The sequence below is a fragment of the Tamandua tetradactyla genome, chromosome 25 (assembly GCF_023851605.1).
Source record: "Tamandua tetradactyla isolate mTamTet1 chromosome 25, mTamTet1.pri, whole genome shotgun sequence".
In the NCBI taxonomy this organism is placed as follows: Eukaryota; Metazoa; Chordata; class Mammalia; order Pilosa; family Myrmecophagidae; genus Tamandua; species Tamandua tetradactyla.
The window spans coordinates 44921585-44993673 of NC_135351.1; the positions used below are offsets into that span (position 1 = coordinate 44921585).

At 43.4% G+C, this 72089-nt stretch overlaps 1 long non-coding RNA gene and 1 pseudogene across 1 annotated transcript in view; both read right to left on the bottom strand.

The window, feature by feature from the left end:
* Positions 1 to 876: 876 nt before the first annotated feature.
* On the bottom strand, positions 877 to 22698 carry LOC143668997 (non-POU domain-containing octamer-binding protein-like; annotated as a pseudogene).
* A 37221-nt stretch (positions 22699 to 59919) lies between these two features.
* LOC143668856 (uncharacterized) overlaps positions 59920 to 72089 on the bottom strand; it is a 14328-nt gene continuing 2158 nt past the window's right edge. Inside the window, exons 2-3 of the long non-coding RNA XR_013168589.1 lie at positions 60874 to 61019; positions 59920 to 60042 (exon numbers count right to left, since the gene is read on the bottom strand). This is a non-coding gene — a long non-coding RNA (uncharacterized LOC143668856). The remainder of the gene's footprint in view (positions 60043 to 60873; positions 61020 to 72089) is intronic.

The following is a 72089-nucleotide window of genomic DNA, read 5'->3' on the forward strand; positions in this document are numbered from 1 at the left end:
TTGGGTTTAGATGACAGAGCTCCTGCAGGGGTTGAAGTCCCAGGAAAGGACAGCTGGGAAAGCAGGGCAACCCAACTTTCCAAAAGCCAGCATGTGCGTCTGGGTTCAGAGGAGTCTGAGAGGATGTGAGCTGAGCCCTGGACGGCCCGCCTGGAGAGCTGGCCTGGCAGAAACCAGGAGGGGAGGGAATGGGCAGTGCGGGCATGGGTCCTGCTGGCCTTCCCAGGGCCCTGGTGAGGAGGTGTGGAGGTGTGGAAGTGTGGAGGTGTGGTGCAGTGCAGGTGTACAGGTATGGAGGCAGGGAGGTGTGCAAGTGTGCAGGTTTGGAGGGTGTGAGGGTGTGGAGGTGTGGCGGTGTGCAGGTGTGGAAGTGAGGAGGGTGTGGAAGTGTGGCAGTGTGGAGGTGTGCAGGTGTGCAGATTTGGAGGGTGTGGTGGTGTGCAGGTATGCAGGTGTGCAGGTATGCAGGTGTGGAAGTGAGGAGGGTGTGGAAGTGTGGAAGTGTGGCAGTGTGGAGGTGTGCAGGTGTGCGGATTTGGAGGGTGTGGTGGTGTGCAGGTATGCAGGTGCGGAGGTGTGCAGGTGTGGAAGTGTGGAGGCGTGAAGTGTGGAGGGTGTGGAAGTGTGGCAGTGTGGAGGTGTGCAGGTGTGCGGATTTGGAGGGTGTGGTGGTGTGCAGGTGTGGAGGTGTGGAGGGCGTGCAGGTGTGCAGGTGCGGAGGGCGTCGGTGCTAGGCAGGGCCGGGCTCGCAGGACGCCCAGAGCGGAGGGCGCAGAGGAAGCGTTCCTTCCAGGAGTCGGGGTGCCTGGGGAGAGCAGGGGAAGCGGAGGGACCTGGGTCGGCCGAGGGACCTGGTCGCCCCCCTGCTTGTCTGCTTTAGGACGAGGAGAGAATCTTGAGAACGATCAGAGGAGGGCTCCAGGGAAAGAGGTCCTGGAGCGAGAAGCTGGAGACCGAGGGCGCGGCCTGGAGCTGGTAGCACCGGAAAGCACGCAGGGGCGGCTGCTGTCCCGGGGGTTCCTTTGTATCCTCCTTCCTGCGGCAGGGAGGAAAAGGTGGAGCGGGCGGGCGCAGGGAAGATCCTTCCAGGTGTAAAGACGGGAAGCCCCTGGTCTCTCGCTGTCCTTTGCAGTGGGCTCGCGGTCCTGCTGAGGGGACGTTAGGGGGGGCAGGGGGCGGCAGGGGGGCAGAGGCCGACAGGACCCCGGGGAGGGGGGGGCGCGGCCGTAGTGTTTTGGCTTCTGCCCACCAGGCACCCACCCCAGCGCCCCTCGGGTGCGTCTGGCGAGCCCACCGGACGCAGCGCGGACATCGGGGCACCCCTGGCTCTCCCCACATCCTGCATCCCGAGCTGCCGGTCCGCCTCTGCTGTCCCCAGCCATCACCCGGTCCCCATGCTCCTCTGCCCTATTGTGGAGTTGACTCTTGTCGCGTTTGAGGCCCGTTTTCTGTTTCTCTCTGATAGGAGTTCAGAGACTGGTGGCGTTGGCCCCTCTGTGTCTCCAAGGGCTTAGCAAAGTGCCTGGCAAGCAGTAAATACCCAGTCAATACTGACAGTTGTTGAATGAATAATAGTAATAATAACGATGGGAACACCTGACGTTGATACAGCGATTTAGACTCTCTGAGGCATGTTTATTTTTAGGAGTTTCTAATGAATTTGGAAATGGCTGGTCTGGGCCAGCCCCATGGAAGTGGGTCAGCCCAGGCCAGTGAGAGTCTCCAGGGAGAGCGGAGCCCTGGGGGAGCGGGAGAGCGTGTGATCTGTCAGACAGTCCTGCAGGCGCCCAGACGCCCGGAGATTTTGTGGGGGGCAGCCAGTTAGATTAGTGACTGGGGGTGTGTGAGTGTAGAAAACGGGAGAATGTTCCAGAAATAAGGTCAAGAAGGCACCAAACTGAGCAGGTTCCCATCACACTTCAGCCTACACGTCTCTCCTTAGACTTTCATCTTAGAATATTGTCTTTGGTTGGGTAAGACACCAGAAAAATTTGCAAGCCATTTGAGAGCAGCAAGGAAATGGGAGAGACACCCCATGCCAGGAGACAGCATTTTCTTTTGAATGCACAGATCTAGCCTGTGGTATACAGCCTAATGATTCCCTTGTGGCAGCAGAAAAAAAATCCCGAACCAATTTCATTTTTGAAATATTAACAAATTTAGTTAGAATAATAGCCTTGAAAATACCTATCTTACATACCTTGTGGGAAACAAAGCTGCTTGAACCTACATAAACAAACTCATATTTTATTTTCCCTGAAAAGATGTAATCCCAAACCAGAGAATAACCATTTTCATTCAGCTGCAATAAGTAGACTAGACTGTGCAGCAAGCAGAGCTCAGGGACAGTCCCCGAGGCAGAAAGGAAGGAGGCCATGCAGCTACCCATCACCTCTAATCAGCCTAATAAAACTAAATCAAACCTGATTTTGTAACTTGAGCATGTGTTATGAATAGAAGATTAAATATAAAAAAAATCAGAATTCAGGATAAAATCTCCAGAGTAAAGTTGGATATAGAAGATGTGTATTTTGCTAGAAAGACATTATGTACTGAAATATTCGGCTAGGATATAGAAAATAATGCAACCTGAAAATGTTATTAAAATAGTAAAATTAATTCTGTTGTTCCATTCAAATACATGATAGACTAAATTTAATTTTTTAAAGCTTTTCCTTGCAAAAATTTACATAGCATGAAACTGTTCTTGTCACTTTTCCAAAAGGACTTTGTTAAATTTACCTGTATGGCAGATAAAGAATAGCAGGAATCAGTGCTTTGAGATGTGACGGGACCTCCTGTCTTAATATCGTAGCATCATCTGTGGCTACCTCTTGGGTCTTCATATCTGCACTGAATCCCCACTTTGTTCATCTCAGCATTTGGGAGGAAGGAATGGTCTGATACCTCCACAGATCTGCTTTACCCAGCTACCTTTCCCTGCCCAGGTGATGCAAGGACAGGTAAGCAGGCCCACGGCTACCCAATTTTCCAACCAGGGAACTCAAGGCCAATTGCTGTTCTTGCAGCTGCCACCATCTTCAGTATTCTCTCGGGAGTTCCCCTTCCCTTTCCTTGGGAACAAGGAGAGGAGGGACCACCGTTCTTCACGAATAGTGCACTCCCCAAACCCCACTACATCTTCTGTAGTGAGTACCGGTGAGGGGGCACGAAGGGGCTGTTAGAGCCTCTTCTGTGAACTCAGCTCAGAGAAGGGTGGCTGGCTCCAATGCTGGCGGTCTTGGAAGGTAACAGGTGGACACTTCTTGTTTTATTGCCAGCTTTGGGCCTTAGCCACAAAACAACAGGAAAAACACTACTTATCAAATCTTAGCTAACAGAATCCCACTTTTGTTCAGGAAGTTGGCTAAGAGTCCTTGACCTCAAGGAAGGTAGGCCTCTTTGCAACCCGAGACAATGACCCATGATTAATACAAGCTAGTAGTAGGGGCCCCAATACCCCATTCCCTTCATCAGGTGCTCTCTTTCCCTATTCTTTGGAGCTGGCTTGGCCATATGACATCACTTCCAATCAATGAAACATAAAAGGAAGTCTGCTGGGATGCTCTTGGGAAAAATTTTGTTGCCAGATGAAAAGTCAGATCTTGCAAGGAAAAAGCCTCATGTCCCTGTCCTCCCTACTCAGAATACTGCCGGGAGCTTCTGCAGCCACCCTGAGACCATGAAGGGAAGGTGAAAGAAAACCTGGAGATGCTGACAAAGTGAAATGATATGGTTGTGTTGTTACAGCAAGCCTGCAATTGCCTTCTTCCAGACTTGATTCCTTTATTATTTAAGCTACAGCTCATCAGGATTTCTACTAATTGCATACAAAATCCATTCAAATTGTTTCAGGGTTTTTCAGAAAAAAATTCAAATTAAATGATTAGTGGCTGTGTTGGTTTGCTAAAGCTGCTGAAATTCAGTACACCAGAAATGGAATGGCTTTAAAAAAGGAATTTATTAAGTTGCAAGTTTACAGTTCAAAGGCTGTAAAAATGTCCAAACTAAGGCATCCAGAGACAGATATCTCAACTCAGGATGGGCTGATGGGTCCAGAACACCTCTGTGAACTGGGAAGGCACATGGCTGGCATGTGCTGGGGTCTCTGGCTTCTGGTTTCAGCTTTTCCGAGGGCGTTTTCTTTCCGCAACTCCAAATGTCTGGGTCTCATGTTGGCTCTGTTGCTTCTGTCCACTCTGTTGACTCTGAGCTTTCTCCAAAATGTCTCCCCTTTTAAAGGATTCCAGTAAACTAACTAATCAAGGCCCACCTTGGATGGACGGAGTCACATCTTCGTCTAATCAAAAGGTCCCACCCACAACGGGGTGTGCCACATCTCCATGGAAGCAATCCAGTCCAAGTTTCCCACCCTAAACAATAGGTCTAGCCCCACAAGATTGGATCAGGGTTAAAACGTGGCTTTTCTGGGGTAGATAATAGTTTCAAACCGTCACAGTGGCCATGCATTTTTCATGAAATGACTTTTCCTCCGGACTGTATGCTCCCATGCAGTGGGAAATGCAAATACACTTGAGGACTAGCTCTCTACTGCAGTGAGAGGCTAAATATACCCATACGGCAACTAAAAAACAGCAGGAATTAATGCCATGAAGTGATTTCTCCCAAGTTTAATCATCCATACTGCAAAGACAGATGTTCAAATTATAGCACTCTCTTTATGTGATATATTTCCTATCATTCTAACTGGCTTAGTCAACTTTTCCATTTGTACACCCTGTAGGGTTGTTTTCCATATTTTCTCACTGAATCTTTCATTCCAGCTATAGGGCTTACATTGGATCAATTGATGATAAATTTAGTTACTTGTGAAGAAAAATATTTCTTAATTCCCAGTCCCTCCCTTGAAATCATGAATATCGATGATAACGAGACCAATGAGGAATTTTTCCAGAAAGCAACATTTAGCACACCTTCTCCCTACGTATTTCCTGTGAGTCAATTACAGTTTAACTTCATGCTCTCTAGCAGCCAGTGCAGAGCAGGGGCTTGTTTGGACGTGCGCGTTGAGGTGTCAGAAGTGAGAGGCTGGTTAGCTGGAAGCCCAGGAGATGTGCCCATGGGTGTCAGAAGACCGCCTGTGACTGATGGAAGCACCATCCTCAGCAAGACCCCCTGTGACTGATGGAAGCACCATCCTCAGCATTACCCCCGCTGGCAGCCAAAGATGGGTGTCCTAAGACAGTACATTAAAAAAAGAAAAGTGTGGGTGGGTAAACTAATGATGACCATTTGGGTTACAAAAACCAATGTAAGGTGGCTCAGCAGGTAAGAGTGCTTGCCTGCCATGCCCGAGGACCCGGGTTTGATTCCCGGTGCCTGCCCATGTTAAAAAAAAAAACAAAAAACAATGTACCCTTCAGTGAGACACTGCACTGTGTTTGTGGGGAGTCAATTCACAGAATTTTTGTCGTGACTGCTAATTTTCTGTTTGAATTTAGGGTTATCTGAGGTAAATGAAATCACAAGGAAGCTGACATTTCTCTTGAAGGAGAATGATGTGTGCTGTTAATATAATGTAGAATCAATTTGGAAATGAATGCTGATCAACTGGATTTTATTAAGTACCTACATATTTAAATATTTAAATTCCCAAGTGTTTATCTATTTCTGGTTCTTCACACTCAATAGATCAGAACAGAAAACGTGTGGTTTGATAATCATAGACCAGTGCACAAGTTTGGATTATGTATGTAGGTATGTATCTGTAAATATGTATGTATATGTATATGTATATTTTAAGGAGGCCCTTAATAAATAGCTGATGAATTAATGAATGCATCAGTATTTTTCTCTGAACTATTTTGTTTTATGCCTTGTTATGTCTGGGACAAAATTTGAATACTTCCCATTAAAACAGAGACATTTAGCAATACCATTACAGTGAATTAAAAATGGTTTAGAAAGCAACGCAATTTTAATAACTTGGAAGCCGGACTTAAATGTGAGAGCACAATAACCCTAGTTCTTAAGCTTCAGAGTGAAATCAATAATTACACTAAGGACCTGACCCAAAATTAAGATCTGAAAAAAACTTAGTAACCAGTCATTAAAACAGCAAATATCCAGAAACTATTTTCTTTAACAGGATGTTTCTATGTTGGAATCTGTAATTGGCAAAAACAAAGCAGAACAAATTACTTGCACGGAGGGAGAGTCAGCCGACCGAAACTCCTCTTCACCTTAGAGACTCCGTTCCCTGTGTATTACGTACCCTGGGGCAGCCTCTAGGACGTGGTGGAATTTCTGACTTAGAAATTCTAAAAACAAACAAATGAGCAACAAACAAGCGCAAACAGATCACGATCATTTGGGGAGAATCATCAGGGGAAGTCCTGGACTGTTCAGAGGGCTCTGCACAGTCACACCACCACCTAACGTGATTCCCAAACACAGGCCTTCCTTTTTCTCCAAGCCACCTTTTTTCCCACCTGGGCCTGCCTATTTGCCCTGGCCCTACTAAGACCTGTCTGGAAGGCCCTTCCCCCACATTGTCCTACTAATCCAGCCTCCTTTTCTCCTCCAACGTCCAGCTCAGAACTTCCCTCCCCTCCCGGGTGGTCCCAGCCTAAGGGAAGCCCCTTGACCCCGACCTGCTGTTCCGTGTCATCACAGCGCTTAGGTTTCATGAAGCACTGTTTGTAACTATGGTGACGTTGCTTTGCAAGTTTTTATATGTTTTTTGGCATTCTCAAATTTGGAAGCTTTGCCTATTTTTGAATAGAAAACCTCAAAAGTAATGTCTGAGAAGACAAAGAAGGTGATATAGCTTAAACACTAAACACACCAAAAAAGGTGATTTTTCACAGCAGCCTCCTTAAAGTTCCTTCGAGTGCTGGTCCTGAGGACGGCTCCTGGAAGGACAGAGGTTTCTCAAAGACCATTTTGGGGCCTACTAGAAATTTCAGGATTAAAAGAAGTGTGATGGGAGGTTTCTTTGCCTAAGGTAAGTCCAAAGACACCTTAGGTGCCATTGCTTTTGGCTGGGTTATATCAATGCAACATGATAATTTCGTCTTCCTGTCAATAAACACTTCAGTTCTTTGCATCTGTGAAAGGAATATATATAAGACAATAACTTTTGGTGACAAAACTTATTTTGGGGACAGCCCCTCGTCAGGACGTTGTTAGAGGTAGTACAGACTCCATAGCTTAGATATTTTACATAAGATAAATTACATTAATACGAGCGTCAGTCCAATTGCTTCCTGTAAGTACAGCCGTTGGAACAGCCATGTGACTAGGTCCTTTCTGTAGTAGCAGCTTCACATATTTCATGTTTCCTGTTGACAGTTTCAAGTGCTCTTCATATTCCCATCACATCCCATACTTCACGCTGGCTGCAGGAAGTTATCTTGTGTGCTTTCAAGTTAGGGATGGAGGCTGAGAAGATGTAACTTTTTTAATGTTATCACATAAATGAGCAAAAAAACATGATTCCAAGTCAAATCTGTCTAAATCTAGACTGCACTCCCAATCCACTCTTCTATGCTGCCTTCAGATGAAAAATGAATGGAGGCACAAATTATTATAAGATTAAGATGAAATATTACATACATGCAAGAGTGGAATCCCCTTTAACTCTGAATTCTATTTTTTAGGCTAGTTAATTAAATATTGATTTTCTATCAAGAAACTTGATTTAGATCATGTTTTTGCATTCTCCGTTTTTAAGAGCATTTCATCTCTGCCTTTTCCTGGAGTTGTTCAATTTGTGAGACGATTTTAGCCTCCTGCTCTTTCTGTTTACTGATTCATCATATCCAGACCCTGTCTATCGCCTCCTATTGCTCAGCAATGCTTGAAAACTATTTTTTCTCTTCTAAGTGAAAATTCAGAATAATGATAGTAATAATAATAATGATGATGATAAATAATCTGTCTGGTATCACTCCCCATTGGAACACACTTTCCCCTGGTGACCATGCCCGCAGTCAGGTCTTGGCTGTTGGGTAACAAAATACCTAGAGCAACGTTCATTATACTAACTTCATTTCTTTCACCAATTTCATTTCATTTTTCTTATTTAGAAGAAAAGAGGTCATAGTTTAAAATGTAAATTCTCAGCTCATTTCAAGCTTAACTGTTATCAGTGTTATATAATCTGCTTTTTCTGCCTTTCTTTCAGTATTTTTTATGATTCCATTTTCTGTCCACTATTGGCATGTTAGTGACTCCACTTTCTATTTTTTTATCTTTTGCTTTAAGATGTACAATATACGTCTTTAAGTCATGACACTTTAGCTTGAAATAATATTTTAGCTCTTTATATATAGTGTAAGAACTTACAAGAGTGCAGAACAGTACATTTTTCTTTTCTCCTCCCATTCTTTGAACTGTTGTCATATATTTTACTTCCTGCATTGGTTTTAAACCACACACTACATTCTTCATATTTTTTTTTTGCTTTAGACAGTCAATTATCATCTTTTAAAGGGTTTAAAATAAGAATAAAATGATTTTTATATTTGCACATATGTAGTTACCATTTCTGGCATACGTGGTTCCTTTGTATAGATTCAAATTTATATCTAGTACCATTTCTTTTGCCAGAAGAGCTGCCTTAACATTACCTGTAGTGCTGATGTATTGGGATGACTTCTTTTAGATTTTCTTTTTATGAAAAGGTCTTATTTTGTCTTTCATTTTTGAAATACAATCCTTAGATATAGAATTTTAGGTTGACTGTGGGTGTTTTTGTTTGTACTTTAAAAATTTTGCTCCATTGAGTTCTGACTTGTATATTTTTTCATGAGAAGTATGCTGTCACTCGTTCATTAATGCCTCTATATAATGTTGTAGTTTTCTCTGTCTTTAAGATTTGCTCTTTACCTTTGGTTTTGGTGTGCCAAAACCAAAAGGTTTTGAGTTTATCCTTCTTTGAGTTTATTCTTCTTTGGGTTCCTTGAGCTTCTTGGAACTGTCATTTGTTGATTTGAACTAATTTTGGAAAGTTATGTTTAAATATATCTTCTGCCCCTATATTTCTCTTTTCTTTTTTCAGGTACACATGTGCAGGACCAATTTATATTGTCTTGGAGCACTTGTATGCTCTATTTTGTTTTTTTCCCCACTCTTTCTTCTTTTCATGTCTCAGTTTGGACTGTGGAAATTTTCTCCTGACATATTTTGAAGTTCAATTATTTTCCCCTTTGTTATGTCCAATCCAATCTGCTGATGGGCACATCGAAGGAATTCTTCACCTCTGGTTTGTGTGTGTGTGCGTGCGTGTGTGTGTGTGTGTGCATGTGTGTGTGTTGTTTCCAGGTTTTACCTTTGACTTTTTCCTATTTTTATGCATGTTATTCATCCTTTTCACTAGATCCTTTAACATATTAGCATAGTTATATTAAATTATTTTCCTAATAGTTCCAACATCTGTGGTATCCCTGGTCTGGCTTTGATAACTGTTTTATCTCTAGATATCGGGTAATTTTTTCTTGTCTTTTGTGTGTCTAGTAATTTTTTATTGAATGCCTGACATTATATGTAAGAGAAGAGATTGAGATACGTAATATTTATACCCAGCAATAGCCATACCTCTTTTCCTGTCAACAGAAGATTGGGCTAATAGAGTCAGGAGTGGAGCTGGATTAGATGTGTTTTTGGATGAGGTTATCTTTAGTGAACAAAGTCTTCACATGCCTCGGTAGGAGGCTGCAGGTATCATGTGACTACTGGGAGACCTAAAATGAAGGAGCATTTTTCTGCCATCCTGCTGCAGTCCCAGCTTTCACAGGCCCTGAACCCTCTGCCTGTGAAGAGGTCACTCTCCATGGTTGTCCCTCAGCAGGAGAGGCCTGTTTCTTGTTACTTGATGTGAGGCTCAGAGTGGTGACGGGGTTTGTGAAGTTTTCCTGGTTCACTTTCAGTCTTAGGAAGATTCTGTGCAGCTAAGCTACAGGGCTGCAGCTATTTTCACATAAAACTCACCTTTAACAGGGCCAATATCTTAATAACGTCCTTCCTTCCCCTTGTCCAGCTTTAAAATATACAAATGATTATATTAAATTATCATTTACCTGTGCTCATTCTTTTCATCCTTGTCAAGAATTTGACACTGGACTACAGTATCTGCGTTTGCATCAGGGCCCACTTTTTAGGTGCCCTGCCCAGCCTGACCTTGGGCTTGCTTTCACCGTCTGCATGTCCTGTCATTTGCTTGCTCAGAGCCCTAACTTGGGTGGTTGACCAGTGATAAAGATGTATGGATTGGTGAACCAAAATTCATAAATTCAGCCCTCAACTGGACCCCGATGCTCCCTTTAAATTGCCCTATCCAGCTTCCTCTCTATTCTTTTCAGTGTTATTTCAACTTTCCTCATGCCCTGCTGCTGCAAGGGGGAAATGAGTTTGTAGATCAGAGGACTCAAATACACTAACGTACTGAAGAGAAGCCAGCAGAGAGAAGGCAGAATATGTGCAGTGAGAACTTCGGGGCATGCGAGGACGTGGCACTTGATGTACAGCGGAAGGCTTTGCCTCAGGAGGAGTAGGACATGACACTTCTGAGAAAAAGGGAAAGGGGAAATAAAGGTAGATTTTCAGATGAATGTGAAATCTGTGCATGTTCCTCCTTGGCAGTCTTTAGATCGTGGGAGGCAGTCAATGGAGCTGGTAAGCAGGTAATAGGCCAGGAATCCCAAAGATAGTGGTGAATTTCAGTTATTAGTCCATGGGAAATAGGAGAGAACTAATGGGAGTCACACAAAGTAATTGTTTCACTGCTGAGGGGCTGGCTGAAGCTGGAGACATGGTTTAGTGTAGCACCAATTAAGTTCATTTTTGTGAATGTTTCTCAAATCTATATGCCATATGTCATATTTCTCTTCTAAGTTGCAGATCCACATTTTATACATAAATAACTCACATGTATGCACCTGGAATTCCCACAGGCTTAGTATTTTCCAAAGAATTCATTGTTTCCCTCTTCCCAAACTCTATTCCAGCTTCGATATTCCTAATGGTGATAAAGACTGTCTACCAAACTTCTATTCAGAAATTAGTTTGTTCATTTAAATAAATATTTACCGAGCACTTGATTGTTTCAGGCAGAATGGATTTACAACAATAAGTAAGACAGGTTTTGACTCTGCTTTCAAGGAGCTTGTGAAAGTTTCAAATTACTACATCAGTCTTGTCTGTCCTGTCTCAATGACCTCTTAAATCAGGGTCTGCAAACTACAGGCTGTTCTCTGTTTTTGTATGTACTGTGAATTAAGAATGGGTTTTATAGTTTAAAATGGTTGAAAAAATAAAATAATACTATTTAATAACATGTAAAAATTATATGAAATTCAAATTTCAGTGTCTGTAAATAAAGTTTTGTTGGTGCACATTCCTGCTCATTCATTTGCATATTGTCTATGACTCTTCTCACGCTGTAGTGACAGAAGTGGGTAGTTATAACAGAGACCACAGTTAACCCGCAAAGACTAAAATACACTTTGACCCTCTATAGAAAAGTTTGTTGAACCTATTTTAAATGGTCTCTCTCCAGTCTCCTCTCTAGCTCTTCTAACCTCCAAATTGTTACAGAGACCTTCACCTGTGATGGTTAAATTCATGTGTCAATTTGGCCAGTTTAAGGTACCCAGTTGCTGGATCAAGCAAGCACTGGCCTACCTGTCATGTGAGGCTATTTCATGAACTTAAGTCAGCCAGTTGAGTGCAAGTATTTATGGCTGTTTAGATTTGCAATTAACCAAGGAGCTTGCCTTTGACTATGGGAACTGTCTCATCCAATCAGTTGAAGGCTTTAAAAGGAGAAGTGATGACTTCAGCAGTCAGAAGTGAGAATTTCCGTTTCCGCATCAGCCAGCCAGCTTCTGGGGACTCCACTGGAGGCCTTTGTCTGAGTTCCAGCTTGCAGCTTGCCCCATGGCATTTGAACTTGTCATGTCCTCAGTAACATAAGGCAATTCTTACAAAAATCTCATAATATTTTACAGATACTTCCTGCTGGTTCGGTTTCCCTAGAGAACCCTAACCAATACATCTCCCGGGATAGTTTTGAGTTGTAAAGTCTCCTTAGTGTGGTTTACACGGTGCTTCTCATTGACACCAATCTGCTGCCCGAGCCCTATTGCCCGTCTCTTCTCCAGGTCCACCCTGACCATGGTGCACTTGTGACTCTTTCTCGTGAAATGCGTGAAGGTTTATGTTTTGGCATGTGCCACTGTTTATTGGAACGCCCTGAAAATTTCCTGTTCCTTCTGTAGGGGGTTGCATGGTGGCCCTGAGAGATACGGTCACCCAGAGCCTGGAAATGGATGTTATTTGGAAAAAGGGTCTTTGCAGATGGAGTTAAATTAAGGATCTCAAAATGAGATCTTCCTGCTTAGGGTGGCCCTAAGTCTAACAACCGTCGTTGTAACAGAGGAGAAAGACAAGGACACACAGAGGAGATGGGCTTGTGAAGACAGAGGTGGGAGTGAGTGGAGCCTCTACAAGCCCAGGAAGGTCCAGGGTGGCCGACAAGCACCAGGAGCTAAGAGAAACCCTTGCCAGGACTGTCCACCAGTCCTCAGAAGGAACCACTTGCCAACGCTTTGATTCGAGACTTTGGCCTCTGCAACTGTGAGAGAATGTATTTCTGTTATTTTAAGCTGCCAAGTTTGTGGTCCTCTGCTACGGCAGCCCCAGGAATCTTTTAACCTTCTGGAAAACCTAGGTCAAATGGCCTTATGAAGGTTTAGCTCGCCTCCATCACAAACTACTTGCTCATTCCCTTTCTGCATTGTGGCACTCACTACACTGTGCTCCAGTGAGTCTGTTGATGGGGTTACCTTCTCTAAAAGCCCTGACATGTCCAGAATGAGAACTGAGTCTTTATTTTATCCTCCACACCTCGTGTGGTGTCTGGCATACCATAGGCGATCTGTGATTACCAAATGGATGGCAGTAGAAGATCAGGCAGCACATCAAGTGTGGCCTGGAGTTGGGTTATTCACAGTCTACATTTCGTACATGGCTACATCACCTTCTTGAAGCTTGGGCCACTTGGGTCCTTGGCTTCGTCCCCTGTGTGCTGTGAGGATGGGGCCAGACCTCTTCCAACCCTAAAACTTTAGGATATACTATTTCCTTTGGGTGATTTGCTTCATTTTAGTCTCTGATCCTGTAGTTAAACCTGGAAAATATTTTTTTTGATTGTTCAAGGGAAATGATTACACTACTAACATTGAGGGTATTTAAAAGGTCTGTGTCATGGTTAGGGACATGTGTCAACTTGGCCAAGTTGTGGTACCTGTTGATCTGATTGGGCAAGTGTTGGCCTGTCTGTTGCAATGAGGACATTTCATAGGATTAGGTCATGATCACATCAGCTGCATCCACAGCTGATTCCATTTGTAATCAGCCAAAGGGGAATGTCTTCTACAATTAGTGATGCTAAATCTAATCATGGGAAGCCTTTTAAGGAGGACTCAGATGAGACAGGCCCTATTCCTGCTTCGGCTGGTGAGTCTCTCCTGTGGAGTTCATCCAGACCCTTCATCGGAGTCGTCGGCTTCACAGCCTGCTCTGTGGATTTGGACTCTGTGTTCCTGCAGTCACGTGAGACACTTTTATAAATTTTGTATTTGCAAGTGTTCCCTGTTGATTCTGTTTCCCTAGAGAACCCTAACTAATACAGTCTGTAAGGATTTATCTTCCTTCTCTTATTTGTGATGCATGGAAGAAATAATCTGATATGGATACATGAAAGAATCTCTGTTGATATTTCCATGCTATACCAATTTTGTGGCTTAAAGCACTGAATTTTTATACTTTGATAATGAATCTAGCTTTGGAACTCACATTTTTACAAAAAATATTTTTATAATAGTAGTTATTAATCATTGGAGATGCACATATTGGTATTTTAAAAATAGATGCATATGAAATATGTAAAATTTATTTATTTTATAAAGACAAAATCAACTTTAATATACATAACCGATTCATTGTTTATAATCAGCTCTGAAATTAGTTTTTTTTTAATGTAGCTAAAATTATGTGTTTTTTTCCCCCATGGTCTAATATCTATATTCTTGTTGTGGTAAAATGCTCACAAATCAATCAATTGATGATACAGGCACTTGTATATCCACATGTTAGAAAAGCAAGTTAGAAGCCAACAAAACATGTAATTTGTACATTATTTGCACCAATGACGATGCATCTTTATATAGGCCCTTCTTCAAAGTACTATTAAAACTTTGACTCATCAAATCACTTGCAAAGTAATTATCCCACCGAGAGATAAGAAAATAGAAATGCAAGTTTAGTTACTAAGTCAGGACTCAGAGTGAAATTGGAGATGGAAGTAGAGAACCCAACTCCTTTACAGTGTGGCCAAGAAGTACCTTGAAAAGGACTTTGGAAGCTTCATAAAAGCACCTTCACTCAGGAGCACTAAAATCCACTCCATTTGCTCAAGGTGGCATTGTACCCAGAAGCCCCTGCATTCCAGCTTTTGGTCCTTTCTGTCGTGCTATTCTCAGGAGTCTCTCTTTTGCCATTTGTCAATTCAACACCTATTTATTGAGAATCTACTATGTGCATGGATCTGTATCATAGTTTACAAGAGCACAATTTGATCTGATTCTTAAACTCAAGAAACATGTCGTTTTTCTTCTTGATTTTGTAAGATACACACACTGCAGGTATTTTCTCGGTATAGATCTGATTGGCAATGTTCATAAGGAGTCAGAAAAGCAGAAATCAGGGCAGACAATGTTTCCTGAAGGTCTCTGAACAGTTGAGACAGGAGCTTTCCAGGGTGGGTGAGGTTGGCATGCAGGGAGAGGACAGCCCTGAGATAGAGAGATAGGAATCAGCATGACGTTCCCAGGGCAGTGGAGAGGTGTGTCTGCACAGACAGGGACTTCATGGGACTGAAGATGAGCTGTGTGGCATGAGTCATAGGAGAGGTCTGTGTTTAAGTCACCCAAGAAACTTACTTCATTATATTATTCAGCATGATGTCTTCATTTATACAGCTGAATAATATTCTGTTGTATGTATAGATTACATATTTTTATCCATTAATCTGTTGATGAGTACTCAGGTTGCTTTCATGTTTTGGCAACTCTGAATAATGCTGCTATAAAAATTAGTGTGCAAATATCTGTTCTAGTCCCTGCTTTCAATTCTTTTGGATATATACCAATAGATATAATACCACTTAAAATGGTATTGCTGGGTCATATGTAATTCTACTGTTAACTTTATGAGAAACCACCAAGCTGTTTTCCACCGTATCTGCACCATTTTACATTCCCAACATCAATGAATGAATGTTTCTATTTCTCTACATCTTCTCCAAAACTTGTTAAATTCCATATTTTTAATAGTAGCCATTCTAGAGAAGGTGTAATATATCTCATTGTGGTTTTTGTTTGCATTTCCTACTTGCTAATGATGTTGAGCATCTTTTTATTTACTTATGGGACATTTCTATATCTTTGGAGAAATGCTATTCAAGTCTTTTGCCTATTTCTAAATTGGGTTGTTTGTCTTTGTATTGCTGAGTTGTAGAATTTCCTTATATATTTGGATATTAAATCCTTATTGGATATGGGGTTTCCTGTTCTGTATGTTTTATTTTATTTTATTTTTTTACTCTGTATATTTTCTTTTTACTTAAATGATGAAGTCCTTTGATGCACAAAAGTTTTTAATTTTGATGTAGTCCTATTTATCTATTTTTTCTTTTTGCACATGCTTTGTTTGTAAAGTCTGAGAAACCATTGCCTAACACAAGGTCCTGAAATGCTTCTGTAAGTTTTCTTCTAAGAGTTTTATAGTTTTGACTCTTACCTGCAGGACTTGGATCCCATTATGAGTCAATTATCGTATATAGCGTGAAGTAGAAGTGCTCCTTCATTCTTTGCATATGGATGCCCAGTGTTCCCAGCACCATTTGTTGAAGAGACAAAAACCAGTTGGCCATAGATGTGAGTGTTTATTTTTGAATTTTGAATTCAATTTCATTGGTCTATATATCTGTGCTTATAACGTACCATACTCTTTTTACTACAGTAGTTTTTATAGAAGTTTTAAAATTGGAAAATGTAAGTGCTCCAATTTTGTTTTTCTTTTTCAAGGCAGTTTTTCTTTTTCAAGAAGGCCCCTTGCCTGTCCATATACATTTGGTGATTGGCTTTTCCATTTCTTCAAAGAGGGCCATTGAAATTTTGATTTGGTTTGCATTGTAAATCACTTTGGGCGTCATTGATATCAGATTATCCAGTTAACCGTCTTTCCAGGACACATTTTTCAGAGAGCTGAGTGGAAGGAGGAGTGCAGGGGAGTCTCAGCCTCAGCCTTACCTTGTCCTCTTATTTTCATGAGTAGTAATGCCCCCTCATTTACATCCAATTCTCTCTGGTGAGATACCCTCCGTTTCACCCTCCTCAGAGAAGAGATCTCCAGTTGTTTTTCTGTAAGTGAGGGAGGAGGGAAGTTATTGGGATATGCGCAGTGAGCAAGGGTACCTAAGGATATCTATCTGTTTTGTAAACATCCAGCATTTTTATTAGTTTTAGCTTCACCCTCACCTCTACTTTCATATGTGACTGGTGCCTCAAATTTATGAATGTGTATTCTGTGGTATAACTAAATTGCTTATGAAATTTCTCATTGATGACTTAAGATTCAACTTGCTTGAATATTCTCAATCAGTTGTCATTCTCCTACGTGCTTTTGTAGCTTTTTTTTTTTTTTTGCTGTTTTCTCATTTCCTGTTCTCTTTGCCGTATGGATTTGTACCCTAAAATCCCTTAATTGTCATTTCAGTGATGTTTACAGAGGGAGCAAAAGTAAATGAATCTATTTAATTTGTTTTTTTTACCCAGATCTAAATAATATCATTTATTTACATTTTTCTGTTATTTGCTAGTATCTAAGAATGCAACTGTCTTTGTTATATTGATTTGACATGTCGCATCATTGCTGAAATCTTTTAATTTCTAAAGCTTAGTCTGGAAGTCCTCTTGAGTGTTTCTATGGCGAATTTACTGTTCAAACCACTCAATCTGGCTTCTGCTCCTGATACTTATCAAACATTGACCTTCCTAAGGCGCCATTTACCTCCATGTTGCTAAATCCGTGGGATGTTTTTCTTCTCTAAACTTGGTGCCTTTCAGTGACATTCTGTAGGACTAGCCCTTTCCTCCTTCTTGAGGTACTCTCCTCTCTGAGCTTTCTGAACATCTTATCCTGACTGTTTTCTTGTTCTTCCCTGTGGTTCCTTCCCTTTGATGGGTTGCCCTTTGTCCCTCCTCAGCATTCCTCGGAGCCTGTTGCTGGCTCTTTCCTGCTGCCATTATAGGCAGCACTATCCCAGCAGTGCTGCTGTCATCGTGATTATCATTCAATGAGCTTTCACAACCTCACAGTTGTTCTGGATACCACCCTTCAAGACAACAGGATTCCTGATAATTACCCAGGTCTAAATGGAATAATTTAATTATATTTTTCTGTTTAAGCAACCAAAATCTACAGATACGTTATGGCTTTTAGGATAGGAGAAATGAAATTGAAGCATGAAAAATTATTTGTTACAACAAATGCAGAAGATTTCTAGGAAATTCTCATATTTCAATCTTTATGAATTTGGGTTATAGGTGACCAACCAAACCAGACAGTATGGTTTTCTGGGACCAGACACCTAAGATCAATGTGGACTGCTCCTATCTATATTAATTATGCAGGGATGTGTATTGATTGCTAAGCACTTCTGTTGTTAACTGGATAGGCTGATTGGTCATGCTAGAGTCCATTTTTTACCTGGTAGAACTCAATTATTATCTTATAAAATAATGAAAAATGGTTTTATTATTAAGTCAACAAAGTAATTCTTTTCATGGAAATTTTGTCCTGTAGTGAATTACTTCTTTTCAAAAATAGATCTTTTCCAATCAGATTTACATTCTCTAATGCCAAAGAGCATCTTTCCTTCACAAATAATTAATCATTTGATATATCCTTATGCAATAAAAACTGTATCTACCATTTACATTGGAAGTTATTTGTTACTTACTCTACCAGCTACTTATATTTAATGCTCGGAAATGCCAGGACAGGAATTATTGTCTCCATTTTCTTGATGAGGAGGCTGGGATTTGAGGACGCCGTCACTTTCTCATGGCCCCACAATTAATAAATTATGGAACTGAGATTCAAATATAGGTCTGGTCTGACTGAAAACCCTGCGCCTCAAACTTGTTATCTATCTGCTTTGCTTTAAATGTAGCACTAGAAAAAAATCAGAGATTTTTTCCTTATTATTCTTACTATATTAAATATTCAATAAATGAACATATACAATTCTCCCTGGTGATCTTGTATAATTACATTTCATTAGGTGACTCATTTCCTTATTTTCTTCCTTAATTCATATTGGTAGTTTGACTGTATGCTTGTGTTTTGGAGAGTGAGCTACATTTCTTGGTAATCTTTAGAATTTAAATAAATTTCTAATTCGAGGAGGTACTTGCTTGCTATCATTTTAGATTTCAAGGCCTTACCCTCTGCTGGGCATCTGAGACTTACACTGAGTTCTATGTTCACTCATCAATTCTAAGATTTCTGCGACACTGGAATACCCATCAGGAATTTCTTTCCATTTCTTTCTCTAAAAGACCAATAGATGCTATGTTAAGGGGGCAAAAAAGATTTGTGGAATCAATGACTCCATTTACTTTTTGGATTTGATTGATTTATATTTTGCTTTGTTCTCAAGGAATTGAAGTGACCTGGAAAATACATGCCATGCAAAGGCACTGAGGAAATTGAGAGAATAACTCCTAGAGAGCCATCTAAAATTCTTTCTTAGTTGAACAGCTCCTCTTTCAGAAGCTGTTTCTCTTTCAGCACAGGTTTGAGGATAGCTCATGACAGTATTTCTGCTGGCCCCTCTGAAATGCATACAATGCTATACAGCTCTTTAAAGGAACTTGTTCTGAGTCTTCTATATTTTTATGAGAGAAAAACTAGAAATTGGATAAAAAGTTTGCTGTAAGACCTTTTTTTTTTGCTTGGGCAGGCACCAGGAATCAACCTGGGTCTCCAGCATGGCAGGCAAGAACTCTGCCTGCTGAGTCACCGTGGCCTGCCCAACATAAGACGTTTGAGTGCCACAGTTCTGTACCCTGCTGTCTCTTTTCCTGCTTTACCCTTCAGTACAATATAAATCTGCTGATTTTCCCTGGTGTGGAGTAGACCGACTGCCATGGCATATTTTACCTCTCCTTCAGGTAGAATTCTGTAAACCCAGGTATCTAGAGTACTTGATAAGACTCCTAAATTCTTTTCTCTCCATAGGACATAGCGGACTATGCAAATCACATATTAGGGACAATCCCAGAATATTCTGTAATTTCCTGGCTTTATGATTTCTAGCAAGCAATTGAACTTTGTGAGGTTGAGTTTTCTCCTATGTACAGTGAGGATATTAATACTTCCCTTGGATGGGTATTTTTAATATTAAATGAGTAACTTACTGTGATTTGTCTGGCAGAGTGGCTGGCTCAAAAGAAACATTCACTAGCTTTTGGTTTCTTCTCTCTTCCAAAATAAATAGAAAAATTTAAACCCTAACAATAACTGGGGTATACATGATACTGGCATAAATTTTCTCCTTAGAAAATGAAATTGTTTTTGTTTAGGCATTTGGAGAAGTATAATTCTAAGTTTAAAATGACAATTGTTTGTGTAAAGAATCCTCTGTGTGTGTGAGTGTGCATTATGCAGTAATTTCTGCTATAATACATTTATTGCTCAAAAAGAATGAGATATGGCCTTGTGTAAAGGCATAGCAAATGCTATTCTAGTTTCTAAATAGGCTTCGAGTTGATATTGTAAAGAAAACCCAGTCAGCAAACATTTATTTAGTGTATACTACATGCTTTGACTTTGGTAGTGCATTGGATATAGAGATTTTTCATTCTAATAGCCTCATAGCTCCCACAGATAATTCCAACTGCCTGTTTGATACGTGTGCAATATCCATCAGGTACTTTATACTTAATTAAATTACTCATCCCTAGTTTTCTCCACTTGAATCCAATCAGTCACTAAATCCTTCTAACTTGATCTTCAAAATAGCTTTTTAAAGTATTTTCTCTAAATCTTAGATACAGTGAACATTTTCCATAGTCTCCCAGCTGGTGTCCTTGTATCAATATTTGTTCTCTCATATACCTATTTTCTGCTCCACAGCCAGAGCAGTTGGTCCAAATGCAAATCTCACAATGTCGTTTTTCTGTTTAAGGACACCTAAAGGCATACCACCACCAAAAAATCCAACCTTCCTGCCATGTCATATAAGGCTCTACTTTTGCAGTCTCAATTCTCACCACTCACCAGTGAAGAAATGGAAACAGCAGGCACAAGGAAAACTCTCCAAGCATTCGCTTGGTCAGGAAATTGGAAATGACTAGGTAGTTAGATAGATTTGCCATGGAGGTTAAGTTTCTGCCTTTTACCTTGAAGATGGGAGGGCCTGAGTATTTGGAATTGATGGCATATGCTTCAAGCAAATACCATGCAATGAGTTGGTTTAAACAGTGGGAATTTATTGGCTTACAATTTTTTAAACAATGCAGCATTGATGCTGCATTACTGTTCCATTTCTCAGAAAAAAACTCCAAATTTAATATATCAGAGTCAAATCAAACATGGTACACCAATAAAAATGCATAGACAGCTACCAAAGATAGCAAGGTTAAGAGACTGTCAGACCTCCAGCAAACAGAAACCCTGTTCCCAAGATTGTACTAAGCCTATCAAGAAAAGCTGTGACAACAACATTATAGATGCAAAAAAGGGCCATTCCTGGGCAGTCCTCACCCAAGAAAAAGTGGATGCAAGTTAACACGAGATGCTTTTAAAGATATACTAAAATGAAAATCTATGAGAAAGCTTCTTCAGGACATGAAGGGGTGATACGTGGCTATGACAGAACCGTATTATGCTGTCTGTGATCTCTGTGGACATTTGCATGAATTCTGACCTGAGAGGGAATGGAGCAGTAGGGCTAAGGTCACTGGCTGGCATTTGGTTTTTGTGGTATATGTGGCAGTGTCTCAGGTGGGGGGACAGGGAGTGTAAAGATAAAAATGAAAACAGAACAGGATGGACAGAGAATGGAATGATCACGATTAATGGGGCTCTAACTGGATCCATTTTTGCCCTGTTCCCCCCAGGCCCTCGAAATCAATTACATCTGAGGCTTCAGGAATGCACCACGCAGAACTGATTTGTTAAATAATATACCACTTAACTGTGTTAAATAGCACTCTCCCCTCCTTGCCGTGGGTCTCCCTATAGTAATATGGAAAGGGAAAACCTAACTATTGGACGGAATCCCTAACACTCTTCCAGGGAAGAATTCTGGCTTGTCCAAAAAGGGTCCTTCTTTCAAGGGTTTTGGGAGAATAGACACTGCAACTTTATTAGTACAGACGATTTTGTTTGGAGCCAAGTCAGCTCCAGGAACTGCATGGTTGAATGCAGGAGGGCTTCCACCGATTGCCCCAATGCCTTCCATGGTAGCCTCTTGGTCAAAGCCTCCAGCTGTTGGTCGGGTCCATCCCAAGGTTTCATCTGGCATCCTAGTGGCTGGTCCTGGAGGAGCTGGAGGACCAGCTGGCACGGGAGCAAGGCAGGACACTCTTGTTTGTGCCCATAGCACCCCCCATGGCCATCTGGCCCATCTGTATCTCCAGCTCTCTCACATTAGGAAAGGTTCCCTTGAATCCTTCCTGCTGTCACCACATCATTTCTTCCTGCTGTCATAGCATCTCTTCCGCATGGCCTCCATGCTCCTCCTCCTGCCTGAATCCAGTTGCTTTCATTTTGGCATCTCTTGACTGTGCAGCTCCTCCATCCTCTGAAGTTCTTCTTGGCACCTCGTCAAATCCTGCCTCATTAGCATGAGCCGGTGCTCATGGCGAGCAGCCTGCACCTCCATTTCCAACTTTTCCTGAGCTGCCTTGATGTTGCAGTCCACTTGGTCTGCTGCTGCTTCGACATCCAACAGGTCCATGGGCTCCACCGTCACAGGTCGAGGAAATGTGGTTATAGCAGGAGGAGCCTTCACTGCATCTGTCAAGAGCTTTCTGAGCAGCCGGCTTCCCTGAGAACCCAACAGTGCCTGTTCCTGAGAGCCTTCCCCCATCATCTTCAATGACTGCAGCTGTCTTCTCCTGACCAAGCACAGAAGGGCCTCCTCCACAGGTCACTGGACATGCGCTAGGGAAGTTTTCTGACTGGAAGGGCTGCACTATGGCAGGCAAATTGCCCACGCCACTGCTTTCCATGGAGTGGCGTGCTGTTCAGCTCCACTTTGGCGATCGCCACTGGGGATCATGTTTCCAGGTGAATAAAACCTTTATCCTTGTGAATGAAGATCTTGCCTCTTTTCTATGTGTTTCATACAGTTTCCTCATTTCCTCCTCAGTGACGTTAGGAGGAAGACTGCCCATAAACAGGTGGTCATGTTGGTGAAGTTCTCCTCTCCTGGTTTCCTAAAATTCTTCAGGTCAATAGCCAACCTTCATTTTGGCTGCTGGCCTGCTGCTCATGTGCAGGTATTTGCAGCAGCAGCTGCTGCTGTTGGTGCTGCCGACGATGGCTTCTTGGAGTGTGGTCTTGGTTCTCTAGAGTAAAGGTTTTATTGCTTTGCATCTCTGCATCCGCTCCTGGCTGTCTTCTCCTCAGAGTCACGGCAACACGACACAGCCTGTACCATCCTGAGAAAAGCTCTCTAGTGGCTGCTTCCTCCTTTCTTGAAAAGAGTTTTATCTGATTCATTTTTTCTGCTTTCTCACTCCCAACCCCATCTTATTTGGAGGCATTCTTGCTCATGAAACCTCTTTTAAAATATCATCACTGAGCTACTTTTTGATAGATTTAATGAATAAACCACTTTTGGTCCTTTGCTTCCTTACCTGTCTTTTCAGGTCTTATATACTTGGCCATGCCCTCCTTCTTGAAAGACTCTTTTCCACTGGTTCTTTGACATCACTTTTCTTTTCCTGCGGCTCCTTCTTAGTCAGCTGTGTGGGCTCTTCCTTCTCTGTTTTCACAATATTTGGGATTTTTTCTTTCTTATTTTGAATATTCCATGTCAGCTTATTGACACCTGTGATTTAATGTATACCAAGTTTGCCCACAGATATTTCTCTGGTTCATATCTTGTATCTGACCCATAAACTTGTATACACAATTGCCTCTGGGAACATTTCTTCTGGGATATATCAAAGGCACTTCAATGGGTCTCAAATGAAACTCATCTTCTCTCTTGCCCCTAATCACTTCCTTCTCCTAGTTCCTATTTCAATGACTGGCACCACTATCTGCTAAATTGCATGAAATTCCAAAATGGGGAGCCAATTTTGATGTCATTTTTCATACTCAATTTCCATAGCATCCCATTTCTACAACCATCCCTCTAATTTTCTGACTTTTATCCATCTTCACTGTCAGTACCTTAATTTAATTCAACATCATTGCCCACCTGAATTACCTACAACTTCTTTTTTAATTGAGATGTCATCTACACAGAGCAAAATGCATAGATACTAAGCATATGATCCCCAGAGTTTTGACAAGTGTACATACCTGTATAAGTAATACTTCAATCAAAATATGGAACATTTTTATCACTTCAGAAAATTTCCTCTTACTGCTTTCCGGTTACTCACCGCCCTCCACCCCCCAAAGGAAATAACTTTCTGGTTTCTACTTGTATATTTTAGTTTGCCTGTCTTGGAACTTTATATACATGGAATCAAACACTGTGTATACTATATATGTTTTTGAGATTCATTTACATTGTTGTATCTGTTATTTGTCCTTTTTTACTATGGAATAGTGTTCCATTGTATGAACACATGACAATTTTTAATTCTCTTGTCAATAGACAAGTTGTTTTCATTTTTGTCTATTATAACTTTTATGAATGTTCTTATAAAGTACTTTTTGTGGGCATATGTTTGCATTCCTTTTAGGTAAATATCTAGGAGTATAATTGCTCAATCATAAGGTAGGTATATGTTTAAATTTTTAAGAAATTATCAAGTAATTTCCAAAATTATTGAACCATGTTCACTTCCTGCAGCAATTTATGATACTTCTGTGCACATCATACCCTTGTCGCAATTTGGTATTTTCAATTTTTATAACATTTATCATTTTATTGTGGTTTTAAAAAGTTTTATACACACATCATACAATCCATCGTAAGTGCATAATCAGTGGCTCTTGGGCTAATCACATTTATGCATTCATGACCACAATCTATATGAGAACATTCTCATTTCTTCTGAAAACAAAACAAAACAAAACAAAACAAAAACCCTATACCCCTCAAATTCCCTACTGTTGACATTTAGCTTTGGTATAGTGCCTTTGTTACAATTAATGAAAAACTGTTAAAATGTTGCTGTAAACTGTAGACCTTAGTTTGCATTAATTGTTTGTTATTCTTTTAATTAGCATTTTCCTGATGACTCATTAGTCAGGAACACCTTTTCGTGTACTTACTGACCATTTATTTAACCTTTAATTGTCTCTTTAAACCTTTTGCCCATTTTTAAAACTTGTGTTGTCATTTTATTATAGAGTTGAATGAGTTCTCTATGTAGTCTAGATACAACACCTTTATCATCTCTATCTCTGTGTCACATGTATATTTGTATTTCTTCCCATCTGTGGCTTTTATTTTCAATTTCTTAGTGTGTTTTTTGGAAGCAGTCTTTTTCATTTTGATGAAATCCAATTTATAAATTGTCTCTTCTATGGTTAATGCATTTTGTATTCTAAGAAATATTTTTCTACCTCAAGATGGCAAAGACACTCTTCTTTGTTTTCTCCTAAGATTTTATTGTCCAATAGCTTCTCAGCTATTCTCCTTGCTCCTCCCTTTTTCCAGCTCCATAACTTCTCTTTAATTTAATCACAGTTGCCCTTCCAAATCTCATGTTCTTTATGCTTTCCCCCACCTCCAGCTTTCCTAGGACTGTGTGCTGCATCTGCCCAACCCCTCATGTCTCTGTTGTCCAAAAGGAATGTGTTCCTCTCCTCATCATATCCGCTGCTCTCTGTGCCAGCCTTGCCAAGCCGTTCACACCTCTCTCAGATCATCACCCTCTCATTCCCCCTGGACGAGTGCAGTTCCTCTGCCTACTCATTCTCCTGCTCACCTGGATAAGTCCTCTTTGTCATGCAGGCTCAGTTTCAATGTCACTTTCCCTGGGAATCGTCTACTGACCTTTGGAGATGGGTGCCCTGCCATAAACTCCATCCACTTTTGGGGTTCCCCTATAATGGTAGCTCCACTCCATTCTGGGAAGGTGGTTTACTAGCTGTGTTTCCCTTTAGACATCAAGTCTGTATCTTGTTTACCATGGTGTCCGCAATGCTCGACCCAGTTCTCACCACACAGAGGGGTCACTGAATATCTTTGATGGTGGATGAGGCAGGCAAAGGACCTCGTAAACATGATTCACCAAATTTATCAGTGTTTGCAAAGGATATTTGGCAAGAATTTGATTATTTTCCCATTGTAGTGTAACATTTTAATAAATTAATACATACTTATTATAGAAATGTTAGGAGAGAAAAGAGAAAAAAATGAGATTATACATTATACCACCTATGGCTAATTACAGTTAATACATTGATATAATTTCCTTCTAGTATTTATTTAGTTCTATATGTTTTTTGCATGACTTTTAAAAATAAAACTTGGGTCAAAGAATATATGTGGTTTTAAATTGTGTTAACTGTTTCTTAAATAACCACTAAAATAAATCCATACATAAGATGCAACCAAAATAATGATGAATTTAAAAAAAGCATACACATGTTTTTATATCCAAAATATTATGTTCCCTTCAGAAAGTCAATATTGTTGCAATGGCTCAAATGGTTTTGGAACCAGCCTTCAGAATTGCCTTCAGATCCAAAGAATTATAATTTCTTCAGAATCACACCTGACTTACAATCCAAAAGTAATCCACTCGTTCAACAATATCTTATTGTGTTTTAGGTTCTATTTAGGTGCTGGGGATTCAACTATGAGGAAGACAAGGTTCCAACCCTTCAAACCTCAATCACTGGTTATTATTTAAGAGTTTTGATGATGATTGTTCATTTCCAGAAAATTAAATCCACCCTCAAAGGATGTTTATTTGCTGATTAATAATATTAAAAATAATGAATTTTGGCTTCTGAAAGCACTTTCATAAATATTTCAAAAGCGGTTTCATTCATAGCAACATAGTTGCAATAAGTCATTATTTTAAAAATGACCACAGCAATTGTGAATAAGACCAGATAACATACAAATGTAAAAAAAATCAATAATATTAGTTTATAGTCTCATCTCGTATAAGAGTCTGAAATCAGCACTTTCTCAGGATTTTCTTCAGTCTTGGAAGCTTTCATGGATAAGTTGAGTTTGAAGTGAATTTCTAAGAAGAGCAAACACAGAAAAGACATAAAACGTGGGTGGATATTTTTTGTGGAGTGAGTGGGTATGAGTTGGGGCATGGGAAATGTTTGGCTTGTTTGCTAAGAAAAAGTGTGGGTGGTGAGTAGAGAATGGGATGGATTTCTATCTGGGGCTTTCAACTAGGAGACACATCATGATTACCTAGGAAACTTTCAAAAATATGCCTTCACTGAATCCAGACCTGGCACTGTGGGATCAACAATTCCATCCTGATCAAAAGGGGGGAAAGAAGTGTAATTAATAAAGTATCAGTGGCAGAGAGAGTTCAAATAGAGTCGAGAGACTATTCTGGAGACTGCTCTTATGCAAGCTTCAGGTAGACCTTGCTACCTATCATAACCTGCCAACCCCCAACCAGGACCATTCCAGCCAATCCTAAAGAATACCTAGGGCAATTTATAAGATTCCACAAGGGTTCCAGGCACTAGAGTAACTTGCCAGAATCCTACAATCTCCAGATTGGTTCCTGGTCCAGATAAGTCCTGAAATCTAACCCAGCCTCTCCAGAACATCAGAGAGTTCCATCTCCCTACCCCATGTTAGTGACAGACCCTTCCAATAGCAAAAATTTTGAATTGCCATAGCCCAAACAACCCCAATGAAAGGTATGGAAAGATCGAAGTTCTTTATACATAGAAGACAGGACTTAACAAATGAATATGAATGCTGAATCATTAAATTGATATCTCTTTTAGACTTCAGTGTTTTAGAGCAGTTAGAAATAAAAACCTAAAATTGTGAAATTGGAACCCATGTCAAAGTCTGAAATATGTTCTACAGCTAATTGTGGTGCTGTGTTTGGAAATTTATACCTTTTTTGTGTATTTTGTTATTTTTTACAAAAAGAAGAAAAAAGTCGGTTGTGGTGATAAAAAAACATTTAAGCCCTCTCGCCTCCTATGTTCTGGAGCAACTAGAAGGAAAACCCTGAGAGGATCGTATGGTAGCCCATGACACACTCTGGGATCTGTCCTGTAACTGCTTGTTGAAGAGTGCTTTGAAAACTGCTCCTTTTTTATTTCTTTGCTTTGTATTATGTTACACTATATAATGAAAAAGTTAAACAAAATATGCCTCCACTCTTCAGACGACCCCTTGGCATATTTGGATCTGGATTTGGTGCTCTGGTCTGCTCCTCACCCCTCCACTTAGGAAAGGAAAGCTTGGATGCGAACAGCTCCCCGGGGTCATTCTGTTTTTATTCCAGGGTCCCCTCCCCATCAAAGTGCTTTGTGCAGGGCTAGGGATTTAGACTTGAGTCAGTTGGCAGATGAGATCTGCTGTAGAACTTGAGCCATGGAATTGAAAATGATGTTTCAGGTAGAGCAATGCCATGGTGGCGTGTTCTATTACAGTGAAACAGGTTGGCAATATATTGGTGTTCAAACAGGAATAATAATTTAATTTGTTGTGTAGGTGAAAAGAGTAAGATAAGGCCTTTTTAAATGAAGGCTTTTATTGGATCTGAAAGTTTAGATACTTTTCTTGCTTAATTGTTCAAAAGTTGGCTGTGAGACTGTGCAAGTAGGTTACTGCCTTTATTAGAACTGTTATAAAAGACAGCTATTTTAAGCAAAGAGAACAATCACCTGTAATACTTATGCCCTCGACAGATGAAAGGCCCAAAGGAAAGGAATTCAGATTCATTTTCTTTATTACTTAAGCATTTTCTGAGAAGAGATAGCATCAGTTCAAAGCTTAAGGAAAACTGGAAATAACACTTAGCTCAGTCATATGGTGAATTTTTTTTTACTGTCAGCTTATGAATTTGGAATAAAGGTAGTGTGATGTGGGACTACCGCAATTTGTTCTCTGAGCTCAGGCCAGGAATAGACTCTTGGCACCTCAATTTTTCCCATTCATAGGGCTGGAATAATCTTACCCACTCATGCATGGTTCTGAGAACCTTTTCAAATGGTTGGTTTCAAATTATATAGCCACAACAATGGGCAAAAGGCTGTATTACATTTCTATTTACCTTCTTTTTAACTTTATAAAATATCCAGGTTTATTTTGCTATAAGTTAGCATATGTGTTGCAGCAATGGAAATGGTATCTTCACTTTGGAACAAATTTTGATGGTTCAATGGTAATAAAGTTTGTAGAGTAAATATGGTTCTAAAGGTTTTAATGCTAATTAATCTAGTTACTTGCATTTGAGAAATAGTTCAAAATAATAACCCTCTCTAATTGTATGAAGGATACATAGAAAAAGTCTGCAGTTTTTGGTTTTGGTACTCTTAGGGAAAGGCATAACACAAGATCATATCCTCAGTGTTTGGGAAGAGCGGTTCATCCCCTTATCTAACAAATATCTGAGCACGTGTCATTGTTTCAGGCCCCTGGAACTCAGAGGTGTCAGTCATGACGGTCACACCCTCCCTGACGCTTCCAGGGTCGTTGTTGGCCTTTCTTTCATCAAATGTAGTGTAATATTAAAAATAAACTGCTCGGGCCGTAGTGGCAGAAAATCAGGAAGACGGGTATGTGATTTCCCGCACTCTCCGTGGGCGCCCGAGGAGCTGTGGTGGTTCCTAACTGCCGTGGAGGCACGCGTCCCAGGCCCCGTCCCTGCGGGTGTGGCCGTGCCCAATCCCAGGCCCCATCCCAGGCCCCGTCCCTGCAGGTGTGGCCGCGCCCAATCAGTCTGAGCAATCACATAACGGACAAAGCATTACATTTGGCTTCTTTATTTCTTTTTAAAAATATTTTGTTTATACTGTTAATCAACTAACCTTCATAAAAATCTTTTATTTCTGAAAGGAAGGGATTTTCTTTTACAGTTTGGTTTGCTTTGGCTTAGAGCACACAAAGTCCAATGACAACATCGCAATTGCCCTCTTGATTTAAGCAAAGTAGGAAACAAAATTGGATAAATAAAGTGAAAATTCTCACCAGGTCTTGAATTATCTTGTTGGACCTATGAATTAAATATAAGAATATGAGAAAAATACTAGATTAAATCAGTTGTCCCTGAGCATGGTATTCCATGGAAAAGCGCGGTGTTTGTTCCCCACCCCACTGATCAACCTTGAACATCTACTATATTCCTTTAGTAATACGGAACACATAAATTTTTCCACAAATCAATTTTCCACAAAGACCTCCTTTGGTCCCATTTCTATTTTCAGTCAGTACTACCTCTTCAGTAATGAGTTTATTGCCTCTTGTGTATAATTCATTTCCATTTCTTTCTTTGATCTTTCCTCTCTCACCTTTTTTCTCAGTTGAAGAATATGCAGATTTTATGTGGAAAACTTTACTTCCCTTGGCTTATCAAAATCTAGACCAGTTCCTTTCTGATATCCTTATAGCTGGAGTTGTTCGTGAATTCCTAAGGAGAATTCTCATAGTTTTTTAAATACGAGTATTAGTCTTTTTATCATATAAAGATGAAGAGTGTCTGTTGTCCTGATTGTTGCAGCCACAAATTAAGCCATCATCTTGAGATAATGTGCCAGATATTCCTTTATTTAGCCACCAAAGCACTTTGTATGGAAATAGACTTCCCCCCAAAATACTATTGTTTTTTACCCTGATACATATCACATATGGAGTGTAACATGCTACCCTACCATCACTGAATAAATATTCCTACAGACAGCACTCCTGGATTTTTGCCCCTTTGACATTTCTTGGACTCTTATAGACTATTATATTGACCTGCTTTTGTCAATTTGTATATAATTCATTCCCTGTTTGGTTTTTTTCCACTCTGCTAACTAGAACCATTTCTTAGATGTCTGCACATGTAGTAGAGCCTGCTTCTCTTGGTGAGGTCTTTATTTTCAGAGAGTGAAAGTATATTTGGGTGATCCTGTCCTTTCCTTTCTCAATGCCTTATTGCCTTATTTTCAGCTTGTGCCTTCTGAAGTTTGGTCTTAAATATATATCAGTAAAGTACATTGATAATTTCACCTTGATATGTTTGAAATTATTTTTTCTTTATTCCCTGTTTTAGTTTTCTAGGCTACTTGAGCTAATATTCTGGTCAGCTTAAACAGTGGGGATTTATTTCCTTATGGTTTTGAGGCTGAGAGAAAGCCCAGATGGATACGTCATCAAGGTGATGCTTTCTCTCTGAAGATGTGGGTTGTGGGGCCAGCTGCTGGCGTGTCTTGGTCCTGGGCACCTCTGTCACATGGCAAAGCATATGACAGCCTTTCCTGGACTCTGCTTTTTCCCAGGTTCCACTGATTTTCAGCTCTGACTGCTCCCTCTGTGCCTCTTTTCTTCTGTCTGAATTTCATTCCACTTGTAAAGGACTCCAGTAATAGATTAAGACCCACCTTATTGAGGCAGGGCACACCTTAACTAAAGTAACCTCATCAAAAAGGGCTACTTACAATGGGTTTATACCCACAGGAATGAACTAAATGTGAGATCATGTTTTTTGGGGGGTATATATAGCTCCAAACCATAGCACTCCATCCTCTGGAACCCCAAAAGACGTGTTCTTTCCACATTCATTACATTCATCATACCCATTCAGTACATTTATTCCATCATAACATTCCCAAAGCCTTATGTCATTTCAGAAACAACACTGAATACAAAGTCTAATCAAAGTCAGTTATGGCTGAGGTCTGTCTTGGGGCACAATTCCCTTCTCTGTGGACCTGTGAAAGCTAGAGAACAAGTTATTCACTTCCAATATACAATAAAGGGACATATGACTTAGGACAGACATTTCCATTCCAATGGAGACAAGTGGGAAGGAAAACAGCGGTCAAAGTTCCCAAACAATTTTTGAAACCCAGCAGGACAACCTGTTGGATTTCAAGATCTGACAGTCATCTGTAGCTTTGTCATCTATAGTTTTGTCCTCTGAGGCTGGTGGAGTGGAAGTTCCACCCCTTCCATGTGCTTACGCAGTGGCCATGCTGTTCTTGAACACTGGCGTGAAGGCTCCAACTTCTCTAAGCATCAGGATGGCGGCTAAGCTCTCCACAAAACCCAAGACACTCACTGACCCCACCCTCGCTGAGCATTGGGTGGCAGTACTCTCCTTGAACTGTGGGGTGAGGACCTGCCCTTTCCAAGCACGGGGACAGACCTGCCCTTTTCACACACATGTTAGACCCACTCTCTTGGCCTGAGAATATCTTTTTGGTCCAGGCCTCGGCTTCCATGGTCCTTCCCTTGAAGTGATTCTCCCTTCAATTTCCCCGTTTTTGATCTTCTTGGTCCAGGCTGACAGTGGTTCTGCTCAAACAAATTCAGCAAAAAACTTTTCAGGGTTTTGCATGTCATCCACAGGGGTGCAAACTATCAATTTCTGGTTCCTTTGTGCTTAGAAGTTGACTCTTCAGCCTATCCCTTTCCTCTCATAATTTACTAGAAGCTCAAGTAGAAACCAGACTTCACTTTCCACACTGATCTTGGAAATTTCCTCAGTTAAACATCCAGGTTCATCATTTTCAAGTTGTGACTTCCATCTGACACCAGAACTCAACTTCACCAAGTTCTCTGTCACTTTCTTTTCTCTGCCACTTTTAAACAAGGATCATCTTTCCTCCAGTTTCAATGACATGTTCATCATTTCTGTCTGGGGCCTCACCAGAAATAACTTCAGCACCATCCATATTTCCACCAATAGTCTCTTCAAAACAATCTAGGCTTTTTCTATCAAGTACCCCACAAATCTTCCAGCCTCTACCCATTTTAATTTCCTAGGCCTCTCAAGCAAATACATGAAATGGGTCAATCTAAACAGTGGGAATTTATTTGCTCATGTTGTTGAGACTAAGAGAAAGTTCAAATGAAGGCATCATCAAGTTGATACTTCCTCCCTGAAGATTGTGTCGTTCTGGGCTCGCTGTGGGCAAACTTTGGTCCTCAGTTTGTCACACGTCAAAACAAATAACAGGGTCTCCTGAACCCTTTGTTCTTCCCTGGATTCCACTGAAGTTCAGCTTCTGGCACTCCCTCTGTGTCATTCGCTCTCTGTCTTCTCATTCTGCTTATCAAGGACTGCAGTGATAGTATTAAGACCCATCCTGATGGAGATGAATCACACCTTAACTGAAGAAACCTCATCAAAAAGTTTTACTTACAATGGGTTCACACCCACAGGAATGGATTGAGTTTAAGGGCATGTTTTTCTGGGCACATACAGCTCCAAATCATCACACTACCTTAAAATATAATTTATGCATACACATAAATTTGGTATTTATAACCCCCAAATTCATCCTTTTTGAAATGATTTATTCTAGCTAGCCTGCATGTGTAGTTTTTACTTGGACTGTGAAATGAATTTGAGAACAACTAAACGTGAACATTTAATTATTCCTTCAGTAACAGAGTTTTTTCTAAATCACATCGCTGCAATATATTAAAAATACTTAGCATTGAGGAATGCATATTGATGCTAATTAAGGACTTCAGAGATATTAAGCCTGCATGTCGCAAGTATTGGCTTCTATGTACATAGAAATTTTTGCACACTCACTACATCTATGAAATAATCAAGGAAGATTATGTTAAGGCTTATTGTACCAGAATGCCATTTTCAAAAACGCCAACTTAAATGGTGGTTGGAGGAAGTGAGATGGGACAGGGCACCGGAGTCCCTGTGGCAGCTGTTCTTAAAGAGCTGTCCCAACTGCCCTATGTGCCGGGAAAGAAACTTACTCCCTTCTCTCATTTTCCGTCAGCGAATGTGTGCTTACCTCCAGAGATGAGTGTGACGAGAGTGAACCTGGCTCAGGACATTATTCGTGGAAAGAGAAAAAAAATATTCCCAGCCCTTTAGGTTGACTAAGAAAAACCCAGAAAATCCTACACATACAGAGAATGTGCAGAAAGACTAGACTCAGGAGGGAAATGCTTGAGTTCGTGACTGGATGCACCAGGGGTTTTCCCAGGCTTCGGGGAGCACACTGAAGTATTACGGCTGCCCTGCGTGGTTTGCCCCTTGCAGCCTGGCCTGGCACCATTGCCGGGTGCCAGGCTTCTAAACACTGGGGTGAGCTGTTACCTATGTTCTGTGATTTGCACACACGGGGGGATGTGAGCAGGACTGGGGAAGGACCTGGCGCCTATCTCTACCCCCTGAGAAACCGGGACACATTCTGCTCAGCTCCCAGGGAGTGGGTTTTAAATGTCAACTTTCCTACAGCAAAAGGCCGCCGTCTAGCCCAGTCTGAAGGCTGGTGGTCAGCCTGGGGAGGGATGTGGATGGGTGTCTGTCCTCTGCAGTGTTTTCATGGGACCTGACTCATTCACAATTGAGTTACATTTTGACCTGGAAAATGCATCCAGTGTTTGCCTCTCTTCGTGGGGCTTAGCGTGAGCCTCCCATGCATGTGCCCCTCCTTTCCCGTACCCACCCCAAGAAGCTTTCTCTCGCTTTCCTTGCAACCTACCAATGGAGCCTTTCTCTAGCTGTCTACACACGTATTTACACTGCCTCCTTCGGCAGGGCTTTAATCCAGAGAGAAAATGTATTTGGGTCCCTGGAATATATAAAAAGAGCATCCATCTAGAAGCGGCAGAGGCGTTCCCCTCTCCTTTTGCCATTTCGGACTGTTCATACCTCTGTTCCCTGAAGGAGCCTCCAGCAGCAAAGGAAGGACTACTCCCCCTTCTCCCCAGTTTCCCCCCACCCCCTTCATGAAACGATTGATTTTTATGCATGAGATAATAGACAAGCCTTGGGTGACCTGTTTTTCCCTCCCCACCCCCTTTTATTCCTTGCGGTGAGACAGAGCTGAAGAGAGAGGGCACTCGCGTACAGCCCAGAGCGGATCCTCGCGCCGTCTGGATTGGAGCTGGGGCGCCGGAGAAGCCAGCGCGGCCGGGGGCTCCGGCCCGGGAACCGAGCGCCGTCTGCCCGACGCAGGTGCGTCTCCAGCCCACATCCTCCCGCAGAGCCAGGTGAGCCGAGGCCTCCCCGCGGGAGACGCGCGCGCCGCGGCACAACGGCCGATCGGTCGGGTTTTCCGCCCGGTCCCGGGCGCGTGCTGGTCTCGGCATTTCCCCAGCCCGCCGTCCCCGGGGAGCGTCGGGATCCGGGTGCAGCTGCAGGGTCCGCTTCGCTCGCCTCACCTCTGCGCTGGGCCCCCGCCAGCTCCCGTGGCCCGCGCCTCGTCCGACCACCACCTTGGGGAGAAAGGGACCCGGGAGGGGCGGGGGCCGGAGCCAACTTCAGCCTCGCCGGCGGTTGGGACCTGGCCACCGCGGCCAGAAGCGGGGGACTTTGAATCTACCTGAAGGAACGCAGGCTGCGAGGCTGCGGGCAGAAGTGAGGGTGGAGGGGAGGCGAGCGTGTGTGTGTGTGTGTGTGTGTGTGTGTGTGCGCGCGCGTGTGTGTGTGTAAAGGGCGCGGGGGAGGGGAGGCGGTGCGCGAGGCAGCGCTCGGGGTCCTGCCATCCCCGGGTCCGAGTGTCCCTCACAGGCCTGCGGGATGCCGGCGTGGCCGGCCCGAGCGCTGTCCAGGGTGCTGAAGGCGGCGGGCCGGGGCTGCCCGGGCCAAGCCTCACCTCCGCGGCTTCCCAGCAGCAGGGCAGAGGCGAGCAGCCCGGGCAGGAGCCCCCCGCCCCCGCCCGCCTTCGCGGGAAACAGCTACCTGATCTGCACCCCTCCTCCCAGAATATCTACAGCGAGCCTGACTTCTTAGGGGGAAACATACCAAACTCCGGCATGCTGAGACTTTACCAGGCGTTGCCTTAGTAACTAATATGGATTTTCCTCAAGCTGGCAAATTCATATTTACTACTTGTATGGCATGCAGGGGTCTCTTGCACCCCGCAAAGTTAAGGTAAGAGGTGCACGCGTGCCCCTTCCACTTCCAAGTAGAGCCTTTCCCTCTGTATTGGAAGAGTTTCTAAATTTCTTCTGGGAAAAAGTTGATCATTTCAAATCTTTTAGGTTGAACCACTTGGCTCCTTCTCGACCCTTCCCTCCCCCACCCCCAAGCCAGTAAGGGTGATGGGTTTTGGGGGCTGGAGGAGACTCAGGGCTGGCGGCCGGGGTGGACGGTGGGGTTGTGCTCCGCAGTTGCCCTGAGCTGTCTCTGCATCGGATCTCAGGCAGCGCTGAAGTGAAATGGACAGGGACACGCGTCACATCCCTGACCCCGCAGTTTTGACACCGTTCCTCTGATAACCGGGCTTTTATTTCCTTCCTCTTATGATGACAGTGCCCGGCTCACCGCCGCGACCACGACGCGCTGTGATCAGTTTACCTCGGGGCACCGCTGAGGAAGGGGGACGCGCCTTCCTCTAAAAGCGCCTCCGGGGCGCGCAGGAGGCCGTGGAGGACCCGGCGACAGCGGCGGCGGCCGGGAGGCGGCGGCGAAGGCGTCTGACCGCCCTGTGGGCGCCGGGGACCCCGCAGCGCGAGCCGGGCGGCGCACCACTCCGGGGTGGGCCCAGCGCGGCCGGCTGCGGGCCGCGGCCTCGGCACCATGGTCCGGCTGCTGTGGGCGCTCTTTGCGGCCGTCTTCCTGGAGATGCAGCTGGCGGGAGCCTCCTCGCAGCGCTCGGTGGCCAGAATGGATGGGGACGTCATCATCGGAGCCCTGTTCTCCATCCACCATCAGCCCCCCGCCGAGAAGGTGCCCGAGAGGAAGTGCGGGGAGGTCAGGGAGCAGTACGGCATCCAGAGGGTGGAGGCCATGTTCCACACGCTGGACAAGATCAACGCGGACCCCGCGCTGCTGCCCAACATCACCCTGGGCAGTGAAGTCCGGGACTCCTGCTGGCACTCGTCCGTGGCGCTGGAGCAGAGCATCGAGTTCATCAGGGACTCGCTGATTTCTATCCGCGACGAGAGGGACGGGTTCAACCGGTGCCTGCCCGATGGCCAGCCGGCGCCCCCGAGCAGGACCAGGAAGCCCATCGCGGGCGTGATCGGGCCGGGCTCCAGCTCCGTGGCCATCCAGGTGCAGAACCTGCTCCAGCTATTCGACATCCCACAGATCGCCTACTCGGCCACCAGCATCGACCTGAGCGACAAGACCCTGTACAAGTATTTCCTGAGGGTGGTCCCCTCCGACACGCTGCAGGCGCGAGCCATGCTGGACATTGTCAAGCGCTACAACTGGACCTATGTCTCTGCAGTGCACACGGAAGGTAGGCATGGCATGGAGGGAGGGGTCCCGAAAAGCCAGGGCGCCGCAATGGGGCTGGGATCACAGCGTCACCCCTACTTAATCCTAGCACCGTGGGGAACAGACTTTACCCTTCTGGACACACGGGGCCGACACTGCTTCTTATTCCCTGTGATGAAGGTGCAAGAACCTGTGTCCCGGGGGTTCTGGAGGTAGCAGAGACAGGGAAGCTAACCAAGTCTCCATGCGAATGGAGTTCTTAGATTTCTGTGATTGTTTGTCCTCACAGTGTGGGTTTGTGACTGGAAGACTTGTTTTCTCAAGGTGCTATATTACCCTTACACGATTGTCCATGGTTTTCCAAGGTCCGATGTGAGCAATTAGCAAACATGATATCCCTGTGGTTTTGAATGCAGAAAAGTGTTTCTTTCCCCCATGTGTGCCTTCTTACCTGTCAGAGACTCAGCTGGGAAGCCAGCTTTAATGACATCATTGACCTCAGGAGATGAGAAACTTGTTTATATTTAGTTCTGGGGTATCTAAGACAGGAAGAAAGAGCACATAGCTTTTACGTTTTTCTCCCTAGTACGTAGGGTAGACTTATCCAGGTGCCTCGCCTCTCCCAGGAATCAGCCTGTTTTATGAGAAAGAGTCCTGGCGACCTCTGGATTTGGGTTCTGGTTTCTGGTCTTTTTCCTCTAACACAGAGTTCGCTCATTGGGATTTAAAGTTGGACCAATGACATATTACTAAGGGGAGTGTGGCAGGCGGATCTCAGGTTTAAAATGGAATAGATTTACCTGAGATAAATAGCTTGGATTTTTACACAGACTTAGAGACCAAATTCTCAAAGAATTTCTTAATAAGGATTTTCTTCACTCTTCTTATCTTAGTCAGTATAGACTTTTGGATATTATGAGACTTTTAAGCTTTTCTATTCTTAACTTAAGTGGGTCTGTGAAGAAACTGAGGCCTGAGTTATAACTTATTGCCTAGGACAAGTTCATGTTTTTGCTGATACATGATAGGGAATCATGAGAGTACAACATTCATACATCTTAAAATCAAAATTTTTAAAGACAGGTCATAGGTGTGGTTTCAAATTCTTTTAAATTATTTATTTATTTAAAATGCAATTTTATTGAGATATATTCACATACATACTTCATATTCTTGTAATGCTGACAGTCTTCAGTTACTAGTGTGGGGTCTGATTACAGAAATTAAGAAGCATTCTTATTGAAGTATTTATATGGATAATGCTAATGAAAAGTGATGCTTTAAATTATAAATGGAGCAGAGTTTTCAGACCAAAATACATCAAAATAATAGAAGACTACATTATAATTTCATATTTTACTTTTGGGAGAAACTTCCTACTGCAATATTGTGGCTGCTAACAACTGACTCGTGTTTCTGCATCTTGATTTTTTAAAAGTGAATTGCATGCCTCCTTTTCAACAAAAATCACATTGCTTTTTTAAGTTTTCAAATTTAAGTTCAGATGTTAATTCCTTCCTTCTAACATTTAATGTTAATATCTTGCATCTCCATGCTTACTAGTTTTCTCCAGATCATAAATAAACATCCTTTTGAAAGCACAAGTTGCAACTGTGTTAGGTATCAGCACTGCAGAGATTCTCTAAAGGGAAGAGAACCTAGAGTGAATGATCTAGAGTGAATGCAATTTATTTAAACATTTAATAATTCTCCATTCTTGATTATTGATTATTGATATTAAAAGTTTAAATTCCTCCTTCAAAAAGAAGCAACACTTCAGTTTTATGTATTAGTTTTATTTTTCATGTTTTCTTATAAGATCATTTTATTTTTGGGAGGATAGTAGGGTGTGAATGCTAATATTTGCTAATATGAATTAGCAAAGTGTTATATGGTTACATCACTTTGCTAAAAAATGCCAGCAGTAGCACATTTTCTGACAATTGGAATTAATGCTTTTGGAATATTAAATGAACACATGTTTCCTAATTTTTGTTGAGGGAGGACCCATATTAAAATATCATCCTGGGTGGACCATCATGGCTCAGCAGGTAGAGTTCTTACCTGCCATGCTGAAGACCTGGGTTCCATTCCCAGTGCCTGACCATGAAAATATATATATATATATCATCCTTATACTAGTTTGGGTTACTTTGGTTCCTTCCCACCTTCTGACTGGCATTGCGTGGCAGAGATAATGTCTCAGACAGCTACAGTGATTGACTGCAGATTTGACCGTGTCCACAGAACCCCATCATGGCTGTTTATTTTGTTGCCAAGAGCTTATACCATTTGCCTTGCCATTTATATATATCTTGTTTCTTCTCAAAGCAAATTTGTTTCTTTTCTAATTAGATATAACAGCTGTAGAAACTAAATTGCTTATATATTTTTTCTTTGCAAAGAAATATAACAGCCTCCTTTGTATAAACTTCAAGGGAAAATGCATTTTTTCTGAGGTTTTGCCCTTTTGTTTCTCAAGGACAAATGATGTACTGACCAGCAGGCATCTTTTTGGATCATTTGGTAGTTTTTCTTCCTTCAGACTGATGGGGTCACCTACTGGTGACAGGTCCCTGTCAAAAAGCAGCTAATGCCGCATGTATGTTATCTCTGCCATCTGGGCACTATCCAACAAATAACCCAGTTTGTCTGTAATATTGGCAATGTGGAACTTAGAGATTCTGGGGCCTCCAGTGACTTTTACCTCTCCTTTCAAAATCTGCCATCCCAAGTCAGTTTATCATCACCACTTCTTCTAAAAGTTAACCTAGTATCATTAACATCAGAAGAACTGAGTGACTAGACAAGGCCACCTTTCCATGGGTAATCTCTGTCGGCTTTTAAAAGTAGCGTCCTAATCTCTGAATGCCCCAATTGTCATTGCAGTCCTTTGTTATTTTATTTTATATTGAAGTCAAGCTTGGAGGTATTTTCTGATTTGTTTACACCAGTTAGAGATTTTGTTGCATCCTTTTATATACCTTCCAGTCTTCAACCGCATTGTCCTCTGACTGTGACAACTGTCAGTTTCTCTGACAAAAGAGAATCAAAAGAGTGCCCATGCAGTTGCTTGTGGTGGGCTCATCAGAAATGTCTGATGATGGGTTCCTGATGGGCTGTTGAATGGGATCTGCCAATGGGTGGGTTCTGAAGAAATAGAGCCTCATCCACAAGTAAAATTCAAATGCGCTTTTGAGCAAGCATCTCACCTGAAATGTGTATCTTTATATATGCTAAGAATAGAATCCAAAAATAGCCTACTTCTGAGAGGAATATCTTGGCCAAGGACACTGTATTCCATCCCTCTGATAAAATGAAGATTCTCCATCAAAAAGTAAATTTATCATTTCAAAAGCTTGTTGAAAACAGTACTTAGAAATAATTCTAGTTGACTAAATTCAAAGCATTGAACAAGTCTAATAATATTTTTTTGAGTTTGTTGCTTAAAAATTTGGGAGAATTGTATACATTTTCTTTTCTTTTAAGCATGTCTCTCAGTATTTTATCTTGTATAGTCAGATGAGTATTGCTATGAGAAAGGATTTAGTGATGCTGCTTTTCCTATGCAAATATTCACTTCAAGTTGGCTTTTTACTTGCAGTTAGGTTTTCATTGACAGTGCAACATCTTTTTGACATTTGCTTGCATTTGATATGAAATTGGTGTTTTGGGACCTCTTTTCAAAATTTGTTATTTACTTTTCAGAGACTTTTTTTTCTATTTAATGTGAAACTTATGTTAAATAACTAATAGTATCAAAAGGAAAGCACCCTAAATCATAACTACATTGATTAACTATTGCTTTAGCTTATGCAACTACCAATGAGAATTTTACTTCAACTAAATATATTGTTTCCTATCTATGCATCAGTAACTTTCTCTTTTATTTTCTTGTCTTGATTCCAACCTATTTCACAGTAAGTTACCTTAATAAATTGCTCTATTTTATCACAAAATAAGGGATGGAGTGTAATGAAGAATCATTTAGGCTACCCAATTAAGGATGCTTAAATCACCACTATTACATCCCTGCTACAAAGAATTTGCATGTGCTCTAACTTTCTTAATTGTGCTTGGGGTTCTTAATGAAAGTGGGAGGTTATAGATGTTAGACTCAGAGAGAGAATCCCACTTGGCTATTCATCAGTTCCTGAAATGGACTCCTGGAAGTTTCAACCAACCTGAAAACGGCTAAATGGGAGTCACCCCAAGACAGTTCAAACTTCTCTTCCGTAGGACATTTGTCTTTGATGAATCCTCTTTCTTCAATGCCACACCTTGCCTCGCCAGTTTCTTCATTCATATGTTCTAGTTTCTAGACCATCATAGATATCAGTTAGCACTCCAGAGCCTTTTTAAAAATATGTGTCAGTATTAAGACATATATATCTCTATGTTTGAGAATTCGTAAGGTTATTATTTTTGCTATTTCTGCTGTTATTTTTATTGCCATTATTATTATATTCAAGAGTAGGACTTTGTTTTCTTTCTCCCTTTTAAATGTAAAGCTATTAATTTAAGCCCGCCTTTCTAACTTACCAGTAAGTTCTGAGATTTTGAATATTTAATTCATCTTAGCATCCCAACATTGTATCCTCAGCATTTACCAATCTATCTTAAATATGAATAAGTTATGGCTAAGTATATATTCTCATAGCCCATTATAGGCAAAAACTGCTTCTTGGCTAATTTTGGTGGTCAGTCTCTTATGAATTTTCCTGACCCTAGCTTTTCCACTGCATACTGTATTAACTTGTAAATTTAAAGGCTGATAATAAAGAAAAATGCATAAGTAGTTTACATAAAAAGCGTCACCACAGATCTTCAAATCTAGTTGAAGATTTATTGCATTAAAAGCTATATGTAAGATATTTAAAGACTTATGCTCAGTTATTCAATAGTGGATACTCCACAGGGAGTGCAATTTGAACACTTGGAAAACAAATGAAAATCAACCACTATAGTATAGGTATTTAGAAACATGAGTTTATACATGCTTGGAAAAAATGGAAAGAAAATATTGGTGGGGTATAATTAGCTAGAGGATAGTTTATATCAAAAGTGAATTTTGGTTAATGTTTTATTTAGGAACATAGCATTTGTAAAAGAAGCAGTAGCTTAGAGTGAGGAAAAAGTATACAGGCCTATTTGGCAAAAGTGGAGATCCTGAAATGGGAACTAAAAATAAAGATAGACTCAAATGTGGGATCTGATACTCTGCGATTCTATGACTCTTTATTGACATGCGGCACAAACAATGGGAATCCTTAAGCATGTCCAGAGCTTTGGCTTCAGGAGAGATGTAACTGAGCAGAATTTGACACAATTCAAAGATAATTAAAAGAAAATGAATTCTGATTGAAATGCGCAGAAGTAATCCATTGGATGGAAAGGGAAAAACCAACTATAAAAAGTTGAGGTATTGTAGAATTATAGGTTTAGGCTGTTAAAATAATTGGGAAGAAGTGAAAGATGCTCCAGAGGAATGTTTTCTGGGAGAATTTGATGGAGCAAGGAGTTAGTGATGAAGAATGAAGAGTCAAGGACACCTTCAGGTTTGTAGTCCCAGACAGCCAGAAGAGTTTTGGTGTAATTAACAACCCTCTGATGGGTAGACTTCAAAACCACGATTTCTTATGTTTGAACAGCAAGAATTCAATTTTGTTCAGTTTGATGTGACCTTTGTCCAAGAGAATTAGAGAGGACATCTGTATCTCTAATACCTAGAACAGTGCTTTGCAACAAATGAACACATAGTGAAATCGTGAAGAGAGAAATGGGACTTTAAATGTAGATTTGGATTTTATTAACAGCTGGGAGTCAGTTGAAGCCTTTTAAATAGGTAAGCTCATCCAAGAGTAACTACAAAAGTCAAAGACTTAGGTCTTGAGGCACGAACATTGTTAGGGAGAGTGAGTGAGTGACAAGAAAAAAGCCAGAGATAGCTATGAGGTACTTTATTTGTAATAAAATGTGTTCACATTCAATTACAAGCTAAGTTTTCTGGAACCTTTCTAGCTGAGTTACCTGGATCCCTGACAATTGGCCTCTTTAAGGCCCACCTCTTCAATTTTAGATATTTTACCAGGTTATCTTTGCAAATCTATGACATAGTTCCCTGACTTCTTTTAAAGAGGATGCAGAATTTAATAGCCACTTGAATAGATTACCTTGAACATACAAGGTAATCATTAAGAATTTAAATTGTTATATTGTGCTGGGCACAGTAATAATATTGGAGCATATTGAAAAATACAGAACCATTATTCCTGTCCAAATTGGCCCCAGATTGGCATACTTTTGAGTGTTTATCTTTGTTTTTTCCCCTTCTACATTGGCTAGACTTTAAAAACCCATTTGCTAAGTTATTAATCAGTATTTAGTGAAGAATTGCCATGTGCAAATGACTGAGATAGAGTAAAACATTTTTAAAAAAGACATATTTATTGTTTTGAAGAAAGCTTAAATTCTTCCTGATTCCTCTGCTGTGCCATCAGTCCCTCAGAGCGGGTTTTAGAAGGAGCTGTGTTGGGCTGGAGGTAGTGGCAGCTTCTGTTGCGTGTGTCTGTCTTATGGCTTGACTGGATCCATTTGTCTTTAGGCACTAATATTTTCCTCTAGGGATTTATGCAGCCAGTTTACAGTGACTTTTACGGATTCTTATAAAATTTGCTGGGCAGTGGCTGGAGCAGTGTCATCACGAACGGCTGCGCCCACAGCCGCATTCTTGCAGACCCTGTGATAGACATGGGGCTCAGAAGGACAGAATAGTAAGTGAGTGCGTCTGCACCCAAAGGCAGTTTTCAGTACAGGCTGCTGTGATGTGGCTCGGAGCAACTGCTCAGAAAAAGAAGGTTGTCCATTTTCAGAGAATCTGTACTTGAAAATATTCATGCCAACACGGAGAGCCTTGTCAAAATGATGTGGCTGTCATCCAGCACAGTTGTCATTAGATTCCAGATTTATGTAGAAATATTTATGTAATTTATATGAGCAAGGTTAACTTCTCTTTCATACCGAATTCTTCTCCATGAATGTCTACAGCATTGAAAATCTTGCATGAAAAGGTATCACTCTAATGTTCTTAAGCCCGTGGGAAGTTTTGCTTTTTCAAATTTAAGGCATTGTGGTTCCCAGTATAGTATTGATGTTTTCACGAAGACAGTCCATGGGTGTGAGCAGAGACCCATTGGTCGGAAATCCTTGTTTGCCAATTTTAGGATAACCTATTTTAGTCACTTCATGGCTGACAAATTGAAGATTCAAGGCAATTAACTGAGTCAGATGAAGATTTTTATTGGCAATTGAAGCACAAGAAGATTTTGGGAAACAGAACTTCTTTGATTACCAAGGAACTGATTTTGCTTTCCGATAAAGATATGGTCATCTATTTCTGAATAGACACCAGTGCCTATTACATGCCAGGCACTGTTGGTGCTAGAACAACATAAAATAATAATAAGATAATACAACGATAATTATTACTGTCCTCAAAGCCCTCATAGCCTTGAATCTTCTTCCCATAGGATGTGTTGCTAGGTGTAGGCTCACGGGCTACAGAGAAGCACATTCAGTCATCACATGGCATTTTGTTGTTACAAAGTACTGTGCCCCCATCTCAGTTTCATTCCTAAGGTGGGAATGGCAATCACTGCCATGTTCTCTACCTCAGGCAGTGTTCCAGAGAGCTCGCCCACAACAGGCTTCCAGCTGCTTTTGTGAGTCTGCCACCAAAGGGGCAGGTTCTTAAGGTCTGAGCCCTGCTCAGCTGATGCCTATTGAACACGTGTGCGCAACCTGTCAGTCGGGGTAGATTCTGACCCTAAACGCTAGTAATGGAGTTCAGCATCTGCTACAGCTTTGAAGGACCTTTCTCACATTACAAATGAGAAAACGAAGAGAAATGAAATGACTTGCCCAAGATGATAAAATTCATTAATGGCAAAGTCAGGGCTCCCTCAGCTCTGTGTTAGATAAACCAATACGTTTAAAAGATGTATCGCATGATTATGTGTGAACAGATACAGTTCAAAGAAAACTTTGGCTCTCATTGGAACACACTGTTGGGTAGATCAGTGCCTAGGGCCCCAGAGTTAGCTTTGTGGAAGCATTAGGTTTGGTTCCCAAGGCCGTTCTTCATGCGGCTGGTCACCAGAGCTGGTGACCTGGCCAGAGTGGGCCAGTGGGAAAGCAGCCTCGGGTGCTTTCCCCCCAATTCTGACTCGGCAACAGCTTCTCCCTGGGGGAGGATTGATGCGTTCTTCCATAGGGAAGGGGGCAACTCAGTGCGCTGAAAGTGCTGCGAGTACTTTCTCCCTGGAAACCTGTGCTGCTGTAGTGTTCTCTCATGGTCGAGGTGTCGGAGACTTTCTCTCCCCTCCTCCCGTGCCGCTCACACCGTCCAGCCTGGTCACGCTCTCCCCTGCTTTGCTGCTGTCGTTGCACACTTTCTGGGGGGCTCCTTTCCCACTACCCAGAACCCTCGCTGCCGAGAGTCCTCTTCTCAGTGCCAACTCTTGTCTCACTTTTTGGGGTGGCCTTGACATGCTCACGGAGGCCCATCAGCACTACTTCCCACAGCTCACTGGCCCCAGCTCGCTGCCCTTCGCCTTCCCCGCAGCAGCACACTCACCTGGCCCAGCCTGGCGCCCTGACATCTCCAGACACGTTCTCTGACGCCTCTAACACCAGAGAGCCTCTCAGAGCACAAGTCCCCTGTCTTGTTCTTCTCTCACTGCCAAGGCACCTGCTGCACCATTTCTCCCACCTCATCTGATTCCTGCCCTCGATGCAGGAACTCTGCTCCACCTTGTTACTGGTCCCCACCTTGGAATAAACCACAGAATGTGCCATTCCACATGCAGCCCCTGCTGAGGAGACTGTAGGTGAGTCATCCCCCAGCCTCTTCAGTGCAGATAAATAAAGCAAGACCAGGACAGGTTTCCTTCCCTGTGGGGTCAAGCGCGGGAGGACATTAGAGAAGGATGGCGAAGGTGGACGGCAGCAGTCAGAATCGGATTAGCCCAAAGGGCTCGTGAAGCCTTCAGGGTAAAATGCTTGAAGACGATCCCCTAAGTTTGTTGTGCAGATAAGGTGTGGCTGTGCTGGGCACCGTGCAGGTAAGATGGGTCCTTCTGCATGGCTGACTGTGACCTGGAACAGGACATCCTCAGGCGAGGTAGGCTGGTCTGAGGAGCAGGGTGAGGACACAGAGATGTACCTTGCTGGTTACTGATTTGGGCAGCACATATCTGGGGTCCTGTCCTCTCCCTCCTAATGGCTGTACCCCCATCAGGGGCCCTAAGCAGAGGCTCTTTGCCTGGGGTTTTGGTTTGGTAGCTGCTGGAATGCGATATGCCAGAAATGGGTTGGCTCTTACAAAGGGGATTTATTAATCACAAATTTACAGTTCTAAAGCCATGAAAATGTCCCAGTTAAGATGTCAACAGGATGATACTTTCTTCGAAGACAGGCTGCCGGCAACTGGGACACCTCTGGTCCTTGGCCCCGGGTTTTGTTGCCTTCAGCTCCTGGTTCCAAGGGCTCGTCTCTGAGCTTCTGTGGCTCCTCTCTTAGCATCCCTGGGGCTGTTCTCTCTCAGCTTTTGCTGGGGCTTTTCTCTGAGTGTTTCTCTGTAAGCATTCTGGTTTTATTCTGTCTTTTATCCTCACAAAGAACTCCAGTAAAAGATTAAGACCCACCCTGAGTGGGGTGGGGCACATTTCAGTGGGAACCACTTAACCACCCACCGTAGGTCCCGCCCATGGGACTAAACCAAAAGAACGGGGCCTTTTCTGGGGTACGCAAGAGCCTAAACCCAGCACTCTTGGACAGCTTATTCTACTCTATTGCTGGATTCTCTGGGGCAGAGTCCACTGTTCTCTGAGGTGCTCTAACAAATTTTATAATTTGTGCGTTGTTATAAAGAGCAGAACAAAACAGATCAATAAGCAAATTGCTGACAGTGGCGTTCAAGAGAAGAAACTGTTCACGACAGACTTTAATGCTGTTATGAGGATACTGAAGTGGAAAGAACTTAAAGTAAACAAATATATCCTCTTTTCCTGGATACATAATTTTACTGTCCACTATTTTCACCTTCTGGCCATCGGCACGACTCCGAAGGTACTGAAGCAGTCGTGCTCAACTCTCCACCCTAGTTAACTGCCTCGTGAGTGCCTTCTCGTAGCCCCCCAGGCCCTGAGACGGAGGGTCGGCAAGGCCTCCGTGCGCAGCTTACCGCGTGAGGATCGCACTCCGTTAGATGAGTGTGGCTGTGGGGGTAGGTCTGGGTGGAGGGTCACCGAGAGGCGTGTGGCTTGCTGTCTCTGGGCCAGCGAGAGGACTTGCAGAAGGCCAGAGGGACTCTGGGGGCCTGTGGAAGAAGGAGAGGCACAGGAGTGCCGGGAGTGGAAGCGCCGAGGGTAGCCACGTGTGGGGAGTGGAGGGAAAGCCACTTGGCAAATTAATTGATCTAGTCAAGAGCTGATGAAAACTTTGCTAAGGAAGTACCAGGAGGGAGGGCATGAGAAAAGGGGTGTGACCCCCTGGCAGCGAGATTAGGACTTGGTGACTGAATGGCTATGGCCATCAAGGAGCAGAGAAGTCTGGCATGGCCCCAGGTGGACATTTTGGAGGCTCAAATTCGGGGTGAGGCAGGAAGCACAGATTCGGGAAGATGAGTTTTGGTTTGATTTGGGGCAATGAAGTGGAGAGATCCAAACAGCCAAAGGTCTGGAAAGAGAGGTAGGTTTGCGATGTATGAGCTAACAGCTGCATCAAACTGTGAACATGGATGAGACTGTCAAGGGAGAGGATGTAGGGGGAACCTATGAGGGTCACGGGCAGAGCCCCGGGAAAGGGGAGTAAGGGAGGGTGAGAGGGAGCAGGTGGGGAAGCAGACGAACCAGAGACATGGGCACCCGGGGTGCTGGAGGCAAGAGGGCAGTGAGATCTCAGAGAGGTGGGGAGGGAGGGCCCTGGAGACGACAGGTGCACCCAGCAGCTCTGCTTCCCTTCCAGCAACCCCCTCCTTCCCAAGTCCATCGGGTGGGCAGAGCCGGGGGCAGGTGGAGGCTGCTGGCACACAGCGCTGCTTCTGGGGACCGAGAGGGGAAGCCAGAGAGAGGATGGCGGCTAGTTACATACTTCCAAGTGACGGGATTCTCGAGGAGCCGAAAGATTCGAGTAGGTGTAAAGGCTGATGGGAAGGAGTGAGTAGAGAAGGACCATGGAGATGATTGCTGGAGCAAAGCTACTGAGCAGGAGAATGGTGGCAGGGCTGGGCTTGACCCGAAGCCCTTCTGGTGAAGTGGCTGAGTCTGGGGAAGAGAGAAGAGGCCTGAGAATAACGATGGTGCACTTTGTTTTCTCAGTTGCTCAGTGAGGGGACTGGGAAGGAGGCACATCAAATACCCATGGAGCAGCGCTTGGGGGCTGACAGGTATGGGAAGCAGGTACACGCATCCCAGCTCCTGCGCTGCCGCGCCTCCAGCAGTTCTGTCCCCTCAGAGCAGCGGCTGCTGACACGGTGGCTGCAGGGCCCACGTCCCCAGCACTGGAGTTTCCCTCTAGTCTGTCTCCTGGCTCCCACGCTCCCACTGCGGGGTGTGCCTGCATTTCCCTTTCCAGAAGGACAGGTGGGAGAACTGACATTTAGGAATAACCAAAAGGTCGTCACCCTTTCTACATAAAATTAGGTTCCCAGGATACCATGTGCTTGACTTTGTTTACTCCTCTCGAAGAATTGCCTTGTCTAAGTCACATTTTTATATTATTCCTCTTTTTTATTTCTTGAAGGTCAAAGCAAAGATTGGAAATGTAAATTAACGCTTTTCAATTTTCACACATTTTGTTGAAGATTTGGCTTATGATGTTGCTCTAAGCCCCTTTATATATTTCATCATAAAAAACTGTTTTCTGACCGTGGCAGCATTTTGTCTGTTGAAGAACTGAAAAGTTTCCTCTTCACTGGTCAGGAGAAGAGTGAAGACAGTCTGTGTCTTGCTTTTCCTCTGGCTGCCAGGAAGCTCAAAGCTGAGTGCAGTGCTTGGTCACAGGGAATGTTCTAGTAACATGCCTAGATGTCAGCTTTCTCCTCACTTCAGCAGCCTGACTTTGTGTCCTCACGCAATAGCAGGACGCCTCGGCTCCGCTGGGGAGGAGGCAGGGAGTGACTTGGGTGAGTGAAGCTGCAGGTCCCCACGGGCTGGGGGTGCCACGGGGCGGACAGGGGTGTGCCCGGAAGAGGTGCCGCCCCCGCTGGACCCCGGGGTTGAGCTGGAAGGAGGGTGTGCGTGCCCTGTGAGCGCAGAACTGAGCATGGGCGGACGGCAAGGGGACCTGGGCTCGGGGGATGCGTGGGGAGGCCCTCGCGGGAGTGTTCCGGCACCCGCTGAGAGGCTGTGTTCGGATATTTTGGCAGATTTTGGCAGGGCGTGTGTGTGGGTGAGGCAACGTCCCTCTTTTCCATGCACAGCGCCGAGCAGGGCTGCCTCCTCTGCGGATTTCTGATAGCTCCCCGCAGCCTCGAGGAAAAGAAATCTGTTTGGGAAGCGACTGTCGGTGGCAGATGGAGGGGCTGTTCCCGTGGCGCCGCTGCCCTCATCCCTGCCTGCCCGGCCGCCGGACCTTCTGTCTCTGCAGGGTTTTAGCGGCTCGAGGCCTACTTCGCTGTCCTTTGGGTCAAGGTCAGCGGGGCTCACCTCGGGAACTTGGCCTTGCTGTGGGCGAAGGTATCAGCGGGGGCCTGTCCCAGCCCTGCGGGCCGAGGGGCCGGGAGGTGTGGCTGGAGGACAGGGAGAAACCGCCCTTCCTCCATGTTAGAAATACTGAACTTGAGGCAGCGAAAAAGCAAATTTCATTTTTTCCCTGTCTATTTTTATTTCCTACATGCCGAGGGAAAACCAGTATGTAATGTCCTTGACCTGTCATTTTGAAAATATAATTTCAGTTGAAAAGAAATTCCTTCTTGAAAAGGAAGAGGTTGAATATTGAAGTGGCCGCTGCCCCTCTTCTCAGGTTATTTTAGGGTCTCCCAGTGTGGGGACACGGGCTGGGCTTCTGCTCTCAGATCCCCATCCAGCGCCCGGCTAGGGGTCCGGGGTCACGCACATCCCGACCCGGCAGGCGGCGGGCCGGCCTAGGTCAGCGCGGGCGTCCGGTGCCTGGACCCCAGTTCGGTGGGAGGCCCCGGGACCCCTGGCAGCCCCTTCTGGGGACACCGCGCTTCTCGTGAGGGGACATGGCTTGCGGCCCACCCACATTCGTGAAGCTGCAGGGTACTTAGGTCTTGCTCGCGGCCGCAGTGAAGATGCGCAGGTTCAGCAAACAATATGAACCCCTAACCCTCTCCGTTCCTCATATCCTGTGACATGTCAGATCACGCGCCCAGGAACGCGCCCAGGAACGCGCCCATGCCGCGCCTGCTGCGTGCGCCGTCCGGGCCGAGAGCCGACTGGGGCAGGGGCCCCGCTGGGTCCCCTGGACTGATGCAGCCCGCGATCGGCTCGGCGCCCCTCCCACCAGGCCGGAGCGCTTGTGGGACAGGATGAAGCACGGAGCTTTCCCTCACCACCCCTGCCCTGGGAAGGCCGAGGTGTGTTCCCGTTATCCTCATCATCCTCGCGAGGAGTGTGAGCACAGGGGAGTGTGAGCACATGGGGAGGGTAGGCAAGGGAAATGTGAGCACAGGGGACTGTGACCACGTGGGAGTGTGAACATGGGGGAGTGTGACCCGTGGAGAGTGTGATCATGGGGGAATGTGACCACATGAGGAGTGTGAGCACGGGGGAGTGTGAGCACGGGGGAGTGTGAGCACAGGGGAGTGTGAGCACGGGGAAGTGTGAGCACAGGGGACTGCGACCACGTGGGAGTGTGAACATGGGGGAGTGTGACCACATGAGGAGTGTGACCACAGGGGAGTGTGAGCACGGGGGAGTGTGAGCACAGGGGACTGCGACCACGTGGGAGTGTGAACATGGGGGAGTGTGACCACATGAGGAGTGTGATCATGGGGGAATGTGACCACATGAGGAGTGTGACCACAGGGAAGTGTGAGCACGGGGGAGTGTGAGCACGGGGGAGTGTGAGCACAGGGGAGTGTGACCACACAAGGAGTGTGAACTGTACCCCATAATCCTGAACTGCTTCCCAAGGGGCAGCAGATGTGGAAGAGTTTTGATTTTTATTAAATTCTTTATAAATTCGTGTTCTTTTATTTGTGTTTTTCTTATAAGATTGCATAAAGCAAAGAGTAAATAACCGGATTAAGTACACAGTTCATGTATAGACTCTGCCTAACTAACATCCTCTGTCCACTGAGGAAAATTCCTGCGGCTACTGTCAGTTCATACTCCCCAGATGTCATGTGCCCCCACTCTCTTCCTTGCTGTGAACACTGGTCCCTGAACCTGTCCTGAGACTCCCGAGCCTGGCTGGGTGGGGTGGGAGGGGCAGCTCCTTCCAGGGGCTTCTCCTTCGGGTCTGGACGCATCAGTGGGGTCTCTGCCCAGCTGTCCCCTTCCCCCAGACCGTCTTCCAGGCCCCTGTCCCGGGCTGCGGGGGCCCACCCGCACGGCGACACCTGTGAGAGCAGTGCTGAAACTGATTTATCTACGTCTGAGCATTGGCATTCGCTGTCTCATTCCACGCTGCAGCTCATACTGTGATTACTGTCTCACTCTAACAACAGCCTTCTGCCTCTGCATTCCCCAGAGCATTAGCATTCACTTAGAATGATAGAGTTTGCACTGACGCTCCTGATTTCAGAGGTCCATGACCCACCTGGGGCTGCAGACTCCCGGGTCTGCTCTGGACAACCAGAAGCATCTCCTGTCCTTCACCTCCACCTCCCCACGTGCTCCCGCTGCTCTCCACCTCCTTCCACTCTTACTCTCTCTAAATTGGCTCTGTGGGCAAACCTCAGCTCCACATCAATCAGCTAACCAATTAATTTACCCCAGGGATCTCTACTGAGCTCCTGTTAATTGTCAGGCCATGATAGCATGGTATCATAAACGAACCTGGCTGGGCAAGGGTCCATGAGGTTTGTTTGCAGGCACTTATAACCATAAGGCACTGTAATATCACAATGCAGTGAAATACCTGCTCCAGGCCTGTGCATGGCCCAGTTTCTGCCACTTCTTATTGTCTCTGAGGGGACATGGAGAAGTGACCATTGCCACACCAGTGGGAGGGGGTGTGGCAGTTCCAGCAAAGGGGAGAGTGCATTTAGGTGGGGACACCGGGTGGGTATCTTGGAATAAGTGGCATTAGAACAGGGTGGGATGGCAGCTGCTTTTGCAAATGCAGAGCTCTGTGGAATGGGAATTCTCCTGTGTCAATAAGGACTCAGGAAAACACCAACAGAAAAATGGGCAGGGTGGGCTGAGCCACTTGTCTGGAACAGAAGGTATTAGTCTCCTAAGGATGCTGTAACAAATCACCAAACACAGAGTGGCTTAAAACAACAGAAACTTGTTGTCTCACAGTTCTGGAGCCAGAAGTCTAAAACCAACATGCTGGCAGGGCTCTCTTTGGAGGGGCTGGGGAAGGGTGGGGGGTGAGGTGGGGAGGAGACAGTGGGGAGTGGGTGGGGCGGGTCCTTCCTGCCCCCCAGCCCTGGTGCTTGCGGCGTCTTCGGCAGTCCTGGGTTTGTGGCCTCCAATCGGCCTCCATTCTCACTGGCCTTCTCTCCATGTACCCTCGGGGTCTCTGTGCAGATCTCCATGTTCTCTCTCTGTAAGGACACCAGCCATGGAATTGAAGGCCTGTGCTAATCCAGCCTGAGCTCAACTGTAATGGATCTGTCTGCAGAGACTTTATTTCCAAACACAGTCATATTCTCAGGTGCTGGGGATAGGGCTTCAAGGTATCTTTTGGGGGACACAATTCAGCCCATCAGAGAATCTGAAGGGAGTTAGGGGAGAATCGATTGGAGAAGTGGGGCAGATAGCTCAGTGCTGGGAATGTCAGAGTTTGAATTTGTCTTCCATGCACTGTGTTAGTCAAAGAAAGTGGGCCCACTGCTGTAAATTTCTACCAGAGACACAGGGACTTATTTTAAACTTTTCCTGCCCCCTCTCTTTCCTGGCTCTTTTTTTGCCCTTTATGGCTTTTGTGCTAGAAGATGACACTTCTGCAGAGAAGCCTCCTTCTTTGTCTGCCCAAGTGCCATGGATCCTGTGCAGATTTGTGTTTTCAAAGCAGCATAAGCATTTGATCCTGAGGAAGAAACAGGTGGATGCACTGCCGCGGGCTTTGCAGGCATGTGATCTGCCCCTCGGGGAAGCCAGAGCACCGTGCAGGCTGGTTTCTCAGCTGGGCAATGCCACCCCTCGGTCACATGCTTCAGCTGAAGAAACTGCCAGAAGCAACGCCTTCTCCCTGGTGGGGAGGCGGGCCACCTGTCCCCAACTGCAGTTCCCTCTGCATCATGCAGGGGTGAGTTGTGTTCTCTGCCTTTTCAGTGCTTTTCTCTATGGTATTTTTTAGAGGTAAAATTCAGTATGTCACTCACCATTTTAGGGATTATTTACACACTTTTAGAAGCCAAATCTCAGCCCAAAAGAGTGGTGGTGACCTTGGAGGTAGCATTTGCTTTCATGTGATGTCAAAGGACAGACATACTTCCAACATCCCTAGGCATGATGTGACCACTAGTGGCTTGATAAGGTCACATGAATGCCACTCCTGGGTAGCCATACTGGCTCCTGGAAGGCAGAGAGTGCAGGACCTGGGCCCATCAGAGGGTGTCCTACACTAACTCTTAAGACACAGGGGAGAAGAAGCATCATTCGTGCCTCACTGGCATGGAAAACCCTTTACAGCACGCACCTCTTTTAGAGTCTTCATATCCTTTTTACATCTTATGTGCATGAAGTACAGAGGAAGTGCTGGATAAATATGCATTGAATGAATGGCCCAATGATGGGATTCTGTTAAAAGGTCATCTAATAGGCATTTGTGCAGGCCATCATACAGGAATCTTCAGCTCCCTGTTTCTCTAGGAAGGGGCTTGCCTTACTCTGTGAGCTGGGATTCATTCTCACCATCATCTTGGCACTCGTGTGGTGCTTAACAGTTTGCAAGGTGTTTCCACTTGCATTTTTCAGAGGTTCAAAGAAAACATATTAAAAACAAGAAATGTATGCTTTTGATATGTTTCAAATTTAATTACTCTTTTTGCCACCTGTTTATTTTTCGGCCACATTTTTTTCTCAGCCTCAAAACTATAAGCTATTAAATTCCCATGGCTAGGTCAACCCATTTCTTGGTATTGCTTTAAGCTGCCTAAGAAACTAAAACAGATTCTGGTACCAGAAGTGGGGTGCTGCTATTGTAAATACCCAAAATATGGAAACAGCTTTGGGATTAGGTAATGGATAGAGGCAGGAAGAATTTTTGGGTGTTTGCTAGAAAAGATCTATATTGCTTTGAAGATACTGTCAGTAGAAATATGGATGCTAAAGGTGCTTCTGCTGAGACTTAGAAATGAAGAATGTGTCATTGCAAACTGGAAGAAAGGTGATCCTTGTCTGAAGGTGGCAGAGAACTTGGCAAAATTGAGTTCTGATGTCTGACAGGCAGAATTTGAAAGTGATGAGCTTTGATAGTTAGCTGAGGAGATTTACAAACTAAATGCGGAAGGTGCAGCCTCGTTTCTCCTTGCAGCTTATAATAAAATATGAGAAGAAAAAGATAAGCTGAGAACTGAGCAGGTGGGCACAAAGACACCAGAAATTGATGGTGTTTTAGTTTGCTAGGCTGTCAAAAGCAGATACCATGATATGAGTTGGCTTAATAGTAGTAGTTTATCAGTTTACAGTTCTGAGGTTGAGAAAAATGTACAAATCAAGGCACATGGCAGCATCTGCTGGTCTCTGTCTTCTCTTCTGGATTTCATTGATTTCCGCTTCTTGCTTATGTGGCTTTCTCTCTCTTTGCCTAAATTTCATTTCCTTATAAAGGGCTCCAGTAAAAGGATTAAGACCCTGTCCTGGACAAGGTGGGTCACACCTTAACTGAAGTGGCCTCATCAACAGATCCTACTTTAATGGGTCCACAGCCACAGGAATGGATTAATTTTAAGAACATTCGGTAGTATATACAGGTTCAAACCACTATAGTTGGCTTAGAAAATTCTGAAGTTCCTGAATGCAAGTGCCCAGAAAATAGGCTCCATGTGAGAGTTTAACTGAGCATGGATCCAGTCGGTCATTTCAGTGTAAGTCAAGACTGAGAATGCAGTTACCTAGAAAGGGTTTCTGGAAAATTCTTTTATCTGATGGTTTGGATACCAGTGTACTACAAAAAAATTCTTTTTTTTTTTTGCTACATTTTTATGACCAGAACCACTTATAGCCTGGACTAAAGGGAACAAAAAAAGGGATATATTGAAGGAAAAATGACCTGAAAGGCAGAACCGTGGAAACTGAGGTCTGGATTGAAAATAACTTCTTGGGACAAGAGAATGAGGCCAGCCAGGTGTGGGGAAGGGTGAGCCTGCCCTGTCGTTTGGAGAGTGCGGGCTTTCTACCCCATTGTTCAGGGAGGTGCTACCACTCCAGTTTTCTCAGATGCCTGGGGCATTGTGGAGAATTTGGCTGTTACCCCTAAGCCAATGGAAACTTCATTGCAGTATTTGGTGAGAGCACAGCCACTGCCAAGCACTTGGAAAGGGTTGGGGCTGCTGCTCCATCAGGGCTGGAGGACAAAACGTCATTCTGTAGAGGAAAATGACTATCAGACCTTGAAATCTAATGGTGTGTGCCCTGCAGGGTTTTAAAATTGTTTGGGAGCAGTGATCCTGTTTTCCTTCCCATTTCTCCCTCTGGAATGGGGATGTTCACCTTTGCCTGTCCCTTCTTTGCATATTGGAAGCAGGTTACTTGTTCTGTGGATGTCACAGGTCCACAGTCAGGGAAGAATTTTGCCCCAGACTGACCACACCTATAAGCAATTTTGATGAGACTTTGTACTAACTATTGTTACTGAAATGACGGAAGGTTTTTGGATATTGTGAGGAAATAAATGTTTTTTTGTGTATAAAAAGAACATGTCTCTTTTGGAGTCCAGAGGGTAGAATGTGGTAGTTTGATGCCATGTGTGCTCCAGAAAACCATGATCTTAAAGCTCATCCATGCGTGGGTGTGGGCCCATTGCAAGTGGGATCTTTTGATGCTCCTACTTCATCAAACTTTAGTTAAGGTGTGCCTATCTCAGTCAGGATGGGTCTTAATCCTGGAGTCCTTTATAAGAGAATGTAATTTAGACAAAGAGTGAGAAAGATGCAGAAGACAGAAGCTGAAAGCAATGAAACCTGGAAGAGAAGGAGAAATCAGCAGATGCTGCCCTACGCCTTGCTGCGTGGAGAGGAGCCGAGGATCACGGGCATCCAGTCTCCAGGAAGAAAGGATCATGTTGATGAGAGCACCAGCCACTCTCATCTGGTCTTTAGTGTGGTTATGGGCACATGTTTGTCAGATTCAGGTCCTGGGTGCGGCAGGACTGAGTGAGCCTCAAGACCCAAGGCATTGGATCTCTATGAGTGTGGTATTCAGCCTACGAGAGGGGTCACAGAGCAGGGTCAGCCATGCCCCCAGGGGATCTACTGATGACACTGACTTGGTGACGGGGCCACCTGTCTTTTAAATTCCTATGTTGTAGTAACAGTCCAGGCAGACACATGACAAGCAGGCTGGGCATGAAAGAGGGGGATGAGAGGTGACAGCGACAGGTTGTGGAGTCAGGCTCACCTGGTTTCTCACCCTATTAAACCTTTGCACAAGTCACTTACCCTCTACAAGCCTCGAAGTTCAAGTCTGTAAATAGAGATAATATTGTATAACTTCTAACAGGAGAAAATGAGATAGATGATGACTGGCATCTAATAAGCAGTCAATAGAAAACAGGCATGTGCATGCATGGGCTAATATGGCCTGACATGGCCTTTCCAGCTGTGGTTAAGAAGTACCCTCTGCTGTAACGTGAAACTGCTCTCATCCCAGGTACTTTACAGAGCCTTTCAGAGCAAGGTGAGAATATGTAAGGAGAGTGAAAAAGAATAATTTTAGGGATGCTGGCAGAGTGTCTTAGGGAAATGTATGTATTTTCCCTTTCTTATCTGTTGTCGTAGCACTTGGAATTCCACTACGAGAGCCATTTCTTCTGGGAAACTTTGGACATATAACGAGCTCCTGTTGAAGGTTGAGTAAACAGTGCATTTGCAGAGTGCAATGTTACTGCTATTATTGGGTCAGAGTCTCGGGTGGAGCCATGCCTGAGGGGACGGGGTCCTGTTCAGGCCGCTGGAGAATGCCAAGGTCATACCCTCTTTTTATCTCCGCCTGGCTGTGGCTGTGGACACGTGTGCAGTACTCCCTCCAGCCCTGCCGGTCAGCTTGCATCCTCATCACGCCATTTCCCGAGCACCCTCGTATAACCTTCTTGGTTGACATAACGTCGTGATTTCTACTCTCCACAGGTTGGGCTGTGAAGTGGGTCACCAAGAGGAGCATGTTGGCTCTTCCAGTGGTGGGCTGAAGACCCAGTTATGATATTGTGAGGCTGAAAGTGATGTTTGCGGTCCAGAAAGAAAGGTTCTTTAGGACTTGAGTCACCATTTTGAGGATTCTTGTAGTGTCTGTCACAACTCCTTCACACAGCTTATAAATGATGTGGAAAAACCTGGAACATTGTAAAGCGGGGATTGTTTGTCAGAGTTGTGAGGCTGTGAGAAAACGATGTTTGTTTTCAGAAGGGAATTAGCAGTGTTGGTCTGAGTTCTGCACCTGAACTTCCCTCAACCTTGTATTTGCTTCATTACTTTCCCCTCTCTGACTCTTGTGTGGGATGTAAACTCATCCTTCTTATGTAGATGTCTTAAGTCTTTGCTTCTTGGCTCAGGGCAGAGGCTCTCATGTCTGGCTGCCCACTGGAATTGCCCAGGGATTTTTAAATCCTATAGATCTGCTGCCTCGGCAGAGCTCTGGGGAACCCAGAGGGCAGGCAGAAGTGTCCACATGTGGGAGAGGGACCTGGAGGGGAGGTGGGGCAGGTCTAAGGATGACCTTTAATTCTTCCCCACACCCTCTGCAGCCTTTGTTCATGTATTTGTTTTGTCTCACCTGCTAGCAGGACACTGTTGCATTTCCAGGACCCAGAGTGGTGCCTGCCACCCAAGAAGCTTGCAATAGTTATTTTAAAAATGAATAAGCCTAAGGTTTTGTGTTTACACCAGGAATGGAGCATTTGCTCAGATGTTGCTAATTGATGTGTGCTTTCTCCTGGATTCAGAGGCCAGTTCTTGTCTTCGTTTCCAGCCTGCTATGACAAATACCACACGAGGGGTTGGCTTCAGCAACGGCAATTTATTGTCTTGTCATTTCGGAAGCCAGAAGGCTCACTTCCACCTGGACATGATAGCCTTGTGGCTGGCCTGCAGTCCTTAGATTCCTTGGCTTTCCAACCACATGGCGATGTCCACTTGCTCTCTTCCAGATTCTCACTGGCTCTCAGCTCCTGGCTCCTCCCTGAGGCTTCATCTCACTAGATCTGAAGTTCTGTTTATAATGGCCTCCAGTAGTCTGGATTAAGGCCCACCTTTGTGCAGTTGTGTCACACCTTAGCTAGCATAACAGCCCCAAGTGGTCCTGCTGATGGTGGGCTCACACCCACAGGAATGCGGACCGACATCAAGATGGTGTCTAACTTAGGTGACTCAATCCACCACAGTCCACCCTCTGGACCCCCAAAGACAAGCTATTCCCCCATGCAAAATGCATTCACTGAATCCCTATAGCTCAAGACTCTTTAGTCATTTCCATAACAGCTCGAAGCCCAAAGTTCAAGACTTGGCCTGTTCTGGGCAGAGTTCCCTTCCATCTGATGGATGTGTGAAGTCTAGAAAATAAGTTATCTGCTTCCAATGTACAATGGTGAGTCAGGCATAGGATAAACATTCCCATTCCAGAAAGGAGAAACTGGAAGGAAAACAGGGGTCATGGGCCCCAAGCAAGTCTGAAATCTACCAGGGCAAACTCCATTAGACTTTAGGGTCTGAGAGTCATTTGTTGATTGATGCTTTGTCTTCTGGACCTGTTTTTGTGGCAGCCCCCACATCCCCACTTCCAAGTGCCAGGTCCTCCTGCTCTCCCTAAGTGCTTGTGCCTCTCCCTCTACTCCCTGGTTACTGGAGTGGTTGCCTCACTCTGCCAAAGTATCCTCACCTGAAGTGAGGCCCACACTCGTAAGCATTAGGTTGGCAGCTGAACTCTCCCTGAATGCCTGGGAATGGACCCTACTCTCTCTGAGCTTTGGGGTGGCAACTGAACTCTTCCCAAATATTCTCCATGTGCAAGGACAAACACACCCCTTCCCTACATGTGGGTGGCCTCTCTCTCTTGGCCCCATGAGTTCTTTCTTGGTTAAGTCCTCAGCTTCTATGATACTGCCCTTAAAGTCACTCTTCTTTCAGTTCATCCCTTCTCTGTCCTTTTCAGTCCAGACTAGCAGTGGTTCTACTCACATAAATTTTGTAAAAACATTGTTAGTTTTGCATGCAGTTCAAGGGGGTCTAATACATCAAACAAAAGGACCTTCTACAAATCCTTCCTGGAAACCTGCATTTCCAATCTTGCCTTCTTCTGAACTGGCCGACTCATTCCACGTCCAGCTACACCCTCTTTAGCAGGGAGCTGTCCACTTAAACCCTCATGCACAGCCCTGTCCTCTGGGGACTCACTTCCAAAAGCTCAGGTAGGGCCCTGCTAGAGCCACTTCTGGCCCCATTCTCAGGGCATGCTATCTGGATAGGCTGAGAATTTTCAAAATTATCCATTGCTGTTTCTTTGTGCATAATAGTTAAATCCTCAATTTATCTCTTTCCTCCAGCATTTACTGTATGTTCTGAGAAGAAGCCACTCTGCACCTTCCACAGTTAGCTTGGAAATCTCCTCAGCTAAATATCCACGTCCACCACTTATGAGTTTTGCTTTCAATCTAACAACTGGACATTATTTCACCAAGTCTCTGTTACTTTGTAACAAGGATCGCCTTTCCTTCATTCATCATTTCCTTCTAAGGTCTCACTGGAAGTAAATTTTAACTTCCATGTTTCTGCTGACAATCTCTTCAAAGCAATCTAGGCTTCTAGCCTCTATCCACGACCCAACTTCCCTACATTTTAGGTGTTTGTAATGGCAGCCCACTCCCAGGACCAAAAACTCTTAGTTTCAAGTCTGCTATGACAAAGACCTTGCAATGGGTTGGCTTACACAGAGGAAATTTATTGGTTCATAAATTGAGGGACAATAAGTCTTGCTTCCTCCTGGGGCTGGTGCGTCCTGGCTGGCGATCTGTGAACAGGTCTAAATTAGAGTACATATTTCAATCCAGCACCGTTCTCAACAAGGTTCTGAAGTCGTCCATACTCCGTCTCAAGTATGTTTCCCTGGTTTAAAAAGTAACTTTCTGTATATAGCTTGTTGGGTTTTTTAGCTGAGAAAATGGAGGCTAAAACAGATAAGCAAATTATACTTGCCCATTCAATCTTTTATCCATTCACTCAAAAATAGTCATTTGAATTTAAACTACAAGAAGCAAGATGGAGGCTCTGCCCCCCACTTTCGAGTGTGGGGACTGGGGCTGTGTGTGGGCTCACTGTGCGTTTCGGGGTGCGTTTGCTGAGTGTAATTCCATGGGGCCATAGGCACGTACGCGGTGCCTCTAAGGTGAAGGCTGACCACTGCTAGCATAGACCCCAGCTAGAGCACTGAGGCTGAAGGGGGCCTGTTGGTCCATCCCGGTGGCCCTGGCTTTCCCCAGCAGGAGCTCGCAACCCTGAGAGGACAGCAGTGTGCTCTCCACCAGTGCCTGTCAAGGGGCGCGGAGAGGCAGGCTGAATGCCCCGGGCCTCACGAGCCTGTGCGGCAAAGACGGACTCACGTGTGGGTGGGTCAGATCAGAACCATCTGGGCCAGCAGTCCGGGCCTGGATTTTACTGACTTGGGGAGCATGGTGTACCCCACATGATTAATACATGTTTGCCTCATGCTACTTCTTTCCCCACTGCCCTGTATTGGTCCCTGAGCGGAACCCCATAAGCTAATGTAAGGCCTTGCTTCTGACACTGAGTTGACTTCAGTAGTTACTGAGTGTGGGGATATAGAGACACATAAAACATGCTCCAGCACTGCTTAAGTACTGCTAAGTCTGAGGAAGAAGCATTACAGAATCTTGAATTGCCTTGAATTGTAGACACTGGCTGTCGGGCACGTCTTACCTTGTAGGAGATGGGGGAGCTTTACTTGCTGTGAATTGCTGTGAGATGAAGGCATCAGCTTATTACTTGATGGAAACTCTTGTGGAATTTTCTAGCAGGTTATAAGTACCCAAAAGACTCTTTGATGACTTACATCCTGGGGATGACTGGGGAAGAAATGGGAGGGAAGCACCATGCCTTATCCCTCCCATATTTTCAGATTCAGTAAGGTTATAATAGATTTAAATATAAATAGATAGGATAATGATATAACATTTAAGTTTTCCCTGGAGATAAAGCCTCCATAGCAAGGTTTGATTTTCCTTACCAGTTTCTACTTTCTATGCCTTATAGTTTGTCCTAAAGGATTTGTCAGCAGTAAAACATCCCACCTATAAGCCACACTCTCAATGCTTGCTGCACACCGGCAGGGCTGACGTGTTTTACGTCAGGAGAACTGGAAGTTCATTTCTTACACTTATGGAGAACAGAAAGGAAAAGAAAAACTTTAGACATAGATGTTAAACTCACAGAAGCAGTGGGAGGTTCAATTTACGCTGGGACACTGTGTATATATATATATATATATATATATATATATATATATATACTTAAATATATATAGTGTATATATATATATATATATATATATATTTTTTTTTTCTTCATGGGCAGTCACTGGGAAACAAACCTGGGTCTCTGGCATGGCAGGCGAGAACTCTACCTGCTGAGCCACTGTGGCCCGCCCAATATGTATATTTTTAATAATAAACTATTTCCAGAGCAGTTTTAAGTTTACGGAAATGTTGCACAGAAATGCAGAGAGTTCCCAGACCCCCCATCCCGTTTCCTCTATCACCATCTCGCATTACTGGGGTATGTCTGTTACGATTGATGGGCGGATGCTGGAGCACTATTGGTGACTGAGTGTAGAGCTGGCCTCCAGGGTTCCCTCTCCGGGCTGGACAGCTGTGTGTTTCCGACAAGTGTGTGACATCCGGTACCCACCATTATGTGTCATTCAGGACAGTTTCACTGCTCTGAAGACGCCCTGTGTCCACCAAGATACGCTTTTTTCCCCAATGTTTCATGGAAGGAGCAGGACGAAGGCACAACTGCCAGAACAGTGGTGTGTCTATTTCTAGACCTCTTCCTGTCCTGCCCAGGTCTCACTGGGCCCAATGGTGCCCGAGACTTCATCGGTGTCATCAGCCACCCCCTCCCCTCTCTGCTGGGGGAAGGTGTGTGGTTGATGAGGGGACCCGCAGACCTGGGGAGGTGGGGAGGGGGTGGGCCGGGTCCAGTCAGTGAGGGAGCCTGCGAGGAGCCCGCTGTACTCCTGGGACTCACGCCGTGCCTGGCACACGGCAGCAGCTTTTTAAAATGTGTTAGAGGAATGCACATGTGAAGAACTGCCTAGAAAATCATACCAAATCTTTTGAAGAAGTTGTGGCCTAATAAGTAGGACTTGTGATGTTTAGATGAGTTTCTTGGTTTTGACTAATACCTTGCATGCAGCTGGCACACAAAAGCATTTGTTGTCCAACCCCTGGATTGGATATTGAGATAAGCATTATAGATTTTAGTTCTTCATATGTATTAGAGAGGACTGAGAACTCTTTTTTTTTTTTTTTTTTTGGGAAAGCATGCCTCTTGTTTTAGTTTGCTAGCTGCCAGAATGCAATGCACCAGAGATGGATTGGCTTTTAATAAAAGTGGATTTATTTTGTTAGTTCTTCAGAGGAAATGCAGTATAACTTTCAACTGAGGTTCTTTCTTATGTGGGAAGGCACAGGATGGTCTCTGCTGGCCTTCTCTCCAGGCCTCTGGGTTCCAACAGCTTTCCCCGGGGTGATTCCTTTCTGCATCTCCAAAGGCCTGGGCTGAGCTGGGAGTGCTGAGATGAGGTATGCTGAACTGCTTGGGCTGTGCCACGTTGAGTTTCTCATTTAAGCACCAGCCAATTAAGTCAAACATCATTCATTGCAGCAGGCACGCCTCCTAGCTGACTGCAGATGTAATCAGCAACAGATGAGGTTCATGTACCGTTGGCTCATGTCCACAGCAACAGAACTAGGTGCCTGCACCTGGCCAAGTTGACACCTGACTCTAACTACCACACCTGTTTTTATTTTCCACTTTTTAAATTTTTTGTATGCTGTATGGTGGGGTTTGCTTTTCATTCTTTTTCCATGTGACTATCCCATTATTGCAGCACCATTTGTTGAATTTTTTTTGTTTCCTTTTTTGTTTGTTTGTTTACTCATTGTTTGTTTATTTGGGAAGTGTATGGGCCAGGAATCGAGCCCGGGTCTCCCACATGGCAGGCAAGAATTCTACCACTGAACTACCCATGCATCTCCTCATTTTCCATTTTTAAGAACAGTTTTATTTTTTTGAGGGTAAAAGCCATTTCATCTAAAACTGTAGGTACTCTAAATTCATGATTCCCAGCTTTTAATGTATTAACTTGCTTATTCCTTCTTTTGTAAATACAGATCTTGGATTGACACTCTGTACACGTCTAATGAGCCCATCACCAAGAGCTGTGTGCTTGTATCTGGGAGAACACTTTTAGGGCTGGGTCGGTGTGTTTATTTTCTGACAGCACATGGGCAGCAGGTGGATCAATAAATAATTTCCCTCAGCAGCTGTAAACAAAGACAATTTTTGGTTTTGCATTTGTAAAGAAGATGAAATGAAGTGCATGCCAGTGAAAAGGGAGTGTAGCTGAAATGAAATAACGGGGAAATAGGAGCTGAGTTGTCAGTGGTAAGGGAAGGCCTTTTTATTCCATTTTCTAAATTTTATTGCTTGATAGTTATACACACAAGCCCATTAAATAATAAGGCAAAACAATTGAATTCATTTGCACACCAAATTGACTTGAAGGAAAGCAGTTAGGGACTAACTGGTGGGGAGAAATCCTCCAGTGTGGGTCATTAGTTAATTATTGACATATTTACTGTTTCTATGAATTCTGACTCGCTGAAAACCATACAAAGGACACTTTCAGACAGTAGGCTGTTTTTATTTGTCCATTTCTCCCAGCTAGTTTTTGTGTCTGTAATACTCTGTTTAATTTCCTGGCTTCTAAAACAAATACTCTGCAGTGGAGTTGGCATAAACAGTGGGAGTTTATTGGTTTGGTTTTGAGGCTAGGAGAAGTCTGAATTCAAGGTGTCGTTTAGGTGATTCTTTCTCCCAGAGGCAGTGGCGTCCCAGGACGTGGTGCCAGCCCTCCTTGCTCCTTGCTTTTCATCCATGCGGCAGCCTCTCCTGGCTTCTCCTTTCCTCTCCGGTTCCCCTTTGGTTCTGGCTGCTCCTTCAGGTCTAGGTTTCATTCTGCTTCTAAGGGCTCCAGTAACAGGATTAGGGTCCACCTGCCTGGGCTGGGCACACCTTAAATAGAGCATCCTCATCAAATGGTCCTGCCTGCAATGGTCACAGCACAGGCATGGGTTGACTTTAAGAACATATTTTTCTGGGGTGCATACAGCTCCAAGCTACCACTTACTGTTCAGTCACAGTTAGAACTCGTCTTTCTCATCCTTGTCACGTAACGAAAAGCCAGTAGTATGCCATATGGTCTCTTTCTGCATAATGAATTACTTTTTTGGCTGCTTTTTAAAACCATCTTGCACCTGATGGCCTGGGCAAGAGGGGCCACAGGTGCTAATGCCTCAGAGGACAGGCAGGCAAAGGTACAGGCGAAGCTGTCCATGCATCCTCCAAAGGTGAGCTATGGCCGTGGGAGGGTGGGGGCCTGTTGGAGCCAGATCTGAGACATCAAGAAGAGCTAGACCTTGGAAATTCTGCATGAAATGTTCCTACCTTTCAATTTAGGCCAACATGTCTTTAAACGCCCTGAGGACCCCCCACCCCCACCCTGGCTGTCACTGGCTGCCCTCAGAGCTCTGATGCGCAGGCAGGTGAGAAAGGAGGGGCCTGAATCCTCCACCCAGCCCTCCAGCCTCATGAGCCGGGCCTCAGGCGACTCACTTTTTGGCTCAGGACCACTTTCAGAATGAAGGGTTTTGGTCAAATCATTTGTCTTATGGATTTAACTGAGTCCCTGGAAAAGCTATGCTGGAATCCTCACCCCCAGTGCCTGAGAGTTGTGACCCATCACTGCAGAAGGAATGAGACAAGTTGAAATGAGGTGATGCTAGAGGAGGCCCTTAATCCGACATGACCAGTGTCCTAAGAGAAGGACTTGGGACATAGGCAGACAGACACACAGAAGGGAGAATGCTCGTGTGATGATGGAGGCAGAGGACATCCTAGATGGCTGGCCAGGGCAAAGGCGTGGGACGGATTCTTCCCTAGAATATTCGCAGAGAGCACGACCTGCCAACAGCTTAACTGTAGACTTTGGGCCCTCAGAATTCCGAGAGAATAAATGTCTGTTGCTGTGAGCCGCTCTGGTTGTGGTCCTTTGTTATGACCGCCTAGGCAATTGAGATAATATGCAATTCATTTTTTCCCCAACGTTCACAGCATCTATGATTTTGTAAGTATCAGTATCTGATCTTCACATTTACTCACATTCTTATTTTCACTGTGAATTATGTGATTTCTCCAAATATTTGAAATCTGCCTGTTCTTGGCCTCTGCGAGAGTTGTTTATGAACATTTGTTGAAACTGACCGGGGAAAATACTGTCAGCTCATCTCTAGTTGAAGTAAATTGTTAGCAGAGTCGCAGCCACGACAGCTCCCAGGGCTGTAAACACAGTCAGCGCCTCCCCAGAAGGCCTGCGAGCAGACGTAGTTCTGGAAAGCACAGTGTCCTCGTCCCAGTTCCTTGTCTGTCTGTCCTCACAAGGCACGCTGTGCTGTGGTCTCCTGGAAACCATCTCCTTTCTGTCATAAACCAGATTCTAGATCATGGGTTCTGTAGGTCCTTTAATACTCGGACTCAAACCCTAAAGGGACCTCCACAACGACGTGTGACGAAAAGACTTTCTTTTTCATTTTGTCACACAATTTCTTTTTTTCTCTTACACAGTTCCTAGGTGGCAGAAATAAGAATACATTGCCTTTGTATCCACTTTTCAGCGTGGGGTTTTAGGTGTTTTAAATGCAATAAATGTATCCAGACAGAATCTTACATGGTAAATTAGTAATAATCCCCGTGTGGAGGAACAATCCATACTTCTAATTATCACACTTAAGTGCCTCTGTCCTTACAGACAACAAGCTGGGTAACCTTGAGAAATCACAACAAACCTTTCTGCAGTTCCATTTTCTTATCTATAAAAATGCTCTTAAAAATCTCGTAGGATTGCTGTGAGGATCACAAGAAAGCAATTAGATGTGAAAGTTAAAACACAAAGCACTGTGTTTCAGGAAGACAACATGTTAATCAGTCATTTACATCCTTCAAAGGTGCGAATAAAGTGCCAAAAGAAGGAAACCTCTGGTTGGGTACTGCACACTGTCCCTGAAGTTCTTTTGGGCTTGGGACTGTTCTCCCTGTTCTCTTCTACCGTTCCTTCTTCCCCCATTTTAAACTCTCTCTTGTACCTCAAAGGTTGAATTTATTTGTGTCACTGTGTATATGGAATCTAACTTGTAATTTCAGAGAAAAAAGATTTTGCCCATTTCCTGAACGACTTTAAAAATATTTCTTTAGATTTATACTTTAAAAATTCTACATTTAATCTGAATTTACCCTTCTCTCTGGACTTCTTCCAGTTTCCCACATCAGTATTAGAATTGAGGAGTTTGGGTTAATGTAATGTCACATGCTCAATTAGGTAGAGAACACACTATCATCTTCTTTGCACCCATTCTTACATAAAAAACAGTTTTCTAAATGTCTCAATTACTATTATTGAAAATGATGGCATGATATTCTGTAACTGGATGTACGAAAATTCCTTTCATTTTAAACATTCAGTTTGTTTTTTATTTGTTTTGTTTTCTTTTGGCTATTTTTCAAGTATGCCCAGTGCTGTGCTAGTCTGCAGAAAACCACTTCTTGAGAAAAAATTGTGGAAAGTAAGGACTTGATTAGTAGTATTTGCTGGTCTACTTGGTGCAAATGTTTCTGCTCTGGCTGGTTTTAGCTACTGACTCGATGTCACCAAATGGGAAGGGATGGACCTGACCGGCTCCCATGGGCCAGTACAGGCAGCCCCAGAGCACACTGGCACAGTGCTACGCCGAGCATCTCAGAAGACATGGAAAAGGGAGGGCTCTGATTGCTGCTTTACCATTAACTTCTTTTATTCATAAACTATATTTAATGTTTGCATAGTATTTCATGCAGGAAGACTCTATGCTATATATACATATGTGTGTATATGTCTATATAAAATATCTATGTTCTTTTTGCAAAAAGAGTAAAAGCAAATCTGTTAATGGTCTTTCAAGATTAAATTTCTTCACTTATTTTTTTCCTGTAGTTATAAAAATATTTGTGCCAAATAGTTTCACCTTTTTCTAATTAGTGATAATTCCTTTATTAACTTATTATATTATCCCTGAATTATTTCAAAGCTTATGCAGGCATGCAAGTTTTATCACCTATGATTCTTTTTCTCATAGCATCATTGATCTTTTTTCCTCTTTGCAGAAAAGTTATTTTGGTAGCATAGTTTCTGAGGTGTCTTATAAGAGAGTCCTTCAAAGTGCTTAATGTTGTTCCATTGTCCCATGGTAGACATTGTTACAGAGGAAAAGTCTGTTGTCTCCTAATTTTATTTGTTTTGAAGATAAATTTATTCTCTTCCTGCCTGGGTGTTTGTAGCATTATTTCTCTTTGAGACAACAATAAAATATGCCCTTATGTAGCAAGGTTGACAAAGTCTTCTTTCATTTTGTGCAGAGCCTTGTAAATCTCCTCGGTTTTCTACTTTCTCTAATTCTGGTTTCACTTGTATTTTGTGATAATTTCTGTGCTCATGGCTCTGTCTGATTTGGGGTCAGAGTTTGCAGCTCCAAATTCTATTCTGCATTTATCTTTTAACTTTTGTGTTTTATTTTTTCATCTGTTCGAAGTTCTTTTTGTTCTATATTTAGGTTTCTTCACTGTATCACCAATTTAATATTCTAAAATGCCTGTTTTGCAATATTTTTCTCTTCAATGTGCTTTTTTTGGGTCAAATGTTTTTATCCTCCTATAACCTCTTCTCATCGTGGTCTGTTCTCATATGTTGGTCTAATCTTGTTTAATACTGTGGTAGTTTAAAGCTGTATGAACCTCAGAAAATTATGTTCTTAAATTTAATCCATTCCTATGGGTGTGGGCCCATTGTAAGTAGGATATTTTGGTGATTAGAATCTTATCCTAAGATGTGACTCACCTCATCCAGGGAGGTCTTAGTCTTTTTACTGGAGTCCTTTATAAGATAATGAAATTCATATGATGAGAGCAAACTATGGAAGCCAGAATTTGAAAGCAACAAAACCCAGAAGAGAAGAGAAAGACCAGCATATTGCCATGTACCTTGCCATCTGTAGAGGAGTCCAGGATTGCTGGCAGCTGGTCTTCAGGAAGAAAGCATCACCTGATGATGCCTTGATTTGAATATTTTTCTCAGTGTCAAACTTGGAAATGAATGAACTGCTGTTGTTAAAGCCAATCCATTTCACAGTATTTGCTTTTGGCAGAAAAGCAAACTAAAACAAATGAGTAACATATTAAAAAATAATTGCAAACATCAAATAGATATTTTGTAAACTTTTCTAATATTTCCTCAAAAAACTATTTTATGGGTAGGCTCTCCCCCACCCATATTTTTAGAGATTTGTTCTTTTTTTCTTGTACTAAAATTTTCTTTTGTGGGTCATGTTGACTATTTTTCCCTTTGATTATACTTGAAGGAGGCTCATTCTTACCAAGTCTGATATGAAAGGCAGTCACCAGGGACCACCTTTCCTTAGAGCCTCTGCCATCTGATGCTCATCTCCTAAAGCCTTCCCTTTCAGTCCTGAGATTGTATGGAGAGCTGATCTTTGGATAGGCAGCAGAAAGTAACAACAAATGCCACTTCATCTAGTGGTGAAAGAGCCAGTGAGAATTCGAGTTGAGAGGAAAAATTCTTTGAAAAGGTTAAGTAGAACTCAGATTTCTAGTTACACTATTTCCTAATCCAGTATTATCATTTTGAGAGTTTATGGAAATGTCTACTGGATCCAAATAGATCAATTTCTTTTTGTTCAGTGGCTTCTAAAATTATTAATATTTTTTTCTTAACCTGGATATCTTTGGATATGTAATGGCAATTTGTAAAGGGAACCTGCTTTACTTTCATTTTCTATCTCATAATAACCTTTGTACTCAATTTCCACAGAGTATAAAAATAACTGATTTTTTTTGTGTGGTTTTCTATCTCATAATATAACTTTTGCTTATTCAGTTCTACATGCACAATGAAGAAAGATTTGACCTATATTTTAAACTTTTACTTCAGCAGATCAATAATTCAGAGGGTACATGATACATGGGTCCATCCATCAATATTTTGGACCCTTACTGTGCCTTGTGTTGAGTTCTGAGACCAAGGCCAGAACCACACAGCACTCTGGTGTCACTGCAATTCTGTATTAATGGGGATAGGATTTAATGAGATTTCAACATGTTGTATACGCCAGTACACACCCAATTTCCTAAGCCAATTGAGAAGTGAAGTGACACAGAAATGCAAAAACAATATTAAACCATCTCTGAATTATAGTGTATGCAGATCTTTCCTTGCATCAGATTTGAATAAGTACAATTTCACTTAAATATATGCAGATTAGCTTGGATCCTCTGAGAACTTACCAATTGCTTGGAACATGTTAGATCCAACCACAAAACTAACCCAGGGTATAAAATTCAAAGTAGAAAATTCTCAAAATTGATAATCCACCAATAGCCAAGAGTGGGATAGTCTTTCCTAGAAACATGTAAGTGTCGCTGAGGGGATGTTCATGTGCCTGTGTGTACGTGTTTGTGTGTAGTGGAGGTTGAGGATTTAGCTGTATTTTTTCCAACACGCTGAGTTGAATGATAGAGTCGTATATAGTATTCTTCTTTAATGATTAGGTCTACTTTGGCTACTTATTTTAATCTAAGTTAAAACTCTTTGTTTTACAAATGCATTAAACAACATGAAATTTAAAACTAAATTCTGCAATGCTGCACTAATTTATGTCTGCTCTAGTTTGGTAGCTGCTGGAATGCAATACACCAGAAATGGAATGGCTTTTAAAAAGGAGAATTTAATAAATTGCTAGTTTACAGTTACAAGGCCATGAAAATGTCCCAATTAAAGCAAGTTTATAGAAATGTCCAATCTAAGGCACCCAGGGAAGCATGCCTCGATTAGAGATAACCAGTGATGTTCAGGGTTTCTCTCTCAGCTGAAAGGGCACATGGAGGTGTCTGCTAGCTTTCTCTTCCAGCTTCTTGGAAGAGGCGTTTTCCTTCTTCATCTCCAAAAGTCACTGGCTGGTGACTCTGCTTTGTGGTTCTGTGGTGTTCTGAAGCTTTCTCTAAAATACATCTTCTTTTGTTGGATTCCAGTAAACTAATCAAGATCTATGTAGAATGTAGAATCTATGTAGACACATCTCCATCTAATCAAGTTTAACGCCCACAATTGATTGAGTCACATCTCTGTGCAGATAATCTAATCAAGTTTCTAACCTATAGTACTGAATAGGGATTAGAAGAAACCATTGCTCCCACAAGATTGATTAGGATTAAAACATGGCTTTTCTAGGGTGTATAAATCCATTCAAACTGGCAGAATGTCTATCCATGATTACTCTATTTTCAGAAAATATTTAAACTTATGACAATATTTGTGCCCAAGTCCATTGAATTTTTTAGTAAAATGCGACTCTTCCTGATTTTCAATTTGTAATATCTGTCTACTTCCTTGATGCACTAATTTTGAATTTATTTCAAAACACACAGCAAAATAAAACAAACAAAAAAACAAGGAAAAGTTTGACACTGATATTTACAGTTTTTTTCTTGATATTAAGTCTGATACTTTTGTAAGCCATGAGTATCTATGTACTAGATGGCAATTTCCATACTGTTTTTAAAGATTGTTCCCAAAGTTGTTAGATAGCTTCAAAACCTTGGAACTTTCATCTTGATGGAAACTTTTTGCTGTTTTCTTATAAAAATGTTTTAATGTGGAGAAAACATAGAGTCACTCTAAGTCTGTGTCCTCAAGGAAGACTTTTTTTCTGTGCCTGTCCTAGATCTCTAAACAACAACTTTGAATGTAGGAGAAACCCTTCTTGGTGTGAACATTATAGAAATATAATCAAAATTTTCTTTGTGATCAGATCCCCTATAAATCTTTAGGGTTGATTTTGGAGGAAAGTTCCACAGCCCTTGCTAGGGGCTCATCTGTGTCAGATACACTCTCTAGTCTAGCTATAATCAGCTTCCAAATCTGAGTCATGAGGCAGTCCTGTAGGGAGGCCATTTTAATTTCTGTGGCTGCTCAAGCAAATATCATGAAATGGTTTGGATTAGAAAATGGGAATTTATTTGCTCAAGGTTTTGAGGCTAAAAGAAAGTCCAAAACAAGGCATCATAAAACACAACACTTTCTTCCTGAAAACCATGGCCTGGCTGCCTGTGATCCTTGGCCCTTGGCTTCTCTTCATATGGCAATGCACGTGGCAACCTTTCTTGGCCTCTCCATTCTCTGGTGTTGAATTTCAGCTTCTTGCTTTCATGGCTTTCTCTCTCTGTCTGAATTTCGTCCCACCAGTAAGGAATCCAGTAGCAGTGTTTAAGCCCTATCCTAATTGAGGTGGACCAAACCTTAACTGAAATAAGTTCATCTAAAGGCCTACTTACAATGGGTTGACACTCACAGGAATGAATTAAGTTTAAGAACATGTTTTTCTGGGATATTATATAGCTTCAAACTACCACACTCCACCCTCTGGACCCCCCAAAGACGTGTTTTTTCTACATACAAAATGCATTCATTCCATTACAATAACCCAAAAGCCTTAATTCATTTCAGAAACAATGCTTGGTCTCATCAAATTCACTTATAGGTGTGGTCTATTCTGGGACACAATTCCCCTCTGTCTGTGGATCTGTGAAACTTTGAGAAAAGTTATCTGCTTTGGATAGAAAATGGAAGGACAGGCATAGGATAAACTTTCCCATTCTGTTGGGGGGAATTGGAAGGAAAACAAGAATTATGGACCCCAAACCATTCTGAAACACAGAAGGACAGACTCCATTAGATTGCAGGGTCTGAA